Source organism: Phyllobates terribilis, unplaced genomic scaffold (genome assembly GCF_046119375.1).
Source record: "Phyllobates terribilis strain yellow unplaced genomic scaffold, ASM4611937v1 Scaffold_92__1_contigs__length_6168646, whole genome shotgun sequence".
Lineage (NCBI taxonomy): Eukaryota > Metazoa > Chordata > Amphibia > Anura > Dendrobatidae > Phyllobates > Phyllobates terribilis.
In genome coordinates this window covers 1156377-1228465 of record NW_027362852.1, presented here as the reverse complement: position 1 = coordinate 1228465, position 72089 = coordinate 1156377, and positions in this window count along the sequence as shown.

Here is a 72089-nt window from a genome sequence, read left to right as displayed (position 1 = left end):
AATGTACAGATGTGTAAGCAGACAAATGCAGAGACTTAGGCTATGTGCCCACGATGCAGAAATGCTCCGGATTTTTCCTGAGCGTTTCTGCATCTCCCTGGCAGAAAAAACGCATGCGGATTGTACATGCGGATTGTACATGCGGATTGTACATGCGGATTGTATATGCGGATTGTACACGCGGATTGTACACGCGGATTGTACACGCGGATTGTACATGCGGATTGTACATGTGGATTATGCATGCGGATTGTACATGCGGATTGTACATGCGGATTGTACATGCGGATTATACATGCGGATTGTACACGCGGATTGTACACGCGGATTGTACATGCGGATTGTACACGCGGATTATACATGCGGATTGTACATGCGGATTGTACATGCGGATTGTACATGCGGATTATACATGCGGATTGTACATGCGGATTATACATGCGGATTGTACATGCGGATTGTACATGCGGATTATACATGCGGATTGTACATGCGGATTGTACATGCGGATTGTACATGCGGATTGTACATGCGGATTGTACATGCGTTTTTCCTGCCAGGGACATGCAGAAGTGAAGCGTTCTTCACATGCATTTCCACATGCGGGTTGACAAGCGCTTTACAAGCGATTTTAGCATCACTTGGAAAGTGCTTGTCAATTTGGTCACACTATAGAAATCCATGAAAACGGCATGGATTTATATAGTGTGACCCCAACGACTGGTTAAAAATAAAAAAATCTACTGTATAATTGTCTTTTCCCATCTGTCTGTCTGTCTGTTTGTCCGTCTGTCCTGGAAATCCCGCGTCGCTCATTGGTCCGGCAGCGGCCAATCAGCGCCGCGGGATTTCTGAAAAAAGATGGCGGCCGTTAGCGGCTCATCTGCGGGACGGAGCTCAGCGGCGATGCAGCCGGGAGATGAGCGCCGCGAGGCGCTCATCTCCCGGCCGGTACCAGCAGAAGGACATCGACCGCCGGACCCATCTGCGGGACGGAGATGCAGCCGGGAGCCAAAATCGTGTAGCCAAGATCGGTGATTGGTCGCGGCCGATATTTAAATTTGGCGCCCAAATCGGTGATTGGTCGCGGGCAGCGTCCGCGACCAATCAGTACAGTAGTGTTTAACTTTTGCGGCAAGATCAGTGATTGGTCGCGGGCCAAGACCGCGACCAATCACCGATTTGTGCGGCACATTTAAATAGCGGCCGCGACCAATTGGATGTCAGCGCCGCTCCCCGGTCCTCCCTTCACCCCCTAGCCGCATGGATGTCAGCGCCGCTCCCCGATCCTCCCTTCACACCCTAGCCGCTGATGTCCCCACAGTATCTGCATGGTGTTACAAAGGTCCGGACATTTGTGTTAAAAATCGCTGATTGGTCGCCGACGCTATTTAAATGTGGCGCCAAAATCGGTTATTGGTCGCGCCCAGCGTCGGCGACCAATCAGCGATTTTTAACACAATTGTCCGGACCTTTGTAACACCATGCGGATACTGTGGGGACATCAGCGGCTAGGGTGTGAAGGGAGGACCGGGGAGCGGCGCTGACATCCAATTGGTCGCAGCCGCTATTTAAATGTGCCGCACAAATCGGTGATTGGTCGCGGTCTTGGCCCGCGACCAATCACTGATCTTGCCGCAAAAGTTAAACACTACTGTGCTGATTGGTCGCGGACGCTGCCCGCGACCAATCACCGATTTGGGCGCCAAATTTAAATATCGGCCGCGACCAATCACCGATCTTGGCTCCACATTTAAACACCGCTGTACTGATTGGTCGCGGACGCTATTTAAATGTGGCGCCAAAATCGGTGATTGGTCGCGCCAAGCGTCGGCGACCAATCAGCACAGCGGTGTTTAAATGTAGAGCCAAGATCGGTGATTGGTCGCGGCCGATATTTAAATTTGGCGCCCAAATCGGTGATTGGTCGCGGGCAGCGCCAGCGACCAATCACCGATTTTTAACACAAATGTCCGGACCTTTGTAACACCATGCGGATACTGTGGGGACATCAGCGGCTAGGGTGTCAAGGGAGGACCGGGGAGCGGCGCTGCGGGTCCGGATACTTCAGCTGCGAGCAGTCGCTCATCTCCCGGCTTCTCGCAGCGGAAGTAGCCGCACAGGCAGCGGCGCTCCCCGGTCCTCACTAATACGATTCCGCTCCCCGGTCCTCACCAATACGATTCGCTGATTGGTCTCGCTCTCCACACGCGACCAATCAGTGATCTTGGCGCTAAAGTTAAACACCGCTCTGCTGATTGGTCGCGGCCGCTGCCCGTGACCAATCACCGATTTGGGCGCCACATTTAAATAGCGGCCGCGACCAATCACCAATCTTGCCGCCACATTTAAACACTGCTGTGCTGATTGGTCGCGGACGCCAGACGCGACCAATCAGCGATTTTGGCGCCAAATTTAAACCCGCTCCGCTAGTTGGTCGCGGATGCCGGCCGCGACTAATCAGCATTACTGGCGCCAAATTTAAACACCGCTCTGCTGATTGGTCGCGGTCGCCGTCCGCGACCAATCAGCAGTATTGGCGCCAAATTTAAACCCCGCTATGCTGATTGGTCGCGGTTGCCGGCCGCGACCAATCAGCAGTATTGGCGCCAAATTTAAACACCGCTCTGCTGATTGGTCGCGGTGGCCAGCCGCGACCAATCAGCGGTTTTGGCGCCAAATTTAAACACCGCTCTGCTGATTGGTCGCGGGCGGCGATTGCGACCAATCAGCATTATTGGCGCCAAATTTAAACCCCGCTCTGCTGATTGGTCGAGACAGCCGGCCGCCACCAATCAGCAATTTTGGCGCCAAACTTAAACCCTGCTCTGCTGATTGGTCGCGGTTGCCGGCCGCGACTAATCAGTATTGTTGGCGCCAAATTGCCGGCCGCGACTAATCAGCATTATTGCCGCCAAATTTAAACACCGCTCTGCTGAATGGTCGTGGCCGTGACCAGTCACCACTATTGGCGCCAAATTTAAACACCGCTTTGCTGATTGGTCGCGACCGGCGGCTGCAACCAATCAGCATTATTGGCGCAACATTTAAACCCCGCTCTGCTGATTGGTCACGTTCGCTGGCCGCGACCAATCAGCATTATTGGCGCAAAATTTAAACCCCGCCCTGCTGATTAGTCGCGACTGCCGGCCGTGACCAATCAGCGATATAGCCGCCAAATTTCAACACCGCTTTGCTGATTGGTCGCGGTTGTTGGCCGCGACCAATCAGCGATTTTGGCGCCAAATTTAAACACCGCTCTGCTGATTGCGCCCGGTCTGCCGCATACATATTCTAGAATACCCGATGCGTTAGAATCAGGCCACCATCTATAAATCTCTACTTAACTTCCGATGGCCCCCGCAGTCTTGCTTCGCTCCGTCCTGGCTGCCGGCAGATCGCGGTACACTGAAGGACCTGCTGTCACATGACTATGACGTCAGCGCAGGTCCTTCAGTCCATCGCGAGCTGCCGGCATGGGAGGACGAGCGCAGCGGGGGCCGTCAGAAGGTAAATATAACATTTATTTTATATTTTATTCTTTTTTTTGACAGGTTCTATGGTACCCGGGTCCGGAGGAGAGTCTCCCATCCTCCACACGCGGGTACCATCCGCACATTGAACGCATGTATTCCGCATGTGCTTATCTAGTGAACCGGAATCCATTTGTTCCAATGCAAGTCAATGGCGGCGAAAAAGCAGCGCTTACGCGAAATAATTGGTAGTGCTGCGTTTTTTTCCGCAATGATAATCCGCAGTGGAAATTTCCGCAGCATGTGCACAGCACATGCGGACTATCATTGGGGAACATGGCAGACCTTCTAACATGCGTTTTTAAGCGTTTCTGCAGCATTTTTGCCATGCCGAAACGCTTAAAAAACGCATTGTGGGCACACAGCCTTAGGCCATGTGCCCACGTAGCGTTTTTGTAGCATTTTTGCGGCATTTTTACGGCCGCGAAAACGTTTGTAGAACAGTCTGCCATGCAAAGCCATGTGAATTCGGATGTGCTGTGCACATGATGCGCTAATTTGCGCGCCGAATTCGCATTACTTTGCAAAACGCAGCATGACCATTTCTACTGCGATTACGCTGAAGCTTATTCGCAATGCGTGTGGTATCTGGGAGGAAGACGAGACTACAACTCCTCTTCATCCCGGCTACCACGCGGTGAAAAAAAGAAATAAAAAAGTTAAAAGCAAACAAAACCTGTATATTCACCTCTCCGGCGGCCCCCGGTCTGCTCTCCGGTCTCCTCCGGTCTGCTGTCTGTACTGTCAGGACCTGCGGTGACGTCATTTAGTCAGGTGATGGTCGCATGACCGCTGACGTCGGCATCAGGTGATGGTCGCGTGACCATCAGCTGACTAAATGACGTCACCGCAGGTCCTGACCGTACACTGCGGGACGCTGAAGAGAGAAGACGCGGCCAGGAGCAGACCGGAGGAGACCGGAGAGCAGACCGGGGGCCGCCGGAGAGGTGAATATACCGTTGTTTTTTTTTATTTATTAACGTTTTCTTTTTTTTACTATAGATGCTGCATTTAAAGCATCTAAGTTGTTCACACATTATAGATCCATGTTGGTTGCATGGATTTATATTGTGTGATCAACTTGTCAAGCACTTTTCCAAGTGATGCTCAAAATTGCTTGGAAAAGTGCTTGAAAAAACGCATGTGAAAACGCTTCTCTCTGGCAAAAAAAACGCATGTAAATCTGCATCAAATCTGCTAGGTGTGCACACAGCCTTATAGCTGGTTTTGCTCTGAGCTGAGATGTCCAGGCTGAATAATGCTCTGGGAGCAGAACCCATCAGCAGAATCTGTCTGTTTCCTGCCTTGTAGCAGTGGATCCCGGCTATTTAGCTCACAGAGCATTGTCTACACAAGATACAATTGTATCCAATTTTCAGCTGGGAACAGGACTATGTACAAGTTTTGCAGCAACTGCATTTGTGATATTAAATGTTGATCAATCTAGATTTTCTTCAGTGTTCTTATTCATTGCAGAAAATCTTAAAAAAGCCGAGGAATGTGGGCAACATGGTGGGTCAATGATTAACGCTGTGGGGCTGGGTTCATATAATAGCAAGGACAACATCTGCAAGGAGTTTGTATGTTCTCCCCGTGTTTGTGTGGGTTTCCTCCGGGTTCTCCGGTTTCCTCCCACACTCCAAAGACATACTGATAGGGAATTCATATTGTGAGCCCCAATGGGGACAGTGATGATAATGTCTGTAAGGGTGCTACAAAATCTAACGGCGCTATATAAGGGAGTAAAATAAATATATAACTAAATAAAATGAATGTATTAAAAGGCTAAGATTGCAAAGAGCTTGTAAAAACAAGAAACTTTGCAATTTCCTTCTTATTCAAAATCTTCTCTGTTCTCAAGAAGGAAAAGATTTTTAATTCTGCAGTGTACAGCTCATTGCTATGGTTACTGACCACCTGAGAAGTGGCTGGTCTCCTTGGCAAGAAGCGCTCACTTGCAGACTGGTGGACTTCAGCGCCCCTGTGCCTGTCCCATTCTGCAGAGGCAAAGCCGCCTCTGCCCGCAGAATGCAAGAGGGCACAATTCAGACAAGCGGCTCAGCCAAGCCACCGGCCAGAACTGTAAATCTTCAGCTTCTGATGAGAGGAACACAAGACCACCCCTTTAATAAAGGAGTAGAGCAGAACTCATACAGTGATTAGTGGGGGTCTGACACCTGAAATCCCCAGACATCAGCTACTTCTGCAAGATGATGTACACAGTGTTACGAGCTGGAATAGCACAGCTCCGCACACTGTGCAATGGCTGGTTTCAGGTACTACAGCTCAGATCACAATCATTTCAATAGGAGCTGCAGTACCAAGATCGGCCACTACACAGTGTACAGCGCTGTGCTGTTTGGGCTCTCTACGCTGAGTATTTCCAGCTGCTGTCTTATTGGTGAGGGGGCCGTGTGTTGGAACCTCACTGATCTGATATTGATGACCAGGGTCGGACTGCGGTGTCTGGGGCCCACAGGGGAAATTAACTCTAGGGGCCCACCTACAGCAAGATGCAAATATCTGTTATCCGCTCTCGCTGTTATAGTGGAGCATTGACTGGCGGCTCCTGCACATCTACTGGGCGACACTCTAACTGGGATGGACATGTTTGCATTAAAGGGCTTCTTTGGTTAAAACTAGTGTTGAGCGAGTATGTTCTGTTAACCCTTTCGGCGAGTATGCTCGGGCCGAGCTCCGAGTATTTATAGCTGCTCGGTGATATGGTTGAATCGCTCCCGTGTGCATGATTTGCGACTGTTTGACGGTTTTAATACATGTGAGGAATGTGTAAGAAATAGACATTCCTCACATGTATTAACCCCTTAAGCCGCGGAGCATTTTCCGTTTTTGCATTTTCGCTTTTTGCTCCACTTGTTCCCAGAGCCATAGCGTTTTTATTTTTTAGTCAATATGGCCATGTTAGGGCTTATTTTTTGCGGGACGAGTTGTACTTTTTAACGCCATTACTAGTTTTACCATGCCGTGTACGGGAAAACGGGAAAAAAATTCCAAGCGCCGTGAAATTGCAAAAAAAGTGCAATACCACTGAGGTTTTTTTTTATTTTTTTTACCACGTTCACTGAATGCTAAAACTGACCTGCCATTATTATTCTCCATGTCATTAAGAGCTCGTAGACACCAAACATGTATAGGTTCTTTTTTATTTAAGTGATGAAAAAAAAATCCAAAGTTTGGTAAAAAAAAAAAAAAAATGGTGCCATTTTCCGAGACCCGTAGCGTCTCCATTTTTCGGGATCTGGGGCAGGGTGAGGGCTTATTTTTTGTGAACCGAGCTGAAGTTTTTATAGATGCTATTTTGGGGTAGATCCGATGTTTTGATCGTCCGTTATTGCATTTTATTGCAATTTTACGGTGACCAAAAAACGTAATTCTGGCGTTTAGAATTTTTTTCTCATTACGCCATTTACCGATCGCATTAATTCTATTTTTATATTGATAGATCAGGCGATTCTGAACGCGGCAATACCAAATATGTGTATGTGGGGTTTATTTTATGATTTTATTTTGAATGGGGCGAAAGGGGGGTGATTTAAACTTTTAAATTTTTTTATTTTTTTTCATATTTTTTAAAACTTTTTTTTTCACTTTTTGCTTGCTTCTGTACTCTACATAGGAGACTTGAAGCAGCAACTGTCCGATCACCTCTGCTACATACAGGGAACCAGCAGATCCCCTGTATGCAGCAGAAATGGTCCTGTCCTATGAGCACCGACCACTAGATGGCGCTCATAGCAATTCCACCCGCGCCTGTTGCGGGCACATGTCAGCTGTAAGAATCAGCTGACATGTGCTTGGTTCAGTGCGGGCTCAGCGCCGGAGCCCTCACTGAACCGGAGGATAACGACATGCGCGTACTAATACGTGACATGTCGTTAAGGGGTTAAAGCTGTCAAACAGTTGCAAATCATGCACACGGGAGCGATTCAACCATATCACCGAGCAGCTGTAAATACTCGGCGCTCGGCCCGAGCATACTCGGACAGAACATACTCGCTCAACACTAGCTAAAACAAGTTATCACCGATCCATGGGCTCTACAGGATAGGTGATCACTTATTGAGCATTTGTGTCCGAACATTGGAAAACGCACCTATCGGAAGAATGGGGAAGTTTTATCCCTGACAGAACACTTATCCCTATTTTAAAATGCTGCGGCAGGTGGGACGTCTGACCGCAGCTCTATTCATTCTCTTAGAGACTTGCAAAAAAGAGCAGCGCTCACAGCCACTGAGAGAATGAATGGATCAGTGGTCGCATCTCACATGCCGCTCCAGTCTAATGGGGAGAAAAGCTCCACATTCTGCCGGTGTGTACAAGCAGTCAGACCCCCACCAATCAATATTATCAATGATCCTGTGGAGAGGTGATTACTTGTTTTCACCGGAGAACCCCTGGAAGTGCATCTCTGCCGCTCTGGTCCAAGTATTTAATCGCTAAGGCCACGGCCCTACTATCAGTATTCGGTCAGTATCCAGTCAGTATTTTTTCTCAGGAGTGGGAGCCAAAACAGGTGATGAACAATCAGAGAAAAGGTATAATAGAAACAAGTCACCAATTCTGCATTTATCAACCATTCCTGGTTTCGGCAGCCACTCCTGAGAAAAATACTGACCAAATACTGATGGTGGGGCTGTGGCCTAATGGAAAAAAATCTTTTCCTAGTTAAGATCAGCGAGAACAAAATGACCGCCATACACAGCACAGTCCACTATATCAACACCAATAATACCACATACAAAAGGGACAAATATCGCCACACCTTGACTAGATCACATATTACCACTACATAGTGACTGAATAATACCACATACAAGGAACAAATATGGCCAAACTATGACCAGACCATATATTACCACCCCAAGGTGACCAAATACTACAGTACTGATCATGAATACAAAACCACAAAACTAACAACACTGTTATTACCACCAGCGACATTATGCACAGGAGCTCTGTATATAGTGTCAGTGTACAGGTAACACAGTGATCACCAGTGACATTATAGACAGGAGCTCTGTATATAGTGTATCGGTAATACAGTGATCACCAGTGACATACACAGGAGCTCTGTATATACTATATACACACGTGGTCAAAATTGTTGGTACCCCTCGTTTAATGAAAGAAAAACCCACAATGGTCACAGAAAAAACTTGAATCTGACAAAAGTAATAATAAATTAAAAATCGATGAAAATGAACAAATGAAAGACAGACATTGCTTTTCAACCCTGCTTCCACAGAATTTAAAAAAAATTAAACTCTTGAAATAGGCCTGGACAGAAATGATGGTACCCCTGAAAATAATGTGACAAAAGGGACATGTTAAATCAAGTTGTGTCCACTAATTAGCATCACAGGTGTCTACAATCTTGTAATCAGTCAGTGGGCCTGTATATAGGGCTACAGATACTCACTGTGCTGTTTGGTGACATGGTGTGTACCACACTCAACATGGACCAAAGGAAGCAAAGGAAAGAGTTGTCTCAGGAGATTAGAAAGAAAATTATAGACAAGCATGTTAAAGGTAAAGGTTATAAGACCATCTCCAAGCAGCTTGATGTTCCTGTAACTACAGTTGCACATATTATTCAGAAATTTAAGATCCATGGGACTGTAGCCAACCTCCCTGGACGTGGCCGCAGGAGGAAAATTGATAACAAATCAAAGAGACGAATAATATGAATGGTAACAAAAGAGCCCAGGAAAACTTCTAAAGAGATTAAAGGTGAACTTCAAGCTCAAGGAACATCAGTGTCAGATCGCACCATCCGTCGTTGTTTGATCTAAAGTGGACTTCATGGGAGACGACCAAGGAGTACACCATTGTTGAAAAAAAATCATAAAAAAGCCAGACTGGAATTTGCCAAACTACATGTTCACAAGTCACAAAGCTTTTAGGAGAATGCCCTATGGACAGATGAGACAAAAATGGAAGTTTTTGGCAAGGCACATCAGATCTATGTTCACAGATGGAAAAATGAAGCATATCAAGATAAGAACACTGTCCCTACTGTGAAACATGGAGGAGTCTCTTTTATGTTTTGGGGCTGGTCTGCCGCATCTGGCACAGGGTGTCTTGAATCTGTGCAGGGTACAATGAAATCTCAAGACTATCAAGGGATACTAGAGAGAAATGTGCTGCCCAGTGTCAGAAAGCGTGGTCTCAGTCGCAGGTCATGGGTCTTGCAACAGTATTATGACCCAAAACACACAGCTAAAAACACCCAACAATGGCTAAGAGGAAAACATTGGACTATTCTGAAGTGGCTTCTATGAGCCCTGACCTAAATCCTATTGAGCATCTTTGGAAAGAGCTGAAACATGCCGTCTGGAAAAGGCAACCTTCAACCATGAGACAACTGGAGCAGTTTGCTCATGAGGAGTGGCCAAAATACCTGTGGAGAGGTGCAGAAGTCTCATTGACAGTTACAGGAGTCGTTTGATTGCAGTGATTGCGTCAAAAGGTTGTTCAGCAAAATATTAAGTTAAGAAGAACCATCATTTCTGTCCAGGCCTATTTCATCAGTTTATTTTATTTTTTTTATTCTGTGGAAGCAGAAAAGCAATGTCTGACTTTCATTTGTTCATTTTCATAGATTTTTAATTTATTATTACTTTTGTCAGATTCAAGTTATTTCTGTGACCATTGTGGGTTTTTCTTTCATTAAACGAGGGGTACCAACAGTTTTGACCACGTGTGTAGTGTAAGTGTACATGTGTGTCACCCTGGCCTGGATGCCACAAGTGTAATTAAAGCTGTGTCTGAGAGCAGGGGGGAGGTTCTCTAGTCAGGGGAACATTAGCATGCAATGCCTCCTGTCTCAGGCCAGTAGGGGGAGCAGGCTGCCCCTATAAAAGCTGGTGCTGAGGTCAGGGTTAGAGAGAACCCAGATGACCTGTCTCAGGACTGAGACGTGTCTCAGCAGAGCAGGGACAGACAGTTGCACTGCACCTAAGAGGAAGTGTGGCAGGAGGAGAGCCACAAGCCAGAGACAAGAGGCGAAGAGAGCCTGTCTTGGCAGATAACAGACTTAATCTACCAGACTTTGGTGTCTGAGGCTGGAAGGATTCCACATCCCCCAGCAGAGAACCAGTCCGCAAGGGACTGTATATTCCTTGGCCTAAGAAGCCTGGAGGCTCTGCAACAACAGAAGGGACCAGTAAAGCCATACAAGGCTGGGAGCAGAAAGGAACCCACGTCGCAGGCCATACAGGCGAGAAAACACGGAAAGCTCGGAAACGTGGGCTGTTACCCTATCAGGAGGAGATAGCCAGAAGGAGCGCAGAAAGCACGGTAGGCCTACACCCTCACCCTGACCAGGGCCAATTTCCCCGTTGCTCTCAGACATCCAGGTCCCCTCCTAGCCGGGACTGTTTGTGGGTCAGTTTACCTGTTTAGTAAAGACCCTGGACTGCAACCTGTTGTCTGTGTGCTCCTTGCTCCTCCAGCACTATCAGCACTGGGACTCCCACTACCATCACTCCCAACATCCATTATACTGCCCTGGGGCCGCACTCTTCCCGTGGAGAGTCACACTACCCTAGATGCACACCTCATCAGCCCCAGCGGTCTGCATGCAGCGGCAGTTCCTAATAACCGCAATCCACGGGTGGCGTAGTCGGACATTATCAGCAGAACATAGCAGACTACCATTGGCCTGACCACCCTGAGCCACGGAACCGGGTCGCCACTACTACCCCCATCGTCTCCCTATTGCCCGGATCCGAGTGCCCCACGGCCCAGGGGGCGAGTCAGCTTTGGCGTAGTCGGCAGGATTTCGTGCCCGCAACCACCGGGTACTGCGTGCCTGAAAAAGACTTTTGTAACTTACCTGTGGCAAAGTTTCCCGCCGTCCGGAGTCGTTTCCCGCCATCCGGAGCCGATTCCCGCCATCGGACGCCATCTTGGACCTTTTCCCGCCGTCTTCTGCCGCCTTCCCACCATCCGCAGCTGCTTCCCGCCATCGGACGCCATCTTCAGGACACCGCGCGGGAAGAAGATGGGCGTGGACGTCAAAACCGCGCGAGATCCGAAGCTCCGCCCCACGCACCGACGCTGCGCAAGGTCCTGGAAGGGAGAGAGAGCGACGCTGACGTCATCAGGACGCGACGCCAGGTCCTCGTCCATAGCAGCAGCAGCGGAGCCGCGGCCTACAGAAGAGGATCGTCGGAAGGTAGGCCACGCGTAACTAGGGGGGGAGGAAGATGACGGACACAGAGGCGCCCACTACCACCAACGCAGCTGCAGCAGCGGTGATGCCCTTTTCCTTGCCCTACATCCCTGGAGCGGCCTGGCTGCCCAAATACTCAGGGGAGCCCCATGCCCTAACTGACTTCAAGGAAAGGCTATACAGTTTGTTCCACGTTTACCCCCTGACAGAGGAACAGAAGGTCAGCATATTAACAGGGCAGTTAACTGGCGCAGCCCAGCGGGAGGTAAAATCATGGCCCACTGAGGAGAAAAGGACTGTGAAGGGTATTCTGGCCCGGCTGCGGGGTACCTTTGACACACGTACTTCCGCTGAGATTAAAATGAGGTTCTATGGATGTAAGCAGCGGGCACAGGACAGCATCAGAGACTATGCCCTAAATCTGCAGGAAGCCTTGAGGGCTATTCAACAAACTGACCCTGGCAGTGTGCAGGAAACGGATAAGCTGCTAACAGAACAATTCATAGAAGGTCTGCTGTCTAGCGCCCACAGGGCCCAACTGCGCCTCATGTTCTTTCAGAACCCCGACCTGACCTTTGCCCAATTTAAGGACAGGGCCATAAGGGTGCTCCGTGAATCTGCAACCAGTAGCGCTATAAACCCCCGGCGCCCTGCTATCACTTACCACCAGGAGGCGGCGCCCTCCTCTATGGACTCCGTGGAGGCTGATGCACAGGCCCTGAACCAAGCCCCGTCGAAAGATCTGCACCACCACGTCCAGGAGCTGACCAGGAGCGTCGCGGCGTTGACCAGGACCGTCCAGGCGTTGCAAGTGGACCCGTCAAGACCCATCGAGCTGGCTTCAAGTCCGGAGAATGTCCCATGGCGTCGACAGAGGAGGATCCCGTCGTTCCGAGGGAGGCCCACAGACCGCTACGCAGAGGATGGACAGCCCATTTGCCGTCGATGCAACCAGCCCGGACACATTTCCAGGTACTGTAATTTAAACGGGTCTACCTGGGGCAGAGGGCCAACCCCCAGGCATAAGATCACCAGGCCCTTACAATTGGCGTAATAAGTACGTTGGGGCGCGCACGGTTTTACCCGTGGTGCTGGACGGTATCCCCATGAGCGCCTTGCTGGATACTGGGTCACAAGTAACCACTATCCCTTATGTACTTTTTAAGCAGTATTGGACTGATGCTGATATCACACGGTATCCAGACGGTAACTTGAGCATCATCGCCAGTAATGGCTTACCCGTGCCGCAGATGGGGTTCAAGGAGATGACCATTAAGATTGGTAAAGTTGAACTACCGGCACAGGGAGTGATTATTGTGGACATTGACCGTCATGAAAGTCACCCTAAAATAACTGTGGGTACTAACGTGATTGAAAATTGTCTTTCAGAGGTAATTGTAATCTTACAACAGGTGGCGGTGAATGCTAGTTCCAGCCAACAGAGAATCCTCAACAAGGAGATAAAGGCCCTGATGAGACGGCAGCAGGTAGAACTGTCTGGTGGTGAGATCGGTAGCGTAAGACTGAGTGACCCATTCCCCATTTCCATGCCTCCCAAAAGTGAAATGATGATCTGGTGTCGGACTGCAATCGGGTTGAGAGGTAGAGACTACCAAGACATGGTAGAACCCGTGTACTCAGACAGCAGGCCCACCATTTTGACAGCCCGGGGGGTGGTTGATGTCCGTCATGGGAGGGTGCCCGTCCGCATCCTCAACATTGGGGAGAGGGAGGTACACTTACCCAGGTACGCTACACTTGCCAAGCTGTTTGTGGTCGAACACAAAGCTATCAGGGCCGTGGAACCTTTGCCTCCATCTCCACAGGCGGAGAGTAATGGCTCCCAGAAACAAAAGGAGGACTGGTGCCAGAAACTCCACGTGGGTGCTGACTCCACTCCCCTGCACCAAAAACAAGGAGTCTACTGGGTGGTACAGGAGTACGAGAGAGTCTTTAGTAAGCACCCGCTAGACTTCGGCAGAGTAGAGGGGATAGAACACCACATCCCCACAGGGAGCCACCCACCGATAAAAGAGAGGCACAGACCTGTACCCCCTGCACATTATCAGAACGCAAGGGGCATGCTAAGAGAGATGAAAGAAGCTGGGGTTATTAGAGACAGCTGTAGCCCCTGGGCAGCCCCCTTGGTTCTGGTCAAAAAGAAAGACGGCACCATGAGAATGTGCGTCGACTATAGACAAATCAACCGTATCACTCACAAAGACGCATATCCGCTGCCTAGAATAGAGGAGTCTTTAGCCGCACTAAAATCAGCTAACTTCTTTTCTACTTTGGACCTTACTAGCGGGTACTGGCAGGTTCCTGTGGCAGAGGCTGACAAGGAGAAGACCGCCTTCACCACCCCGATGGGACTGAGCGAATTCAACTGCATGCCTTTCGGGCTCTGCAACGCACCAGGGACCTTCCAGCGGCTGATGGAATGCTGTCTAGGGCACCGAAACTTCGAGACGGTCCTCCTTTACCTGGACGACGTGATCGTCTATTCGAAGACCTACGAGGACCATCTGAAGCACCTGGCCGAGGTGTTCGAAGCCCTGGCAGGCTATGGCCTGAAGGTGAAACCATCGAAGTGTCACCTGCTGAAACCAAAGGTCCAGTACCTAGGGCACGTGGTAAGCGCGGAAGGAGTGGCCCCCGACCCTGACAAGGTCACGGCAATCAAGAGCTGGCCAAGCCCCTCGAACATCAAAGAGGTGAGACAGTTTCTCGGGTTGGTAGGCTACTACCGAAGATTCATCCCCGGGTTCACCAAGATGGCAGCTCCTATGCAGGACCTCCTGATCGGACAGTCTAAGTCCAGGAGGCAAAAGCCGCCCTTCAAGTGGGATAAACCGGAAGAGGAGTCCTTCCGCCAGCTAAAGATGGCCCTCACAGGGGATGAGATCCTGGCCTACCCTGATTATGGCCAGCCTTTCATTCTCCACACAGATGCCAGTAATGTGGGACTGGGAGCCGTATTGTCCCAAAACCAACAGGGCAGATAACAGGTGATCGCATACGCCAGCCGGAAGCTGAGGCCCACCGAAAGGAACCCGGAGAATTACAGCTCCTTCAAGCTAGAATTCTTGGCGGTGGTGTGGGCCGTGACGAAACGCTTCAAGCATTACCTGGCCTCCGCAAAGTTCACCGTGTACACGGACAACAACCCGTTGACACACCTGGACAATGCAAGACTGGGTGCCCTGGAACAGCGGTGGATGGCCCGTCTCTCCAACTATGACTTCGTGATCAAGTACCGGGCAGGCAAAACCAACGCCAACGCGGACGCCGTATCAAGGATGCCTCACTTACCTGAAGGTGACGAAGACCCAGAAGAGCTGGAGGAGGTAGAACTCCCCGCGTTTCACCGGTATGGAGCCGCTCAACACTCTCACCGCGTGAAGGAGGAGGATCTAACAACTGTGATGATGAATCCCCTACCTCACCACAGCTGGGCCGAGACCCAAGATAGTGACCCTGCAGTCCGCCTGGTGAAAGATCTGCTGACCCGGGAAGACGCCCGCTTAGATCCAGATGCCCCAGAGGAAGCCAAGCAGCTATGGAAGGAGAAGAGCAAGCTGTTCCTCTACGAAGGCAAGTTGTGCAGAAGGATTGTCAACCACCGGACGCACGAGCTGACCTGGCAAGTCGTGGTCCCAAGGAGGGATGCAGCTATGGTCCTGGGGGCTTACCATGACAGAGCGGGACACTTCGGTTGGAAGAAACTGGAGTTCCTACTAAGAGGAAGATTCTTTTGGGTCGGCATGAGAGGAGCTGTAGAAAAATGGTGCAGAGACTGTGGCCCTTGTCACCTAAGGAGGAAGGACCGTGCCAGCCAGAAGACACCCTTGAGGCCCATCGTCACCACGCAGCCTCTTGAGCTGGTAGCTCTGGACCACGTCAAATTGGCTCCCAGCCGGTCAGGATACATCTATGCCCTGACAATCGTGGACCACTATTCCCGTTTTCTAGTGGTGGTCCCGGTAAAGGACTTGACAGCCCAAACAGCGGCCAGAGCCTTCCAGCAATATTTCTGCCATCCACACGGGTATCCGGAACAGGTCCTGACAGACCAGGGTCCAGCGTTCGAGGCTGAAATCTTCCAGGAGTTCTGCAACCTCTATGGCTGTAAGAAGATTCGTACAACGCCTTACCACCCCCAAACCAACGGGATGTGTGAGAAGATGAACAATATAGTCATTGATCTCCTGAAGACGTTGCCCCTGGAGGAACGCAGCCTGTGGCCAGAAAAACTGCCGGACCTGATAGACCTATACAACAATATCCCGGTGAATGCTACAAACTGCACCCCGGCTTACCTGATGCGAGCTAGACCAGGAAAGCTGCCCGTAGACCTGGAGATGGGAGTCCTAATACCTGAGGACACCTCCCCGGATGCGGACTGGGATACGGAAAGGCAACTGCAGTACAAGAAGGTACAGGAGAGTGTGGAGAAGAGCCTGGCCCAGGTGAGAGAGAAGCAAGAAAGACTCTTCAATCAACACGCCCCTGCTAGTCCCCTAGAACCTGGTGAGCAAGTCCTAAAGCGAAAAAGAAGGCTACATAAGTTGGACGACCAGTGGGAAAGGGAACCCTACACCGTACTGCAGTCTGACCATGACAACCCAAAGGTGTGCGTAATCACCAAGGACGGAGGAGAAACCACTAGTGTCGTCTCCAGAGACCATCTCAAAAGGTGCCCTGAGCAACTCCGTAGTGCAGAAGAGGATCAGAGTGACCTTGAACCCGCAGAGGACAAAGAAGAAATGATCAGCACCGTTCTCGGAGAGTTCCCTCAGTCCTGGACTCGCATAAATGATGCCATAGTGGTACCTGTCCTGCATTTCCTGCAACCGGCACAGCAACAACCAACACCAGAGCCGGAAGGTGAAGAGGAGCAAGCAGTTCCAGAGGCAGAAGAGCCTGTACCAGCAGCCCAGGAGAGTCAACCCTCTGCTGACAGTGAGCCTGCCATGCCTGCGGTAAGCCAAAGGACCCGCAGACAGCTGCCTGCCCTACCTGTACACCCAGCTGGTAGCTGCACCCCTAACGCTAGTGGGGAAAGCCAAGTCAGTCCACCACCAGACAGTGGGCTACGTAGGTCAACCAGGAGCACAAAGGGACAGATACCCGCTCGCTGGAGAATATAGAGTGTACTAAAATTGTAAATAACCCTGTTGCCAAATGTTGAATTGTTTGCAAAGTTACATGCATGTTTGGTAATACTCTGTTTCAGTTTCTTGCAGCTACCGTAAGGACTCACAGGTTATGGACTTTTTATAACCGGGACCTTGTATGGACTTCGTTCAGAGCCTAACCCAGGAATGAACTAAGACTGTGAAGGACTTGGGGTAGGACAGACCCCCACCTGGTTAAGGCTCCCCGTTGTGCTGGTGATATGGACACCCGGTCACAGGCCACACTGTGACCTTAAGAACTCAATTTGTGCGTCGTCTGTCTATTAATGTTTTATTGATATGCATATTGTCTTTGTTTACTGTTTAGTCCCGGAGTACTAAATTTCACTAGGGGGGAATGTGTCACCCTGGCCTGGATGCCACAAGTGTAATTAAAGCTGTGTCTGAGAGCAGGGGGGAGGTTCTCTAGTCAGGGGAACATTAGCATGCAATGCCTCCTGTCTCAGGCCAGTAGGGGGAGCAGGCTGCCCCTATAAAAGCTGGTGCTGGGGGCAGGGTTAGAGAGAACCCAGATGACCTGTCTCAGGACTGAGAGGTGTCTCAGCAGAGCAGGGACAGACAGTTGCACTGCACCTAAGAGGAAGTGTGGCAGGAGGAGAGCCACAAGCCAGAGACAAGAGGCGAAGCAAGCCTGTCTTGGCAGATAACAGACTTAATCTACCAGACTTTGGTGTCTGAGGCTGGAAGGATTCCACATCCCCCAGCAGAGAACCAGTCCGCAAGGGACTGTATATTCCTTGGCCTAAGAAGCCTGGAGGCCCTGCCACAACAGAAGGGACCAGTAAAGCCATACAAGGCTGGGAGCAGAAAGGAACCCACGTCACAGGCCATACAGGCGAGAAAACACGGAAAGCTCGGAAACGTGGGCTGTTACCCTATCAGGAGGAGATAGCCAGAAGGAGTGCAGAAAGCACGGTAGGCCTACACCCTCACCCTGACCAGGGCCAATTTCCCCGTTGCTCTCAGACATCCAGGTCCCCTCCTAGCCGGGACTGTTTGTGGGTCAGTTTACCTGTTTAGTGAAGACCCTGAACTGCAACCTGTTGTCTGTGTGCTCCTTGCTCCTCCAGCACAATCAGCACTGGGACTCCCACTACCATCACTCCCAACATCCATTATACTGCCCTGGGGCCGCACTCTTCCCGTGGAGAGTCACACTACCCTAGCTGCACACCTCATCAGCCCCAGCGGTCTGCATGCAGCGACGGTTCCTAATAACCGCAATCCACGGGTGGCGTAGTCGGACATTATCAGCAGAACATAGCAGACTACCATTGGCCTGACCACCCTGAGCCACAGAACCGGGTCGCCACTACTACCCCCATCGTCTCCCTATTGCACGGATCCGAGTGCCCCACGGCCCAGGGGGCGAGTCACATGTAATACACTGACTCACCAGTGACGTCTCTAGGTGAAGTCCTTCATCTCCGCTTTTCTTCTTCATCTGGCACAGACGGCCATCACTTCTTCCAGCCAGGAATCATCTCTGCAGAAAATAACACACAGTTATCAATAACTGATCTCTTCTAGGGAATATTCCCACTCCACCCCCCGACTTCTACGCTACACCAGTTGAAGAAAAAAAGCGAGATAGTGCCGCCCTGCACAGTAACAGGAGCCCGCTTTTGTCCTATCCCATGGAAAACAATTTCCTAAAAAGTAAATTATATTACAGAAGTAATAATGTCTCTAATTGGACTCTAAAATAATAATGTTCCTCACTGGCCACCATAAACTAATAAAGTATGTTCCTCAATCTGGCACCAAACAGTAATTAAGTCCCTTGTTCAGCCTGGCACCCCCATATATCCATCCTGGCCCCCCCTTCCCTGCATATATCCATCCTGACACCCCCCATATATCCCTTCTGGCCCCCATATGTCCAGTGTGACCCCTCCATATATTTATCCTAGCCCACGTGTATCGAGCCTGCCCCCTCCCATATACCCATCCTAGTCCCCCATGTGGCCCTCCTGTTCCCCCCATATATCCATCCTGGCCTCCATGTGTCCAGCCTGCCCCCCCACATATCCATCTTGGCCTCCATGTTTCCAGCCTGCCCCCCATATATCTGTCCTGGCCTCCATGTGTCCAGCCTGCCCCCTCCCATATATCTGTCCTAAAGCCCCATGTGTCAAGCCTGCCCCCCCATATATCCATCCTGGCCTCCATGTGTCCAGCATGCCCCCCCTACATAACCATCCTGGCCTCCATGTGTCCAGCCTGCCCCCCCCAATATATCCATCCTGGCCTCCATGTTTCCAGCCTGCCCCCCATATATCCATCCTGGCCTCCATGTGTCCAGCCTGCCCCCTCATATATCCATCCTGTCCTTCCCCCTGCATATATCCATCCTGACACCCCCCCATATATCCATACTGGCCCCCATATGTCCAGCGTGGCCCCTCCATATATTTATCCTAGCCCACGTGTATCGAGCCTGCCCCCCCACATACCTATCCTAGCCCCCCATGTGTCCATCCTGCCCCGCCCCCCATATATCCGGCCCGCCATATATCCATCCCCCTCATATATCCATCCTGGCCTCCATGTGTCCAGCCTGCCCCACCATATAGCCATCCTGCCCACCCTTTCCCATGTGTCCAGCCAGGCTCCCCCTTATGTGTCCAGCCAGGCTCCCCCCCTTGTGTGTCCAGCCAGGGTTCCCCCTTGTGTGTCCAGCCAGGCTCTCACCCTTGTGTGTCCAGCCAGTGTTCCCCCTTGTGTGTCCAGCCAGGGTTCCCCCTTGTGTGTCCAGCCAGGGTTCCCTCTTGTGTGTCCAGTCAGGGCTTCCCCTTGTGTGTCCAGCCAGGGCTCCCCCTTGTGGGTCCAGCCAGGGTTCCCCCTTGTGTGTCCATCCAGCTCCCTCCTTTTGTGTCCAGCCAGGGCTCCCCCTTGTGTGTCCAGTCAGGGCTATCCCTTGTGTGTCCAGCCAGGGCTTCTCCTTGTGTGTCCAGCCAGGGCTCCCCCTTGTGTGTCCAGCCAGGGTTCCCCCTTGTGTGTCCAGCCAGGGCTCCCCCTTGTGTGTCCAGCAAGGCCCCCCTTGTGTGTCCATCCGGTCCCCCCCTTGTGTGTCCAGCCAGGGTCCCCCCTTGTGTGTCTAACCGGGCCCCCCCTTGTGTGTCCAGCCAGTGGCCCATCCCATTCTGCATCCACTCATATACACACAGACACACACACAGACACCTCTTACCTTCCTGCTCTCCCGTGCGGTGTCCTCCTTCTCCGGCGGCTGAGTTGCGCGCCTCCTTCACTGCAGGCGCATGACGATGACGTCATACGCCGGCCGGGGAAGGGAGACGCGCAGCTTCAGCTGCTTCACTGGGACGTGTGTCACGGCGGTTCAGGTAATGAACGCCGCGTGAGCGCGTCCCTGCATACACTGTGCCTGCGCTTTTAAAGGGCCCGTGCCTCTTAAAACCGCAGGTTTTTTATTTTTTCATTCTCTTCTCCCCCTCTCCTCTGCAGAAGGGTACCCCGCCAGCCCAGTCCCACCCTGTTGATGACTTATCCTAAAATCGGTCATTAATATATAAGTCCTGGACAGTCCCGTTAAGCTTGTTTTACCTAGTTATAAAAGCCCTTTAAGTCCTCATTATAAGGTAAGGTATGAATGGATCTAATTAAATTCTCCAAAGAGAACTATTTATACATTTTAGTCACTGTGAGCTTTCTACAAGATATTGCGGGCAGTATATAGCGAATATACGGACACAGAGCCATTCGCCGGCTCAGATTGCCAATAAGCACCTTGTAAATATGAGACCTTGACATCATAGGTTACTTGGCTTAATATGAAATTGTCCCTCATGTGTACCGCATTGTGGGCAGGGACTATATGTACATCACTGCAGAATATGTTGGCAATAAAAAGTCAACAGAAATGAATATCATGCAGATCCTCACCAGGACTCCAGCAGTGTCACCATCCTGCCACCATACAGCTATAGAAGGACAATAAACCTGCAGGGTTCTCCCCTCAGTTATTTTTTCCTTTAATTTTATTATCTGTTTCTTACTCACAGTGAAAGAACAGTCATCAGATATTTTATTGTTCACTTTTTATTTTACAGTCTCAGCTCTGAAGAATAGAACGTCTTATGAATAAATGACAGCTCACTTATTACAGTGGTGGCCAAAAGTATTGGCACCCCTGCAATTCTATCAGATAATACTCAGTTTCTTCCTGAAAATGATTGCAATCACAAATTCTTTGGTATTATTATCTTCATTTAATTTGCTTGCAAGGAAAAAATACAAAAGAGAATGAAGCAAAAATCAAAACCTTGATCATTTCACACAAAACTCCAAAAATGGGCCAGACAAAAGTATTGGCACCCTCAGCCTAATACTTGGTTGCACAACCTTTAGCCAAAATAACTGCGAACAACCGCTTCCGGTAACCATCAATGAGTTTCTTACAATGCTCTGCTGGAATCGTAGACCATTCTTCTTTGGCAAACTGCTCCAGGTCCCTGATATTTGAAGGGTGCCTTCTCCAAACTGCCATTTTGTGATCTCTCCACAGGTGTTCTATGGGATTCAGGTCTGGACTCATTGCTGGCCACCTTAGAAGTCTCCAGTGCTTTCTCTAAAACCATTTTATAGTGCTTTTGGAAGTGTGTTTTGGGTCATTGTCCTGCTGGAAGACCCATGACCTCTAAGGGCGACCCAGCTTTCTCACACTGGGCCCTACATTATGCTGCAAAATTTGTTGGTAGTCTTCAGACTTCATAATGCCATGCACACGGTCAAGCAGTCCAGTGCCAGAGGCAGCAAAGCAACCCCAAAACATCAGGGAACCTCCGCCATGTTTGACTGTAGGGACCATGTTCTTTTCTTTGAATGCCTCTTTTTTTTTCCTGTACACTCTATGTTAATGGTTTTTCCCAAAAAGCTCGACTTTTGTCTCATCTGACCAGAGAACATTCTTCCAAAACATAGTAACATAGTTTGTAAACATAGTTAGTAAAAGCCGAATAAAGACTTGCGTCCATCAAGTTCGACCTGTTAGTTCTGTAATTGCTAAAGTTGATCCAGAGGAGGGCAAAAACCCCAAATGATTTGGCCAATCTTCACCTGAGGAAAAATTCCCTCCTGACTCTGAAACCAGCAGTCAGAATAAATCCCTGTATCAACTTACTATTTTATTTTATTTTTAAGTATATGCTGAAATCTGCCAGGTATCTAGAAATGCATCCAGTCCCCGCTTGAACTGGTGTAGTGAATCTGACATCACCGTCTCCTCACTCAGTGAATTCCATATTCTCACTGCTCTTACCGTAAAGAACCCCTTCCTATGCTGGTGCTGAAACCTTTTCTCTTCCAGTCTTAGTGAATGCCCTCTTGTTACCGTAATATCCCTCCTTTTGAACAAATCCCTGGCAAGGTCTCTATACTGTCCCCTAACATATTTGTACACATTTATTATGTCCCCCCTCAACCTTCTCTTTTCCAGGCTGAATAGTCCTAGTTTTGCCAACCTCTCTGGGTATTGCAGTCCCTCCATTCCCTTTATTAATTTTGTTGCCCTCCTTTGTACCTTTTCAAGCTCATTTATATCCTTTCTATATATTGGGGCCCATAACTGAGCACAGTATTCCAAGTGTGGTCTGACCAGTGCTTTGTACAGTGGAAGAACAATGTTCTCATCCTTTGCAGCTATACCTCTTCTGATACATCCCATTACCCTGTTTGCCCTTACAGCAGCGGCCTGACTTTGGGCACTCCAATTTAGTTTGCCATCAATCAAGATGCCCAAGTCCTTCTCCATCTCTGAATTCCCCAATGATTTCCCATTCAGTGAGTACTGGTGACTTCCATTTTTCCTTCCCATATGTATGACCTTACATTTCTCCTCGTTAAACCTCATTTGCCATTTAATGCTCCACCTACCCAGCTTATCCAAATCCCTCTGTAGGTCTGCACTGTCCTCTTTTGTATTAATTGTTTTACATAACTTTGTGTCATCTGCAAATATTGATATTTTACTATTTATCCCGTTGACTATGTCGTTAATAAAGATATTAAATAACATTGGGCCTAGTACAGACCCCTGTGGTACCCCACTAGTGACGCTTACCCAATCTGAGTATATTCCATTTATAACCACCCTCTGCCTTCTATCCCTTAGCCAGTTAGCTACCCACTTGCAGACATTTTCCCCCAGCCCCATCATTCTCATTTTGTATACCAACCTATTATGTGGCACGCTATCGAAAGCTTTTGAGAAGTCGAGATACACGACATCCACTGGTTCCCCCTGATCTACTCGAGAGCTAACCTCCTCGTAGAAGTCAATCAGGTTTGTTTGGCAGGAGCGATTCCTCATGAATCCATGTTGGTTCGGGATTAAAAGATTATTAGCATCAAGATGCTCCATAATTGCCTCTTTAATGAAGCTTTCAAAAATTTTGCCCACAACGGACGTCAGACTCACCGGCCGATAGTTTCCGGCGTCACTTTTCGCTCCCTTTTTGAATATTGGCACTACATTCGCCTGTCGCCAATCAAGTGGCACAGACCCAGTCTCAACAGAGTCCTTAAATATAAGATATAACGGTCTGTCTATCACATTACTTAGTTCCCTTAGTACCCGTGGGTGTATGCCATCAGGTCCTGGTGATTTGTTTATTTTAATGTTACTGAGGCGTTTCTGTACCCCAGCTTGGGTTAGATTTGTCATACTTAGTGGAGGATTAAGTTTGTCACTTCTCATTTCTCCTGTTAGTTCGATTTCCTTTGTGAAAGTTGTCGAAAAAAAATTATTTAATAGATTAGCTTTATCCTCATCTTTCTCTATGATTTTGCCTTCCTCACTTTTTATCGGTCCAATATTATCCGATTTAATCCTTTGACTATTTATATACGTAAAGAACAGTTTGGGATTTGATCTACTTTCCCTAGCAATACGTCTCTCTGTTTCCTCCTTCGCTATTTTTATTTGTTTTTTGCAGGTTCTCGTTTTTTCCTTGTAACACATTAGTGCCTCCTTACTGTTTTCCTGTTTTAATCTCTTGAATGCCTCTTTTTTGCTATTTAACGCCCCTTTTACGTTCTTGTTCAACCATATTGGTTTCCTCTTATTTCTGGCCCTTTTATTCCCATACGGTATATACCTCTCGCACTGAGTATTCAGAATTCTTTTGAAGGTTTCCCATTTACTATTCGTATTCCTTTGATTAAGAACTTTGTCCCAGTCAATAAGTTGAAGGCTTTCTTTCAGCTGATCAAACTTTGCCCTCCTAAAGTTTAATGTTTTTGTTGTTCCCTTATTGATAACCCTACTGAAGGGCATTTTGAAGTCGATAATATTATGGTCGCTATTACCTAGGTGCCCCCCTATCTGTACCTCAGTTATTCTATCAGGCCTATTAGTCAATATTAAGTCTAACACGGCCTTCCCTCTCGTTGGTTCCTGCACTAGTTGGGAGAGATAATTATCCTTAATATTTTTCAAGAACCTTTTTCCTTTCTGAGATCTACAGGTTTCTGTTTCCCAGTCAATATCCGGGTAGTTGAAATCCCCCATTACAATCACTTCATTATGTTTTGCTACTTTGTCTATTTGTCCTAATAGCAGTTTCTCATTCTCCTCTGTTATATTGGGTGGCTTATAGCAGACCCCCAGTAATATTTTATTATTATTTTTAGTTCCCTCTATCTCTACCCACATGGACTCGACCCCCTCTTCTCCCTCTCCTATATCTTCCCTTAGTCTGGGTTTTAGACATGACTTTACATATAAGCAGACTCCTCCGCCTTTCCCCTGTTTCCGGTCCCTTCTAAATAAACTATAATCTAATAAATTTACCGCCCAGTCGTAGCTATCGTCTAGCCAAGTCTCTGTTATACCTACGATGTCATACCTCTCCTCCCATATAAGCGCCCGCAGCTCATCCGCCTTATTGGTCAGGCTTCTTGCGTTGGTCAGCATGCAAGATAAAACTTTGTGGTTATTTAGCATCCTATTCTTCTCTAACGATCTAACTGTACTATCCCCACCCCCCTCTCCACCCTCATTATATTCACTTCTCCCCTTCCCCCTTGCTTGCCTCACATCCCACCTATTTCCTTGGTTTCCCCCCCCCGTCTCTAGTTTAAAAACTCCTCCAACCTATTAGCCATCTTCTTCCCCAGCACCGCTGCACCCTCCCCATTGAGGTGCAGCCCGTCCCTACGGTAGAGCCTGTAGCCGACCGCGAAGTCGGCCCAGTTCTCCATGAACCCAAACCCTTCTGCCTTGCACCAACTCTTTAGCCACTTATTCACCTCCCTAACCTCCTGTTGGCGCTCCTGTGTGGCTCGCGGGATTGGTAGTATTTCTGAGAAAACTACCTTGGAGGTCCTTGTCCTAAGCTTCCTACCTAGGTCCCTGAAATAATTTTTAAGGACCCTCCATCTACCACTCACTTTGTCATTGGTGCCGATGTGGACCATGACCACTGGGTCTTCGCCAGCCCCACCCAGTAACCTGTCAACCCGATCCGCGATGTGCCGGACTCGAGCGCCAGGGAGGCAGCACACCGTTCGGCGATCCCGGTCTTTGTGACAGATTGCCCTGTCTGTCCCCCTAATAATAGAGTCACCCACTACCAGAACCTGTCTTGCCTGCCCTACACTTCCCCCCTCCCCCTCATTACTGGAGCATACACTCCCCCGGCGGTCAGAGGATCTGTCGTGCTCCAATAATGCCGGTTCTGAACCAGCCTTCCTATACTTCTTCCCTCTATCCCTCCTTACTGTTATCCAGCTCCCTGCCTGTTCAGCCTGCACTTCCCCTCTATGCTCCACCCCCAGTATTGACCCATTGAGTGTCTGCTCGGTGAGCAGCAAACTCCGTTCTATGTTGTCGATGCTCCTCAGTACCGCTATCTGAGCACTTAGATCCAGAATTTGGGCTTCCAAGTGCACGATATGCTCACATCTCTCGCAGCAGTATGGATCCTCGAGCGGGTGCTCACGGAATGCATACATTGCGCAAGATGTACACTGCACGGCTCCGTCCAACATGGACGTCATTCTAAATATGGGGATACAGTCAGTATATATATACAAGTACAAAACACAATTATTTATATATAGGTGTATGGACGGGGATCAATTAGGGATGTGCAAGTGTATCAATTAGATATCGGCGGGGGATCAGTTAAGTATGGACGGGGGATCAATTAAGTATCAAGTATGGACGGGGGAATCAGCTAAGTAGGTCAGGTGGATTAATTAAGTAAAAAGTAAAGTAAAGAAAGAATGAAATACAGTCAGCAATTCAGTCCTAAGTCCTCCCTTCCAAACTCCCTGAATCCAAAGTCACTGAAAAACAAGTCACACACTTACTTTCGTTCGCACTTACGCTCCGGACACACGCAGCTCGTTCACACTCGCAAACTAAGAGATTTAAAGTGTTTTTTTTTTTTTTTTTCCTTTTCCAGCAATGTACCCTTCACCTCAATGCACTTCCAAAGGACTTTATGCCCAACCAGCTGCCCCTTATAAACCCTTAATTATGACCCCTTCCCCTTAATTAACCCCTTGTGAGTAAATCTACACCTCAGGATTTTAGTGCAATGTAGTTAACCCTTAAATACACAGGTAGTAAACTAAGAAACTAAAACTGTAGTGAGAAAATAGATTTTAAAAAGCCCAATAAATCTAAACAGGTAGAAAAGCACTCAGCAGATCACAATGCAGCACTCACTGCAATTCACACAGGTATTTTCTGCAGGATTCCCAATACCTCTTCATGCAATTCACACAGGTATTTTCTGCAGGATTCCCAATACCTCTTCACGCAATTCACACAGGTATTTTCTGCAGGATTCCCAATACCTCTTCACCTTCACCTCAATGCACTTCCAGTTTTAGGCTTTATCAGGTAAGTTTTGGCAAACTCCAGCCTGGCTTTTTTATGTCTCGGGGTAAGAAGTGGGGTCTTCCTGGGTATCCTACCATACAGTCCCTTTTCATTCAGACGCCGACGGATAGTACGGGTTGACACTGTTGTAGCCTCGGACTGCAGGGCAGCTTGAACTTGTTTGGATGTTAGTCGAGGTTCTTTATCCACCATCCGCACAATCTTGCGTTGAAATCTCTCGTCAATTTTTCTTTTCCGTCCACATGTAGGGAGGTTAGCCACAGTGCCATGGGCTTTAAACTTCTTGATGACACTGCGCACGGAAGACACAGGAACATTCAGGTCTTTGGAGACGGACTTGTAGCCTTCAGATTGCTCATGCTTCCTCACAATTTGGTTTCACAAGTCCGCAAACAGTTCTTTGGTCTTCTTTCTTTTCTCCATGCTCAATGTGGTACACACAAGGACACAGGACAGAAGTTGAGTCAACTTTAATCCATGTTAACTGGCTGCAAGTGTGATTTAGTTATTGCCAACACCTGTTAGGTGCCACAGGTGCTCTTTCAGCTGCTCATAAAACCCGGCCCTGTAATCCGGACTCATTAAATTCCTCTCAGCACTATGTGTGCTGGAGCCTGCTTCTCCGGATCCTACATCACCGAAGCATGGCACTTCGAGGACACATACCTCCCGTCCACGATCTGTCCGGCAGCAACCTTACATACACCCCCCCTCTGTCCAAAGCCGTAGGGCTTGGCACCTTCTGTCACCATACAATAAACCCTTGACAAGGCAGCGGCATTCCCATGTTGTTTCCCAGGCCTATGCTCTACCCGGAAACTAAAATCTTGTAGAGCCAGGAACCACCTAGTCACTCTGGCATTGTTTCCCTTCTTTTCTCGCATCCACCTCAATGGGGCATGGTCTGACACTAACCTGAACCTTCTGCCTAATAGGTAATACCTCAGAGTGTTTAACGCCCACTTAATGGCCAAACATTCTTTTTCTACAATGGAGTAGTCCTTCTCACAAGCGGAGAGCTTCAGACTGAGGTATTTTACAGGGTGTTCTTCTCCGTTAATCTCCTGGGACAAGACTGCTCCCAGCCCGACATCCGATGCATCCATCTGGACCACAAACTCCTTGGAGAAGCTGGGTGCCACCAAGACTGGTTGTTTACAGAGGACCAGTTTCAATTCCTGGCAGGTCACTTCTGCTTCCGGGGACCACTTGGCCATAGCTGACTTCATCCCTTTCAGAAGATCCATCAGTGGGGCTGCTATCAGGGCAAAGTTAGGGACAAATCTTCGATAGTAGCCCACAATGCCTAGAAACGCCATGACCTGCTTCTTCGAGAGGGGCTGTGGCCAGTTCAAGATCGCCTCGACCTTATTTATTTGTGGTTTTATTTCCCCTCTACCAACCACGTACCCTAGGTACTTGGCTTCGGGTTGATAGTAAAGCCCGCCTTCCTTAGGGCATCAAGTATGGCTTGAACTTTGTCCAGATGACTTTCCCAGTCCTGGCTAAATATGACGATGGCATCTAGGTAGGCCGCTGCATACTGTTTGTGGGGTGCTAAGATCCGGTCCATGGCTCTCTGGAAGGTGGCCGGAGCTCCCTTCAACCCAAACGGCATCCTGACGTATTGGCGTCGAGAAGGCTGTCTTCTCCTTAGCCTCTTTGGACAGGGGAATTTGCCAATATCCTTTGGTGAGGTCCAGAGTGGTGATGTACCGAGCGGGTCCTAGCCTTTCGATAAGCTCATCTACCCTAGGCATTGGGTAGGCGTCGAACTTTGAGACCTCGTTCAGCTTCCTATAGTCGTTGCAAAACCGCCATTCTCCATCTGGTTTCGGCACTAAGACTATAGGACTGGACCATCCACTTTTGGACTCTTCAATGACTCCCAGGTTTAGCATCCGCCTTACTTCTTTAGAGATCACCTCTCTGCGGGCTTCGGGGATCCGGTATGGTTTTAGATTGACGCAAACATGAGGCTCTGTGAGAACCTCATGCTCTATGACCTGAGTGAGTCCTGGCAACTCCGAAAACATGTCTTTATTTCGCTGTAACAACTCTTTGCACTGTTGCTTTTGGGCATGTGACAGTGACTCTGCCACCTTGACCTCTTTCACATCGGCCTCAGCCTCAGCCATTAAACAGGGAGCTTCCGCAGGCTCTCTATCTTGCCATGGCTTAATCAAGTTAACATGGTAAATTTGGTAGGGCTTCCTCTTCCCTGGTTGGTGGATCTTAAAGTTGACTTCCCCCACTTTCTCTACCACCTCATAGGGGTCCTGCCACTTGGCCATGAACTTGTCTCCACTGTGGGACTAGCACAAGCACTCGATCTCCTGGGTTGAACGATCTCACCCTGGCCGACCTATTATACACCCTGGACTGTGCCTCTTGTGCCTTAAGGAGGTGCTCCCTCACAATGGGCATCACATGGGCAATCCTCTCTTGCATCTGGGCAACGTGCTCCACCACTCTCCTATAGGGAGTGGTCTCAGCTTCCCAGGACTCTTTCTCCACCTCCAGGAGTCCTGAGGGTGTCGTCCATAGAGTGGTTCAAACGGGGAGAAACCTGTGGAAGCTTTGGGAACTTCCCTCATGGCGAACAACATATAGTCCCAGTCTCGGCCATCCTTTTCCACTGCTTTCCTCAACATTGCTTTCAAGGTTTTGTTAAACCTCTCTACCAGTCCGTCCGTCTGGGGAGAGTACACGGAGGTTCTCAGTTGTGCAATCTGCAGTGTCTTGCACAATTCCCTCATGACCTTCGACATAAATGGAGTTCCTTGGTCTGTTAGGATCTCGTTAGGCAACCCAGTTCTTGAAAACATGTGGACTAACTCCCGGGCTATACACCTGGTGGAGGAGTTTCGTAGTGGTACGGCCTCCAGCTACCATGTAGCATAATCTAATACCACCAGGATATACTGATGCACTTGGGCGGACTTGACCAGAGGCCCCACTAGATCCATTGCTATGCGTTCGAATGGAACCTCGATGACTGGTAGTGGCACTAGGGGACTGCGGAAGTGGGCCACTGGGGAGGTTATCTGGCATGTGGGGCAGGAACGACAATAACTCTATATTTCTCTATAGCAACCTGGCCAGTAGAATCTTTGGAGGATCCGTTCTTGAATCTTGTCTGCACCCAGGTGACCACCCAACACATGAGAATGAGCCATGTCTAACACCCTGCGTCTATAGGGCCCTGGCACCAGCAACTGTTCTATTACCTCACCCCTTGGCTTGGTTATTCTGTACAGCAAATCCCCATTCACAGCAAAATGAGGGAACCGAGTGTCAGCCCCCGGTTCCTGAGGCACCCCATTTAACACAGTAACATTTTCAAAGGCCCCTTTCAGAGCTAAATCCCTGAGTTGGGCAGTTCCAAAGTTTCCCTCGGACACCTAAAGCTCAGGGATATTGGACTCAGGGGATGCTACTTCAGCCTCATTGCCCACCAGCACACACATGGGAAACTCATCTACTATGTTCTGCGGGTAAGTTTCCTTAGGGGCGATCTGGCTGTCGTCCAAGCAACCAGGTGTCCCCGCTTTCCCCCACATTTCCCAGAATAATGCAAAGTAACGTCCAATTATTATGGGATGCAATAGGTCCTTAACGACCGCCACTTCATGAGATGTGGTGCCACAGTCTGTGTTTACATCCACCTGGGCCACAGGATAGTTCTTAGCGTCCCCATTGATACACCGGACACCCACCACCTTCCCAGAAACCAGCCGATGAGGGAGTGTGGCCCTTATCAGGGTCACCAAACTTCCTGAGACCAATAGTCCAGAGACTTGTGCCCCGTTAACTGACACTGAGCATGCCTGAGGGCCCTCGCCATGTTGACGAACTGCGCTGCAGGCGGGGTAGGCAAAATAAGAGCAACGCCGGCCCATGTTACAGTCCATTGGTTCAGAGGTTATGGGACACCGGGAGGCAATATGGCCAGGGGTATGACATCTCCAACACACTATATTATGGGGTGGGACCTTGGGCAGCAACTCAGACCCCTCCTGAACTCTAGGATGCCCCCCAGGTGTGGCGCTAGCTCCCTTCTTTTGGGTGTCCGCCACCTTTTGGGAACCCCAGTATTGAGAGGCTACGACCCCTTGTTTTCCCAACGGACTCTCAACCGCCTGGTATCTTTCCACCAACCCCACCAAGTCATCAGCATTATAGGGATCTCCCTGGGCAACCCAGGATTTTACCGACTTCGGGAGAGAGTGTATAAACCTGTCTATAACGACCTCTATCTCATATCATAGGACTATCTATCATCTATCTATTATCTATATGACGCGCCCCCTGGGCCATGGGGCACCCGGGACCGGACTTCAGGGCAATGCTGGGAGTAGTTGTGGCGACCTGGTCCCGTGGCTCAGGGTGGCCAGACCAATATTGTGGCAGTCTCTGTATCAGTATAATGCAATGTCCGACTACGCCACCCGTGGATTGCGGTCAATAAGAACCGCCGCTGCTGAGCAGACCTCTGAGGCTGATGTTGTGAGGGCAGCAGAGTGTAGTATAACTCCCCACGGGAGGAGTATAGCCTCAGGCTAGTGAGTGTGGATGATAGGAGTGATGGTACACGAGCGCAGCAGGAACGACTCAGAGGCTTTGCAGTGCAGTTCAGGGTCTTTACTGATGGTGATAAGGCAGACCCTCCCGGGAGTACTGGCTAGCATAAGAGGCCTGGTCAGTCTGTGAGAAAACTGGAGTTCCCCTGGCCAGGTGGAGTTGTAGGCCTCCCCGACTATCTGCACTCTTCCTGGCTACCTTGCTGTAAGCGAGTGGAAGTAGCCCACGTCCCTGAGTGTTCCGTGTGGTGCTCACCTGTATGGCTGGTGACTTGGGGCCTTCTGATAGCCCCCGCTCCTCGATTGCAGTGCTGGTCCCTTGCTCGTGACTGAGCCTCCGGGCTTCTATGGCCAGAGGACTTGAAATCCCCTGCCGGCGGGTTTCTGCTGCTGGGTATATATAAGTCCCCGCAACCTCGGACTCCTGTGTCCGGTTCTCAGAGTCTTCAGCCAGGACGAACTCCGCTTAGCTCAAGTCCCTGGTCTTCAGCTCCTGCTCCTACAGAGCTCCTCGCTGTTACTTTCCCTGTGTCTGGAACTAACTCCAGGCTCTGACTTCACTAACCCCGCCCCAGATCCAGTTTATATAGGGCAGGTTCCTCCCCTATCTGGTCTGGGACAGGAGGTGTTGCATGTTTAAGGGCTCCGAACCAGGAAACCTCCCACTTGCTCTCAGACATAATATTTCTATTACAGTGGTAACCAGACCCCTGGGGTGCAACATATCCATCTATCTATCTATCTCATATCTATCTATCTATCAATCTCATATCTATCTATCTTCTCCACTTTTTATCTGGTCTCAGGTATGACTTTCATATTACCCACGACTGTTACTTGCCACAGGTGAGTTTTAACGAGCATCACATGCTTGAAGCAAAGTTGTTTTTCCACAATTTTGGAAAAGTGCCAACAATTTTGTCCGGCCCATTTTTGGAGTTTTGTGTGAAATTATGTCCAATTTGCCTTTTTTTCCCATTTTTTTGTGCTGTTTCAATACACACAAAGGAAATAAATATTATAACAAATGTATAACAAAACATGTGTAATTGTAATAATTTTCTGGGAGAAATACTTCACTTTCTGGAACAATCTCAAGGTTGCTAAACACTTCCGGCCATGACTGTGTGTATATATGGGCCCTCAATAAACCATCCCTCTCAACGAAAAGGCCACAGCAAGGGTCAGGACTCGGTGGCCTTCCCTCTCCGAATCTTAGGGAGAGACGGTTGTGCTTCCAGCATCCACCTAGGCTGCCACCCCAGTGGAACTAATAGCAGGGTAGCCAACTGTCCAGAAATTCTTGGACAGTCCATAAAAATAGGGCACTTTTTTCCCTGTCCGTAAAAAAAAATGTGATGCGTCCATAATCTTTCTGAAGCTGGAGAGACTTGTTCAGATGGAGGGAGATGTAGGGGCATCATATTGTGTATAGGGAGATGTAGGGGCATCATATTGTGTATAGGTATCATATTGTGTATCTGCATGTGTGGGGACATCATACGGTGTATATGGAGCTGTGAGCACATCATACTGTATTTAGGGAACAATGAGGGAATCATACTGTATACAAGGAGCTGTGGAAACATAATGCTGTGTAAAGGGTCTGTGGGGTCATCATCTAATATACAGTACAGACCAAAAGTTTGGACACACCTTCTCATTTAAAGATTTTTCTGTATTTTCATGACTATGAAAATTGTACATTCACACTGAAGGCATCAAAACTATGAATTAACACATGTGGAATTATATACTTAACAAAAAAAGTGTGAAACAACTGAAAATATGTCTTATATTCTAGGTTCTTCAAAGTAGCCACCTTTTGCTTTGATGACTGCTTTGCACACTCTTGGCATTCTCTTGATGAGCTTCAAGAGGTAGTCACCGGAAATGGTTTTCACTTCACAGGTGTGCCCTGTCAGGTTTAATAAGTGGGAGTTCTTGCCTTATAAATGGGGTTCGGATCATCAGCTGTGTTGTGCAGAAGTCTGGTGGATACACAGCTGATAGTCCTACTAAATAGACTGTTAGAATTTGTATTATGGCAAGAAAAAAGCAGCTAAGTAAAGAAAAATGAGTGGCCATCATTACTTTAAGAAATGAAGGTCAGTCAATGCAAAAAATTGGTAAAACTTTGAAAGTGTCCCCAAGTGCAGATGCAAAAACCATCAAGCGCTGCAAGAAACTGGCTCACATGAGGACTGCCCCAGGAAAGGAAGACCAAGAGTCACCTCTGCTTCTGAGGATAAGTTTATCCGAGTCACCAGCCTCAGAAATCGCAGGTTAACAGCAGCTCAGATTAGAGACCAGGTCAATGCCACACAGAGTTCTAGCAGCAGACACATCTCTTCAACAACTGTTAAGAGGAGACTTTGTGCAGCAGGCCTTCATGGTAAAATAGCTGCTAGGAAACCACTGCTAAGGACAGGCAACAAGCAGAAGAGACTTATTTGGGCTAAAGAACACAAGGAATGGACATTAGACCAGTGGAAATCTGTGCTTTGGTCTGATGAGTCTAAATTTGAGATCTTTGGTTCCAACCACCGTGTCTTTGTGCGATGCAGAAAAGGTGAACGGATGGACTCTACATGTCTGGTTCCCACCGAGAAGCATGGAGGAGGAGGTGTGATGGTGTGGGGGTGCTTTGCTGGTGACACTGTTGGGGATTTATTCAAAATTGAAGGCATACTGAACCAGCATGGCTACAACAGCATCTTGCAGCGGCATGCTATTCCATCCGGTTTGCGTTTAGTTGGACCATCATTTATTTTTCAATAGGACAATGACCCCAAACACACCTCCAGGCTGTGTAAGGGCTATTTGACCAAGAAGGAGAATGATGGGGTGCTACGCCAGATGACCTGGCCTCCACAGTCACCAGACCTGAACCCAATCGAGATGATTTGGGGTGAGCTGGACCGCAGAGTGAAGGCAAAAGGGCCAACAAGTGCTAAGCATCTCTGGGAACTCCTTCAAGATTGTTGGAAGACCATTTCCATTGACTACCTCTTGAAGCTCATCAAGAGAATGCCAAGAGTGTGCAAAGCAGTCATCAAAGCAAAAGGTGGCTACTTTGAAGAACCTAGAATATAAGACATATTTTCAGTTGTTTCACACTTTTTTGTTAAGTATATAATTCCACATGTGTTAATTCATAGTTTTGATGCCTTCAGTGTGAATGTACAATTTTCATAGTCATGAAAATACAGAAAAATCTTGAAATGAGAAGGTGTGTCCAAACTTTTGGTCTGTACTGTATATAATCGTCTTATCCCGTCTGTCTGTCTGTCCTTCTGTCCAGGAAATCCTGCGTCGCTGATTGGTCCAGCTGCGGCCAATCAGCGACGCGGGATTTCAGAAAAAGATGGCGGCCGTTAGCAGCTCATCTGCCGCACGGAGGTCAGCGGCGATGCAGCCGGGAGATGACCGGCGCTAGCCGCTCATCTCCCGGCTGCTCGCAGCAGAAGTACCGCGACCGGCGGCGCCGCTGACCTCCATGCGGCTACCGTCGGGAGATCAATGGCTAGGGCCGCTGATCTCCCGACGGCAAGTGTGAAGCGAGGACCGGGGATATAGACAGGTGTGTGCCTTTCCAAATCAAGTCCTATCAGTTTAATTAAACACAGCTGGACTCCAATGAAAGAGTAGAACCATCTCAAGGAGGATCACAAGAAATGGACAGCATGTGACTTAAATATGAGCAAAGGGTCTGAATACTTATGACCATGTGATATTTCAGTTTTCCTTTTTCAATAAATTTGCAAAAATTTCTACATTTCTGTTTTTTTTCAGTCAAGATGGGGTGCACAGTGTACTTTAATGAGAAAAAAAATGAACTTTTTAGAATTTACCAAATGGCTGCAATGAAACAAAGAGTGAAAGATGTAAAGGGGTCTGAATGCTTTCTGTACCCACTGTATATAGTACTCAATGTTCCAGGCAGTGGGAGGCATTACTGGGATCCAGAGCAGTCGCTCCAGTCACGTCCAGAGCCTAAGGTCTGGCATAGGAGCTGCCGGACACTTTGTGTGCTCTGAAGTACAAAGGAAGATGGACAGGGACCTGCATAGATGGAAGTTGAAGGCCAGTCCCGGGTGCACTGCAGAGGTGGACGAGAAATACAGGATGAGCTAGCAACAGGGCTGAAGAGGAGTTATGCTAAGAAGGAGGATAATGTGAATTGCTGTGCCTTATCCCATCTGTACCCACCTGATGAACTTGAACTGTCAAGTATATGTTTGACTGTTACAAAGAACTTCGTGTTCCCTAAATTGTGAGCGGCGGCTTCTGAGGACAGAAGCCTGAAGGCAGTGGAGGCCTGCGGCCTACAAGAGAGTGTGCTGCACCCCACACCCTAGAGCACACTGGGACTGGGACACCCATTGTCTGTAAAGTGCCAGAGCGAAATCAGACCGACGTTCAGTCACGACTACCGCTCTGTGCCACTTTACAAGATGAGTGATAAGGGAACTTCTCCATCAGAAGAGACGAGGAAATAATGGTCGCTGCCCAAACTGTGACAAGAACAGGACCACAATGCAACAAGAACTGTCTCACAATGCTCTTGGAACTTTCCCATAATGCATTGCAAATTGAAACTAGAGCAAATACATTAAATCACTAGCAGACAGTGCAGTTATCAAACAATAAAAAATAGACAGGATTCAAATGCAAGCAACATAATGTCAGAACTGATATACACATAAAGTGACTAGATTCCCTGGATAGCTAAATTCGCTGCTGAGGCAAGAACACGGGCTGCCCAGCACTATTTAAGTGCACCCCATGAAGATAGACACTCTAATTTACAAGGCCATAACATATAGGTGCATCTCACAAAATTAGAATATCATCAAAAAGTTAATTTATTTCAGTTCTTCAATGCAAAAAGTGAACCTCATATATTATATAGAGTCATTACAAACACAGTGATCTATTTCAAGTGTTTATTTCTGTTAATGTTGATGATTATGGCTTATAGCCAATGAAAACACAAAAGTCATTAACTCAGTAAATTAAAATAATTAACAAAAAACACCTGCAAAGACTTCCTAAGCATTTAAAAAGGTCCCTTAGTCTGTTTTAGTAGGCTCCACAATCATGACAATCATGATGAAGACTGCTGGCTTGACAGATGTCCAGAGTTCCAATTTTCATTTGAAATCAAGGTCCCAGAGTCTGGAAGAAGAGTGGAGAGGCCACAATCCAAGCTGCTTGAGGTCTAGTGTGAAGTTTCCACAATCAGTGATGGTTTGGGGAGCCGTGTCATCTGCTGGTGTAGGTCCACTGTGTTTTTTCAACACAAAAGTCAGCGCAGCCGTCTACCAGGAAATTTTAGAGCACTTCATGCTTCCCTCTGCCACAGTATCAAGCTACCAGGGGGGCAAAGGGGGCGGTGGCCCCGGGCCCCTCGCTCTTAGGGGGCCCATCCAGGGCTACGCCAGTGTAACTGTATCTAGCATGCCCCTGGTGCCAGCATCGGGCCCCACTGCCCGCCACCGCTGCAAGTTTACTGATGAGAGAGGGAGCGCGGATCTCTCTCCCATTAGTCCCTTCTGTGACTGACGTCTCTGACATCATCACTTGGCGCCCAGCCCGCTGTGCTGAAGATGTGTGCGTGCTGGGTGCTCTGAGCAGCGAGGGAACCAGGAGGAGAGATGAGTACTGTTTATTTATTTTTTGCCGGGTGGGGGGCGGCATTATATTACAGACTCTGCCTATGGGAAGGGGGAGGTGCATTATACTACAGACTCTGCCTATGGGGGAGCATTATCCTAAAGACTCTGCCCACAGAGAGGGGGGGCATTATACTAAAGACTCTGCCTATGGGGAGGGGGGGCATTATACTACAGCATGTCTATGGGGAGGGGGGGAGCATTATACTAAAGCCTCTGTCTATGGGGGGGCATTCTACTACAGACTCTGCCTATGGGGGGCATTATACTACAGACTCTGTTTATGAGCAGGGGAGAGCAGTAGACTACAGACTCTGCCTATGGGGGGACATTGTACTACAGACTCTGCCTATAAGAGGGGGAGCATTATACTACAGACTCTGCCTATGGGGGGTGCATTTTACTACAGACTCTGCCTATAGGTGGGGCATTATACTACAGACGCTGCCTATGAGATGGGGGGGGCATTATATCACAGACTCTGCCTATGAGGAGGGGGGGCACATTATACTACAGACTCTGCCTATGAGATGGGGGGGCATTATACTACAGATTCTGCCTATGAGGAGGGGGGGGGGATTATACTACAGACTCTGACTATGAGGAGGGGGGAGCATTATACTACAGACTCTGCCTATGGGGGGGCATTATACTGCAGACTCTGCCTATGGGGGGGCATTATACTACAGACTCTGCCTATGAGGAGGGGGGGAGCATTATACTACAGACTCTGCCTATGGGGGGGACATTGTACTACAGACTCTGCCTATAAGAGGGGGAGCATTATACTACAGACTCTGCCTATGGGGGGTGCATTTTACTACAGACTCTGCCTATAAGTGGGGCATTATACTACAGACGCTGCCTATGAGATGGGGGGGGGCATTATACCACAGACTCTGCCTATGAGGAGGGGGGGCACATTACACTACAGACTCTGCCTATGAGATGGGGGGGGGCATTATACTACAGATTCTGCCTATGAGGAGGGGGGGGCATTATACTACAGACTCTGCCTATGAGGAGGGGGGAGCATTATACTACAGACTCTGCCTATGGGGGGGGCATTATACTGCAGACTCTGCCTATGGGGGGGCATTATACCACAGACTCTGCCTATGAGGAGGGGGGGAGCATTATACTACAGACTCTGCCTATGGGGGGGAGCTTTATACTACAGACTCTGTCAATGGGGGGAGCATTTTACTACAGACTCTGCCTATAGGGGCGCATTATACTATACGAAGGACTATGGGGAGTGCATTATACTATATTGAGGACTATCTGGTGCATTATACTATATGTAGGCTATTTATACAGTGTGGGAGATAATGTGGGTTCTTTGAACAGCGTGGGGGCCATCATACAGTGTGGGAGATAATGTGGGGTCTTTGTATAGTGTGGAGGCCATCATACAGTGTTGGAGCCATCAGCTTGGGGGCTACTAAGGGGTCAGTATACTTTGTGGGGGTACTATACAGTGAGGGGGAATTATATCGTGAATAGGAGAACATCATACTGGTTAGAGCGGAGCTCTACATGGGGGGAGACTCAGGACATTATTAAATCTTAGGTGGGCACTTATTGTTATAGGGGAACTCAGGTTATCGTGACTGTCGAAGGGGCACTATTACTTTCTAGGGGGAACAATGCGGGCACTGTTTTCTAGGACACTTGCACACGGCATTACTTTATTTTAGAGGTTTGTTTTACCATCTAGAGGGCACACAGTAGGTGCAGTAATAGGGACACATTTTGCAGCAGAGGCTCAGTATTGGGGTATCAGCAGGATGAGAAGTTTGTGCAGGTTGGGGATAGATGTGGTCAGTGCCTGAAATGTAAGGAGTCAAATGTGTCTTTGTTGTGATCTCTGCATACCTGAGACTCTGAGTCCTGGCTGGAGAAGTTGTCGTGTCGGTCTGGGCCAGATGGAAAAGACGGGAAAAGTGAACAATTTAATCAGAAAGAACGTCAGCTGTAAGGTACTATATATAACTGAGCTGTGATCTCTTATATGTTCTGCAGGACTGGCATCTATCAATATATGTCACCATATGGCGGTAATATCAGTGCTGGTCTTTGTATAGAGATTATTTTTAGTAACAGCGCGGTCATCTGCTGAGGTTTTCCTACATCAACTATCTGGGTGCGCCGCTATAGTTGGAATCAGGGTTACCTGGTTAGAGGCCCACTCAGAAGTTTCGGCCCCCTGAAACAAAACCTTAGCTACGCCAAGCTTTTTGGAGATGGAAATTTCATTCTCCAGCAGGACTTGGCCCCTGTCCACACTGACAAAAGTACTAATACCTGGTTTAAAACAACAGTATCACTGTGCTTGATTGGCAGCAAACTCACCTGACCTTAACCCCATAAAGAATCTATGGGGTATTGTCAAGAGGAAAATGAGAGACACCAGACCCAACAATGCAGACGACCTGAAGGCTTCTATCAAAGCCACCTGGGCTTCCATAACCCCTCAGCAGTGCCACAGGCTGATCCCTCCATGCCATATTGCCGCATTGATGCAGTAATTGATGTAAAAGGATCCCTGACCAAGTATTGAGGGCATTTATTGAACATAGATTTCAGTAGGATAACATTTTGGATTTTGAAAACATTTTTCAAGCTGTTGTTATAAGGTATTCTAATTAATTGAAATAATGACTTTTGAGTTTTCATTGGCTGTAAGCCATAATCATCAACATTAACAGAAATAAACACGTGAAATAGATCACTCTGTGTGTAATGGCTCTATATAATATATGAGTTTCACGTTTTGTATTGAAGAACTGAAATAAATTAACTTTTATGGTGATATTCTAATTTTGTGAGATGCACCTGTAGATGGGCTTGGCTGCACCCTGAATAAAAATAGCATGTAAAAAATATATATGATATATATGAGGTATTGGTCGATATTTTGGCCAAAATATACAAGCTCGCAACCTGCTCAAGGGTCCTCATACTTACGAGTCCCTACACTAACATTAAAAGCAAAGTCACAAAAACAAGGAATTAAAGTTCCCACCAAAATTCAAGAATTAACACCGCAAATACAGCAACAATAATTACAAGGATGCAGCAAACCCATATAATGAAGAAGTCAGCAATACAGGTGCAAAATATTGATGAGACAACCACTCACAACCTACCAATTCATGGAGGGGGTGATTGCTTAGTATTAAAACTGCACACAAATAAGCCTTGTATAGGGCACTGGTCACACATAGGTAGTGCACAATGTCTGGCTTACAGCCTATTAGTGAAGCCCAAACTATTAGATTAGGCGGGCTGCCCAGCACTTTTTAAGTACACCCCATGAAGACAGACACCCTAGTTTACAAGGCCAACATTGATGGGTCTGGCTGCACCCTGAATAAAAATAACGTGCAAAAAATATATATGATATATATGAGGTATTAGTAAATATTTTGGCCAAAATACACAAGCTCGCAACCCGCGTCAAGGGTCCTCATACTTGCGAGTCCCTACACTAACATTAAAAGCAAAGACAAATTTAAATTCCCACCAAAATTCAAGAATTAACACAGGAAAAAAGGGCAACAGTGTTTACCTGCCTAGGTCTCAGTACTAATCATACCATATAATAACGATGACAGCAATACAGGTGCAAAATACTGATGCGACAACCACTCACATATTACCAATTAATGGAGGGGGGTGATTACATAGTATTAAAACTGCACACAAAATTATATGGGATTGCTACATCCTAATAGTGCATTAGTTCTGAGATCTGGGCAGGTAAATGCTATATTAATAATTGATTTTTTGGGGAAAGTTAAATTCTCTTTTGTTGGCTTTACTCTTAATCTAACTGAAATACACATAAGCTTTTTTCCTAAACATTAGGATCTGTTTAGAGCCATCAGCTCAAAAAGGCTTCCTTTGACAGACTTGGCATAAGCAGGTCAAAAGGAACCCTGATCTTTACCATTACACCCCTTTACAGGAATGGAGACTTACCACATGCTCAGGGTTGCATCTACAGAGTAGCTGCTGGCCAGAGGAGCGAGCTTGAGGCTATAACTCTAACTAAAGCTTTTTTATTACTAAATGATGGGTTCTGTCTAAGGCCATTGGCTCAAAAAGACTTCCTCGGACAGACTTGGCGCAAGCTACTCCATTCTGCAGATCCCAAGGGAACCCTGGCCTTTACCATTACACCCCTGTACAGGGATAGATACTTACCATAGGCCCAGGGTTGCATCTACAGAGTAGCTGCTGGCCGGAGGAGTGCGCTTGAGGCTTGAGTAGTTGAGTCAATCCTAACTAAAGAAAAACCTATCTAATGACACTTTCTTGTTAGGACCTGTCTGAGGCCTATGGCTCAAAAAAGCTTCTTTGGAAAAACTTGGCAAAAGCCAGTCTATCCTACAGGTTCCAAAGGAACTCTGACCTTCACTCTTACAGCCCTGTACAGTGATAAAGACTTATTACAGGGCCTTGATTGCATCTACATAGTAGATGCTGACTGGAGGGGCAAACTTAAGGTTAGAATGGTTCAGCCAACCCTAACTATTGCTACTTTCTTAAATGTTAGGATATTTCTGAGGCCGTTGGCTCAAACAGGCTTCCTTGGACAGACTTGGCGCAAAACACACCATTTCTGATGTTTCCAAATGAACCCTGGGCTTCACCCTTGAACCTCTATACAGGGACCGTTTCATAGTTTTAAGGTTGAAAGACACAAGTCCATCAAGTTCAACCTAAAAGCTAATGTGTTGATCCAGAGGAAGGCAAAAACCCCATGAGGCAGATGCTAATTGCCCCATATTAGGGGAAAAATTCCTTCCCGACTCCACATATGGCAATCAGACTAGTTCCCTGGATCAACGTCCCATAACAAAATCTAGTACGGATCACCTGCAATTTTATATTATTCAAGAAAGGCACACACATGCCCTCCTTGAATTTTTTTTTAGAAAATTAAGTATTTCAATTTCATGTGGTAGAGAGTTTCATAACCTCATTGCTCACACAATAAAAATTTGCCAACTAACTTCCTTTAGACAAAGTGAATTAGGATCTTTATGCTAGAGTAATTGAACTAACTCTAACTGAAATAGATTAATGCTTTTTTCCTAAATGTTGAAATTTGTTTAAATCCATCAGCTCAAAAAGGCTTTCTCGGACAGACTTGGCGCAAGCTACTCCATTCTGCAGATCCCAAGGGAACCCTGGCCTTTACCATTACACCCCTGTACAGGGATAGATACTTACCATAGGCCCAGGGCTGCATCTACAGAGTAGCTGCTGGCCGGAGGAGCGAGCTTGAGGCTATAGTGGTTGATTCAACTCTAACTAAAGCTTTTTTTTCCTAAATACTGGGATCTGTTTAAGGCTGTTGGCTCAAACAGACTTCCTCGGACAGACTTGGCGCAAGCTACTCCATTCTGCAGATCCCAAGGGAACCCTGGTTTTTACCATTACACACCTGTACAGGGATAGATACTTACCATAGGCCCAGGGTTGCATCTACAGAGTAGCTGCTGGCCGGAGGAGTGCGCTTGAGGCTTGAGTAGTTGAATCAATCCTAACTAAAGAAAAACCTATCTAATGACACTTTCTTGTTAGGACCTGTCTGAGGCCTATGGCTCAAAAAAGCTTCTTTGGAAAGACTTGGCAAAAGCCAGTCTATCCTACAGGTTCCAAAGGAACTCTGTCCTTCACTCTTACAGCCCTGTACAGTGATAAAGACATATTACAGGGCCTTGATTGCATCTACATAGTAGATGCTGACTGGAGGGGCAAACTTAAAGTTAGAATGGTTCAGCCAACCCTAACTATTGCTACTTTCTTAAATGTTAGGATATTTCTGAGGCCATTAGCTCAAACAGGCTTCCTTGGACAGACTTGGCGCAAAACACACCATTTCTGATGTTTCCAAATGAACCCTGGGCTTCACCCTTGAACCTCTATACAGGGACCGTTTCATAGTTTTAAGGTTGAAAGACACAAGTCTGTCAAGTTCAACCTAAAAGCTAATGTGTTGATCAAGAGGAAGGCAAAAACCCCATGAGGCAGATGCTAATTGCCCCATATTAGGGGAAAAATTCCTTCCCGACTCCACATATGGCAATCAGACTAGTTCCCTGGATCAACGTCCCATAACAAAATCTAGTACGGATAACCTGCAATTTTATATTATTTAAGAAAGGCACACACATGCCCTCCTTGAATTTTTTTTAGAAAATTAAGTATTTCAATTTCATGTGGTAGAGAGTTTCATAACCTCATTGCTCACACAATAAAAATTTGCCAACTAACTTCCTTTAGACAAAGTGAATTAGGATCTTTATGCTAGAGTAATTGAATTAACTCTAACTGAAATAGATTAATGCTTTTTTCCTAAATGTTGAAATTTGTTTAAATCCATCAGCTCAAAAAGGCTTTCTCGGACAGACTTGGCGCAAGCTACTCCATTCTGCAGATCCCAAGGGAACCCTGGCCTTTACCATTACACCCCTGTACAGGGATAGATACTTACCATAGGCCCAGGGCTGCATCTACAGAGTAGCTGCTGGCCGGAGGAGCGAGCTTGAGGCTATAGTGGTTGATTCAACTCTAACTAAAGCTTTTTTTTCCTAAATACTGGGATCTGTTTAAGGCTGTTGGCTCAAACAGACTTCCTCGGACAGACTTGGCGCAAGCTACTCCATTCTGCAGATCCCAAGGGAACCCTGGTTTTTACCATTACACACCTGTACAGGGATAGATACTTACCATAGGCCCAGGGTTGCATCTACAGAGTAGCTGCTGGCCGGAGGAGTGCGCTTGAGGCTTGAGTAGTTGAATCAATCCTAACTAAAGAAAAACCTATCTAATGCCACTTTCTTGTTAGGACCTGTCTGAGGCCTATGGCTCAAAAAAGCTTCTTTGGAAAGACTTGGCAAAAGCCAGTCTATCCTACAGGTTCCAAAGGAACTCTGGCCTTCACTCTTACAGCCCTGTACAGCGATAAAGACTTATTACAGGGCCTTGATTGCATCTACATAGTAGATGCTGACTGGAGGGGCAAACTTAAGGCTAGAATGGTTCAGCCAACCCTAACTATTGCTACTTTCTTAAATGTTAAGATATTTCTGAGGCCGTTGGCTGAAACAGGCTTCCTTGGACAGACTGGGCGCAAAACACACCATTTCTGATGTTTCCAAATGAACCCTGGGCTTCACCCTTGAACCTCTATACAGGGACCGTTTCATAGTTTTAAGGTTGAAAGACACAAGTCCATCAAGTTCAACCTAAAAGCTAATGTGTTGATCCAGAGGAAGGCAAAAACCCCATGAGGCAGATGCTAATTGCCCCATATTAGGGGAAAAATTCCTTCCCGACTCCACATATGGCAATCAGACTAGTTCCCTGGATCAACGTTCCATAACAAAATCTAGTACGGATAACCTGCAATTTTAGATTATTCAAGAAAGGCACACACATGCCCTCCTTGAATTTTTTTTAGAAAATTAAGTATTTCAATTTCATGTGGTAGAGAGTTTCATAACCTCATTGCTCACACAATAAAAATTTGCCAACTAACTTCCTTTAGACAAAGTGAATTAGGATCTTTATGCTAGAGTAACTGAATTAACTCTAACTGAAATAGATTAATGCTTTTTTCCTAAATGTTGAAATTTGTTTAAATCCATCAGCTCAAAAAGGCTTTCTCGGACAGACTTGGCGCAAGCTACTCCATTCTGCAGATCCCAAGGGAACCCTGGCCTTTACCATTACACCCCTGTACAGGGATAGATACTTACCATAGGCCCAGGGCTGCATCTACAGAGTAGCTGCTGGCCGGAGGAGCGAGCTTGAGGCTATAGTGGTTGATTCAACTCTAACTAAAGCTTTTTTTTCCTAAATACTGGGATCTGTTTAAGGCTGTTGGCTCAAACAGACTTCCTCGGACAGACTTGGCGCAAGTTACTCCATTCTGCAGATCCCAAGGGAACCCTGGTTTTTACCATTACACACCTGTACAGGGATAGATACTTACCATAGGCCCAGGGTTGCATCTACAGAGTAGCTGCTGGCCGGAGGAGTGCGCTTGAGGCTTGAGTAGTTGAATCAATCCTAACTAAAGAAAAACCTATCTAATGACACTTTCTTGTTAGGACCTGTCTGAGGCCTATGGCTCAAAAAAGCTTCTTTGGAAAGACTTGGCAAAAGCCAGTCTATCCTACAGGTTCCAAAGGAACTCTGGCCTTCACTCTTAAAGCCCTGTACAGTGATAAAGACTTATTACAGGGCCTTGATTGCATCTGACGCGCCCCTGGGCCTGTGTCGCGCTGCGTTGCGCACGCGGGAGCTTACCCGGAGCCGGATCTGTTTAGGGTTGTAGTCTCGTGGCGGTGACCCGGTCCGTGCCCAGGGAGTCAAACTGGACGGCAGTCTGTTAGCGGTAGAAAATGGTTGATGACTACGCCACCCGTTGAATGCAGCCAGGGGGCTGCTGCTGCAGGGCAGACCGCTGAGGCCGGTGGAAGGATGGTGCAGCGTGATAGTATAACCCCCAACGGGAGGGGTATGGCCTCAGGGCAGCCGACGTGGATGATGGGGGTAGCAGGAACCACTCAGAGACGGTATGGTAGCGTTCAGGGTCTTTACTGGTAACAACGATAGACCCTCCCGGAGTACTTGCTAGCGAACGGGGCCTGGTCAGTCCTTGAGCAGATGGGATCTCCCCTGGCCAGGCGTAGTTGTAGGCCTCCCAAGCTGACTGTACTCTTCTGGCTACCTTGCTAGAAGCTGATGTAAGTAGCCCACGTCCCTGAGTGTACCGTGTGGTGCTCACCCGTATGGCCGGTGACTCGGGGCCTTCTAATGGCTTCCGCTCCACGATGGCGGTGCTGGTCCCACGCGTGTGACCGGGCCTTCGGGCTTCTGGGCCAGGGGACCTGAAATCCCCTGCCTGACGGATTCTGCTGCTGGGTAGAAGTTAGTCCCCACAGCCTCGGACTCCGGGTCCGGTAAAGAATCTTCTTAGTCAGGGCGAGCTCTTTAGCTGCCAGCCCCTGACTCCTTGTGACTCTGCTGCTTCCTATGCTGCTCTTGTCTCTACTCTTCCTGGACTCCAGGCTCAGGCCCCAGGACAGGGCCTGCCTGTGGAGCAGAGCCCATAGAGCAGCTCTGCTCCCTGTCTTCTCCTCTCAGAACTCTCTACTCTGCCTCAGCCCCAGGTTTATATAGGGGAAGTCCTTCCCCTCCCAAGACTGGGCAGGAGGTGTGGCATGCACAGGATCCCTGACCAAAGGACCTCCCACCTGCTCTCAGACGTAATATTACATTACTGTGGAAAACCAGACCCCTGGGGTGCCACATTCCCCCCTAGTGAAATTTAGTACTCCGGGACTAAACACATTTTTGTAACATAACAAAGTATAAACAATAACATTACAATAAGGAAACGCATAAAGCTGGTCACGGCGTGTCCGTAACCGGGTGCAGTCTTTGAAGAAAGCAAGGTGTCCATTTCACCAAAACAGGGAGACGTAACCAGGTAGGGGTCTGTCCTACCCCGAGTCCTTAACAGTCTTTTAGTCCATCCTGGGTTACGCTCCAACTATGTACAAGGATTCCCGGTAAATCCACCAAGGACTCCTATAAATAACTGGAAACACATAATATTTACAAGATATGGCCGCTCTCAGTCCTCGGCCAGTGGGGATAAGGATTGGCTGCTCACAGTCCTCAGCCTGGTTAAGGATAGGGGACACACGGGAACAGTTCACACTTGTCCCAACGGGGACCATATTTTAATTAGCAACACAAGTACCCCTATGGGTAACTATGTACAGTTCCACTTTACCGTACTTCAGTAACGGCATCCTCCTGCTCCTTCTTGTGTGTAGGCTTCAGACCCGTCCGGGTCCTCTTGGCTTTCCTCGTATTGGTAGTACTGCAGCTCCTCCTTGGTTAACGTGGAGGGCGTACAGTCCTTTTGCACCTGGGGAGTTCAGGCCTTGCGACCAGGCGTGGAGAGGGTCGCCGTTGATGACGCCCGGGGTCAGAGGGTGCAACTTTGGGCCTGGGCGCGGGCTGGTGGTGGTAGTGCCCAGGGCTGGAGGGCTTGGCCGCAGGGCTTGTTGCGGGGGCTGGAGCAGGTCGGTGTCTGCAGCGCCCGGAATCGGCGGCTCCACCAGGGGGCCCGGGAGCAGGCTGACGCTGGCAGCGTCCGGGACAGGGAGACTCCTCTTACCTGCTCCCGCGACCGCTCCTGCGTCACGCGTCTTCTCCCGGCGCTGGTCGGGGCCGGCGACGACTGGGGCACTGCCGATGCTGGGCAGCTTAGTCTGCTGCCGGTCCGCCATCTTGCTGTCCGTTCCTGGTGTCCTCCTCCCCCCTAGTGGACCGTGGCCTACCTTCCGGAGATCCTCTTCCGTAGGCCGCGGCTCCGCAGTCAATCGTCGGGGTAGAGGACCTGGCGTCGCGCTCCTGTGACGTCGGCGTCTGCTGGGCTCCTTCCAGGACCTTACGCAACGTCCGGACGTGAGGCGGGGCTTCAGTTCTCGCGCGCTTTCGGAGTCCACGCCCCTCTTCTTCCCGCGCGGCGTCCTCAAGATGGCGTCCAATGGCGGGAAAACTCCACGGATGGCGGGAAGAAGGCTGAAGATGGCGCCAGATGGCGGGAAACTTCACCGATGGCGGGAAGAAGGCTGAAGATGGCGCCGGATGGCGGGAATCTTCACCGATGGCGGGAATCTTCACCACTGGTAAGTTTGAACAGTCTTTGCTTTTCAGGCACGCAGTACCCGGTGGTTGCGGGCACGTGATCCTGCCGACTACGCCAAAGTTGACGCGCCCCTGGGCCTGTGTCGCGCTGCGTTGCGCACGCGGGAGCTTACCCGGAGCCGGATCTGTTTAGGGTTGTAGTCTCGTGGCGGTGACCCGGTCCGTGCCCAGGGAGTCAAACTGGACGGCAGTCTGTTAGCGGTAGAAAATGGTTGATGACTACGCCACCCGTTGAATGCAGCCAGGGGGCTGCTGCTGCAGGGCAGACCGCTGAGGCCGGTGGAAGGATGGTGCAGCGTGATAGTATAACCCCCAACGGGAGGGGTATGGCCTCAGGGCAGCCGACGTGGATGATGGGGGTAGCAGGAACCACTCAGAGACGGTATGGTAGCGTTCAGGGTCTTTACTGGTAACAACGATAGACCCTCCCGGAGTACTTGCTAGCGAACGGGGCCTGGTCAGTCCTTGAGCAGATGGGATCTCCCCTGGCCAGGCGTAGTTGTAGGCCTCCCAAGCTGACTGTACTCTTCTGGCTACCTTGCTAGAAGCTGATGTAAGTAGCCCACGTCCCTGAGTGTACCGTGTGGTGCTCACCCGTATGGCCGGTGACTCAGGGCCTTCTAATGGCTTCCGCTCCACGATGGCGGTGCTGGTCCCACGCGTGTGACCGGGCCTTCGGGCTTCTGGGCCAGGGGACCTGAAATCCCCTGCCTGACGGATTCTGCTGCTGGGTAGAAGTTAGTCCCCACAGCCTCGGACTCCGGGTCCGGTAAAGAATCTTCTTAGTCAGGGCGAGCTCTTTAGCTGCCAGCCCCTGACTCCTTGTGACTCTGCTGCTTCCTATGCTGCTCTTGTCTCTACTCTTCCTGGACTCCAGGCTCAGGCCCCAGGACAGGGCCTGCCTGTGGAGCAGAGCCCATAGAGCAGCTCTGCTCCCTGTCTTCTCCTCTCAGAACTCTCTACTCTGCCTCAGCCCCAGGTTTATATAGGGGAAGTCCTTCCCCTCCCAAGACTGGGCAGGAGGTGTGGCATGCACAGGATCCCTGACCAAAGGACCTCCCACCTGCTCTCAGACGTAATATTACATTACTGTGGAAAACCAGACCCCTGGGGTGCCACACATCTACATAGTAGATGCTGACTGGAGGGGCAAACTTAAAGTTAGAATGATTCAGCCAACCCTAACTATTGCTACTTTCTTAAATGTTAGGATATTTCTGAGGCCATTGGCTCAAACAGGCTTCCTTGGACAGACTTGGCGCAAAACACACCATTTCTGATGTTTCCAAATGAACCCTGGGCTTCACCCTTGAACCTCTATACAGGGACCGTTTCATAGTTTTAAGGTTGAAAGACACAAGTCTGTCAAGTTCAACCTAAAAGCTAATGTGTTGATCCAGAGGAAGGCAAAAACCCCATGAGGCAGATGCTAATTGCCCCATATTAGGGGAAAAATTCCTTCCCGACTCCACATATGGCAATCAGACTAGTTCCCTGGATCAACGTCCCATAACAAAATCTAGTACGGATAACCTGCAATTTTATATTATTTAAGAAAGGCACACACATGCCCTCCTTGAATTTTTTTTAGAAAATTAAGTATTTCAATTTCATGTGGTAGAGAGTTTCATAACCTCATTGCTCACACAATAAAAATTTGCCAACTAACTTCCTTTAGACAAAGTGAATTAGGATCTTTATGCTAGAGTAATTGAATTAACTCTAACTGAAATAGATTAATGCTTTTTTCCTAAATGTTGAAATTTGTTTAAATCCATCAGCTCAAAAAGGCTTTCTCGGACAGACTTGGCGCAAGCTACTCCATTCTGCAGATCCCAAGGGAACCCTGGCCTTTACCATTACACCCCTGTACAGGGATAGATACTTACCATAGGCCCAGGGCTGCATCTACAGAGTAGCTGCTGGCCGGAGGAGCGAGCTTGAGGCTATAGTGGTTGATTCAACTCTAACTAAAGCTTTTTTTTTCTAAATACTGGGATCTGTTTAAGGCTGTTGGCTCAAACAGACTTCCTCGGACAGACTTGGCGCAAGCTACTCCATTCTGCAGATCCCAAGGGAACCCTGTTTTTTACCATTACACCCCTGTACAGGGATAGATACTTACCATAGGCCCAGGGTTGCATCTACAGAGTAGCTGCTGGCCGGAGGAGTGCGCTTGAGGCTTGAGTAGTTGAATCAATCCTAACTAAAGAAAAACCTATCTAATGCCACTTTCTTGTTAGGACCTGTCTGAGGCCTATGGCTCAAAAAAGCTTCTTTGGAAAGACTTGACAAAAGCCAGTCTATCCTACAGGTTCCAAAGGAACTCTGGCCTTCACTCTTTCAGCTCTGTACAGCGATAAAGACTTATTGCAGGGCCTTGATTGCATCTACATAGTAGATACTGACTGGAGGGGCAAACTTAAGGCTAGAATGGTTCAGCCAACCCTAACTATTGCTACTTTCTTAAATGTTAGGATATTTCTGAGGCCGTTGGCTCAAACAGGCTTCCTTGGACAGACTGGGCGCAAAACACACCATTTCTGATGTTTCCAAATGAACCCTGGGCTTCACCCTTGAACCTCAATACATGGACAGTTTCATAGTTTTAAGGTTGAAAGACACAAGTCCATCAAGTTCAACCTAAAAGCTAATGTGTTGATCCAGAGGAAGGCAAAAACCCCATGAGGCAGATGCTAATTGCCCCATATTAGAGGAAAAATTCCTTCCCGACTCCACATATGGCAATCAGACTAGTTCCCTGGATCAACGTCCCATAACAAAATCTAGTACGGATAACCTGCAATTTTATATTATTCAAGAAAGGCACACATATGCCCTCCTTGAATTTTTTTTAGAAAATTAAGTATTTCAAGTTAATGTGGTAGAGAGTTCCATAACCTCATTGCTCACACAATAAAAATTTGCCAACTAACTTCCTTTAGACAAAGTGAATTAGGATCTTTATGCTAGAGTAATTGAATTAACTCTAACTGAAATAGATTAATGCTTTTTTCCTAAATGTTGAAATTTGTTTAAATCCATCAGCTCAAAAAGGCTTTCTCGGACAGACTTGGCGCAAGCTACTCCATTCTGCAGATCCCAAGGGAACCCTGGCCTTTACCATTACACGCCTGTACATGGATAGATACTTACTATAGGCCCAGGGCTGCATCTACAGAGTAGCTGCTGGCCGGAGGAGCGAGCTTGAGGCTATAGTGGTTGATTCAACTCTAACTGAAGCTTTTTTTTTCCCTAAATACTGGGATCTGTTTAAGGCTGTTGGCTCAAACAGACTTCCTCGGACAGACTTGGCGCAAGCTACTCCATTCTGCAGATCCCAAGGGAACCCAGGTTTTTACTATTACACCCCTGTACAGGGATAGATACTTACCATAGGCCCAGGGTTGCATCTACAGAGTAGCTGCTGGCCGGAGGAGTGCGCTTGAGGCTTGAGTAGTTGAATCAATCCTAACTAAAGAAATACCTATCTAATGCCACTTTCTTGTTAGGACCTGTCTGAGGCCTATGGCTCAAAAAAGCTTCTTTGGAAAGACTTGGCAAAAGCCAGTCTATCCTACAGGTTCCAAAGGAACTCTGGCCTTCACTCTTACAGCCCTGTACAGCGATAAAGACTTATTACATGGCCTTGATTGCATCTACATAGTAGATGCTGACTGGAGGGGCAAACTTAAGGCTAGAATGGTTCAGCCACCCTAACTATTGCTACTTTCTGAAATGTTAGGATATTTCTGAGGCCGTTGGCTCAAACAGGCTTCCTTGGACAGACTGGGCGCAAAACACACCATTTCTGATGGTTCCAAATGAACCCTGGGCTTCACCCTTGAACCTCAATACAGGGACAGTTTCATAGTTTTAAGGTTGAAAGACACAAGTCCATCAAGTTCAACCTAAAAGCTAATGTGTTGATCCAGAGGAAGGCAAAAACCCCATGAGGCAGATGCTAATTGCCCCATTTTAGGGGAAAAATTCCTTCCCGACTCCACATATGGCAATCAGACTAGTTCCCTGGATCAACGTCCCATAATAAAATCTATTACCACTAACCTGAAATGTTATATTATTCAAGGAACATTTTTCATCAAGCAGTTTTCACCGGAAATCTGTTGCACAACTGTTTGAATCTCAGTAAATTCCTGCGCAACTTACATTTAAATACTCTGACCTTTTTACACCCACTCTTTTAACTTCTTAAATAGTGAACAGAGCTTATCTGGACCGCTTGTGGCTTAGCTTTACCTGAAAACTTATTACAAATTAGGCTGGAAAAGTGGTGTAAATTAGGACTGAAATTGACTCCATCTTTTGACTGGAGTACATTTCTTGAGGTGTAGTACGTCAGCTTTAAGGGGATATTTCAATAAATGAATGACCCTGGCTGCAGGTATAAAGAATCAAACTGTGCTGTCCTGACCCATTCCTGGGATTGTGTATGGCACTGCCATCACCTCAATACTGCCGCAGCCAACAAATGTAATCAGACGGACTGCCCAGCTGAGCGCACTGAGCTGCTGCAGCTCTGAGATGGTGGAACCTCTTTTTTTTAATTAAATGACCTGCAGCTAGGGACATTCATTTATTGAAAGGGAACAACCCCTTTAAGGATGAGTCAAGTTCATTAAGAGGTTTAGTCTTTTTAATGAATTTGGTGCACGTTCCTCCAATAGGCGCTTCATGAATGCTGGTATAGAAATCCACCAGCCTTGATGAATCGGCCACCATAGGTTTACATGGCATGAGCATATACAGAACAGTTGTGTAGTATACGTTACCAGGCCCTCATGATGCTCTTGGTCCTGGATGGCCTTCCACAGTCTGCTTTCTTGCTTCATCATCTTGAAGGGCTCCACTTTCTTTTCTTCTGGCTGGCATGGTGCGGCTCTATCATCCTGCTCCTTTAACACGAAGGGACGAATGACTGTAAAGCTGCCAGGAGCGTTTTTTTATCCCCTTAGATCATTGTGACACCACAAAGTGATGACATAGACAAGTGGGTGAGGCGCCTTTATTCAGTCATCGGGTGTGGTCAGAAGAAATTAGCATATTCCGTGATGTTACAACAATGAGAACAGACATGAACATTCTATTCGGAACCCGACCACCATTATCAGCGGAACCTTCACTGCTGTCAGATTGGCACTAAAAACAAAAAGAGACAGCGGTGAACCTGGACAGTAACAATCTACAGGGACAGTGACTGCTAAGCGGACTTCATGTCAGATGTTATGCAGTTTTGTCAGAAAAAAAACCAATAAAATATATAAAAGACAGGCTCCAATAAACCTTAAACACTGGGCTGTAGTCACAGATTCTCCTTCCACCTGCAGCACATTGCTCCCCTGCCTAACCCTCCCCGTCCTGCAGCATGTTTCTCACCGCTTAATTCTCCCACTCCTGCAGCACATCACTTCCCTGTCTAAACCTCCCCCTCTTGCGGCACATTGCTCCCGTCTAATCCTCCCCTCCTTGCAGCACATTGTGCCCTTTCTAAATCTCCCCCTTCCTGCACCACATCACCCACTGCCAAATCCCCTCTTGCACCACATCGCCCACTGCCAAATCCTGCACTTCCTGCAGCACATCGCTCCCTGACTAATCCTCTCCTATTGCATTACATCACTCCCCTGCATAAGCCACCTCTTCCTGCAGCACATCGCTTCCCTGCCTAAGCCTCCCCCTCCTGCATTACATCACTCCCCTGCCTAATCCTCCTCTTCCTGCAGCACAGCGCTCCCTGCCTAATCCTCCTCTTCCTGCAGCACATCGCTTCCCTGCCTAAGCCTCCCCCTCCTGCCTTACATCACTCCCCTGCCTAATCCTCCTCTTCCTGCAGCACAGCGCTCCCTGCCTAATCCTCCTCTTCCTGCAGCACATCGCTCCCCTGATCCCCTCTTACGTGACATCTTTTCTATCAGTTACATTTGTGAAGTAACTGCTGTCTCCTGTGAGCAGTGGAGAGCGAAGCTGAGAGCCAGGAGGCTCTGCCCCTCTGCCCCTTCTTGCCACATCATCATCCATCTACATCAGGGCTGTCAAACTCAAATATATAGAGGGCCAAAAGGAAGAGTTTAACTCAGAAAAATAAGTCAACACTTTATCAGATGTTTCTGTGAAAACTTGAGTACAACAAATAAGATTTTGTTATTTTCCCTCAGTTATAAAAAAAATAGTTATGAGAAAAGTGTGACAAAAAGGAGTAATAAAATGTACCAAAATGAAATATCACAATTTATGGCTCAAATTGAGGTGAAGCAAGGAAGAGGTTGAGCTTAGCTAATGAGATGCATCAAACATACAGGTGCTTCTCACAAAATTAGAATATCATCAAAAAGTTTATTTATTTCAGTTCTTCAATCCAAAAAGTGAAACTCATATATTATACAGAGTCATTACAGAGTGATCTATTTCAAGTGTTTATTTCTGTTAATGTTGATAATGATGGCTTACAGCCAATGAAAACACAAAGTCATTATCTCAGTAAATTAGAATAATTAACAAAAAACACCTGCAAAGGCTTCTTACACATTTAAAAAGGTCCCTTTGTCTGTTTCAGTAGGCTCCACAATCATGGGGAAGACCGATGACTTGACAGATGTCCAGAAGGCAGTCATTGACACACTCCACAAGGAGTGTAAACCACAAAAGGTCATTGCTAAAGAAGCTGGCTGTTAACAGAGTGCTGTATCCAAGCATATTTATGGAAAGTTGAGTGGAAAGAAAAAGTGTGGTAGGAAGAGGTGCACAAGCAACCGGGATAACCGCAGCCTTGAAAAGATTGTTAAGGAAAGGCCATTCAAACATTTGGGGAAGATTCACAAGGAGTGGACTGCTGCTGGAGTCATTGCTTCAAGAGCCACCACACACAGACGTATCCAGGACATGGGCTACAAGTGTCACATTCCTTGTGTCGAGCCACTCATCACCAATAGACAACGCCAGAAGCATCTTACCTGGGCCAAGGAGAAAAACACCTGGACTGTTGCTCAGTGGTCCAAGGTGTTGTTTTCCGATGAAAGTAAATTTTGCATTTAATTTGGAAATCAAGGTCCCAGAGTCTGGAGGAAGAGTGGAGAGGCCACAATCCAAGCTGCTTGAGGTCTCGTGTGAAGTTTCCACAATCGGTGATGGTTTGGGGAGCCATGTCATCTGCTGGTGTAGGTCCACTGTGTTTTATCAAGACCAAAGTCAGCACACCCGTCTACCAGGACATTGTAGAGCCCTTCATGCTTCCCTCTGCCCACAAGCTTTTTGGAGATGGAAATGTCATTTTCCAGCAGGACTTGGCCCCTGTCCACACGGCCAAAAGTACCAATACCTGGTTTACACAACAGTATCACTGTGCTTGATTGGCAGCAAACTCGCCTGACCTTAACCCCATAGAGAATCTATTATAGAGAATCTATGGGGTATTGTCAAGAGAAAGATGAGAGACACCAGACCCAACAATGCAGACGAGCTGAAGGCTTCTATCAAAGCCACCTGGGCTTCCATAACCCCTCAGCAGTGTCACAGGCTGATCGCCTCCATGCCACATTGCCGCATTGATGCAGTAATTGATGCAAAAGGAGCCCCGACCAAGTATTGAGGGCATTTACTGAACATACATTTCAGTAGGACAATATTTCAGATTTTAAAAACATTTTTCAAGCTGGTGTTATAAAGTATTCTAATTTACTGAGATAATAACATTAACAGAAATAAACACTTGAAATAGATCACTCTGTCTGTAATGACTCTATATAATATGAGTTTTACTATTTGTATTGAAGAACTGAAATAAATTAACTTTTTGATGATATTCTAATTTTATGAGAAGCACCTATAGTATGCTATATGCCCAATTTTAACAAATGTACTGCAATTTTTGCTGAATGTGTTCAGAAATGTACTGATGTGTAAGCAGACAAATGCAGAGACTTAGGCTATGTGCCCACGATGCAGAAATGCTCCGGATTTTTCCTGAGCGTTTCTGCATCTCGCTGGCAGAAAAAACGCATGCGGATTGTACATGCGGATTGTACATGCGGATTGTACACGCGGATTGTACACGCGGAATGTACACGCGGATTGTACATGCGGATTGTATATGCGGATTGTACACGCGGATTGTACATGCGGATTGTATATGCGGATTGTACACGCGGATTGTACATGCGGATTGTATATGCGGATTGTACACGCGGATTGTACACGCGGATTGTACATGCGGATTGTACATGCGGATTGTATATGCGGATTGTACACGCGGATTGTACATGCGGATTGTATATGCGGATTGTACATGCGTTTTTCCTGCCAGGGACATGCAGAAGTGGAGCGTTCTTCACATGCATTTCCGCATGCGGGTTGACAAGCGCTTTACAAGCGATTTTAGCATCATTTGGAAAGTGCTTGTCAACTTGGTCACACTATAGAAATCCATGAAAACGGCATGGATTTATATAGTGTGACCCCAACGACTGGTTAAAAATAAAAAAATAAATCTATACTTACCTTCCGATGGCCCCCGCAGTCTCGCTTCGCTCCGTCCTGGCTGCCGGCAGATCGCGGTACACTGAAGGACCTGCCGTCACATGACTATGACGTCAGCGCTGGTCCTTCAGTCCATCACGAGCTGCCGACATGGGAGGACGAGCGCAGCGGGGGCCGTCAGAAGGTAAATATAACATTTATTTTTTATTTTATTCTTTATTTTGACAGGTTCTATGGTACCCGGGTCCGGAGGAGAGTCTCCCATCCTCCACACGCGGGTACCATCCGCACATTGAACGCATGTATTCCGCATGTGCTTATCTAGTGAAGCGGAATCCATGCGTTCCAATGCAAGTCAATGGCCAGGAAAACGCTGCGCTTCCGCAAAATAATTGGTAGTGCTGCGTTTTTTTCCGCAATGATAATCCGCAGCGGAAATTTCCGCAGCATGTGCACAGCACATGCGGACTATCATTGGGGAACATGGCAGACCTTCTAACATGCGTCTTTAAGCGTTTCTGCAGCGTTTTTGCCATGCGGAAACGCTTAAAATACGCGTCGTGGGCACACAGCCTTAGGCCATGTGCCCACGTAGCGTTTTTGTAGCGTTTTTGCGGCGTTTTTACGGCCGCGAAAACGCTTGTAAAACAGTCTGCCATGCAAAGCCATGTGAATTCGGATGTGCTGTGCACATGATGCGCTAATTTGCGCGCCGAATTCGCATTACTTTGCAAAACGCAGCATGACCATTTCTACTGCGATTACGCTGAAGCTTATTCGCGATGCGTGTGGTATCTGGGAGGAAGACGAGACTACAACTCCTCTTCATCCCGGCTACCACGCGGTGAAAAAAAGAAATAAAAAAGTTAAAAACAAACAAAACCTGTATATTCACCTCTCCGGCGGCCCCCGGTCTGCTCTCCGGTCTCCTCCGGTCTGCTGTCTGTACTGTCAGGACCTGCGGTGACGTCATTTAGTCAGGTGATGGTCGCATGACCGCTGACGTCGGCATCAGGTGATGGTCGCGTGGCCATCAGCTGACTAAATGACGTCACCGCAGGTCCTGACCGTACACTGCGGGACGCTGAAGAGAGAAGACGCGGCCGGGAGCAGACCGGAGGAGACCGGAGAGCAGACCGGGGGCCGCCGGAGAGGTGAATATACAGTTGTTTTTTTTTATTTATTAACGTTTTGATTCTTTTTTTTACTATAGATGCTGCATTTAAAGCATCTAAGTTGTTCACACATTATAGATCCATTTCGGTTGCATGGATTTATATTGTGTGATCAACTTATCAAGCACTTTTCCAAGTGATGCTCAAAATCGCTTGGAAAATTGCTTGAAAAAATGCATGTGAAAACGCTTCTCTCTAGCAGAAAAAACGCATGTAAATCTGCATCAAATCTGCTAGGTGTGCACACAGCCTTATAGCTGGTTTTGCTCTGAGCTGAGATGTCCAGGCTGAATAATGCTCTGGGAGCAGAACCCATCAGCAGAATCTGTCTGTTTCCTGCCTTGTAGCAGTGGATCCCGGCTATTTAGCTCACAGAGCATTGTCTACACAAGATACAATTGTATCCAATTTTCAGCTGGGAACAGGACTATGGACAAGTTTTGCAGCAACTGCATTTGTGATATTAAATGTTGATCAATCTAGATTTTCTTCAGTGTTCTTATTCATTGCAGAAAATCTTAAAAAAGCCGAGGAATGTGGGCAACATGGTGGGTCAATGATTAACGCTGTGGGGCTGGGTTCATATAATAGCAAGGACAACATCTGCAAGGAGTTTGTATGTTCTCCCCGTGTTTGTGTGGGTTTCCTCCGGGTTCTCCGGTTTCCTCCCACACTCCAAAGACATACTGATAGGGAATTCATATTGTGAGCCCCAATGGGGACAGTGATGATAATGTCTGTAAGGTGCTACAAAATCTAACGGCGCTATATAAGAGAGTAAAATAAATATATAACTAAATAAAATGAATGTATTAAAAGGCTAAGATTGCAAAGAGCTTGTAAAAACAAGAAACTTTGCAATTTCCTTCTTATTCAAAATCTTCTCTGTTCTCAAGAAGGAAAAGATTTTTAATTCTGCAGTGTACAGCTCATTGCTATGGTTACTGACCACCTGAGAAGTGGCTGGTCTCCTTGGCAAGAAGCGCTCACTTGCAGACTGGTGGACTTCAGCGCCCCTGTGCCTGTCCCATTCTGCAGAGGCAAAGCCGCCTCTGCCCGCAGAATGCAAGAGGGCACAATTCAGACAAGCGGCTCAGCCAAGCCACCGGCCAGAACTGTAAATCTTCAGCTTCTGATGAGAGGAACACAAGACCACCCCTTTAATAAAGGAGTAGAGCAGAACTCATACAGTGATTAGTGGGGGTCTGACACCTGAAATCCCCAGACATCAGCTACTTCTGCAAGATGATGTACACAGTGTTAAGAGCTGGAATAGCACAGCTCCGCACACTGTGCAATGGCTGGTTTCGGGTACTACAGCTCAGATCACAATCATTTCAATAGGAGCTGCAGTACCAAGATCGGCCACTACACAGTGTACAGCGCTGTGCTGTTTGGGCTCTCTACGCTGAGTATTTCCAGCTGCTGTCTTATTGGTGAGGGGGCCGTGTGTTGGAACCTCACTGATCTGATATTGATGACCAGGGTCGGACTGCGGTGTCTGGGGCCCACAGGGGAAATTAACTCTAGGGGCCCACCTACAGCAAGATGCAAATATCTGTTATCCGCTCTCCCTGTTATAGTGGAGCATTGACTGGCGGCTCCTGCACATCTACTGGGCGACACTCTAACTGGGATGGACATGTTTGCATTAAAGGGCTTCTTTGGTTAAAACTAGTGTTGAGCGAGTATGTTCTGTTAACCCTTTCGGCGAGTATGCTCGGGCCGAGCTCCGAGTATTTATAGCTCCTCGGTGATATGGTTGAATCGCTCCCGTGTGCATGATTTGCGACTGTTTGACGGTTTTAATACATGTGAGCAGGGTCGGTCTGGGCTGGCGGGATACCGGGAAATTTCCCGGTGGGCCCCGCCCCCTGCTGCAGAGTAGAGGGGGGAGAAGAGAACAAAAAAAAATCCTGCGGTTTTAAGGGGCACGGGCCCTTTAAAAGCGCAGGCATAGTGTATGCAGGGACGCGCGCACGCAGCGTTCATTACCTGAACCACCGCGGCGCACGTCCCTGTGAAGCAGCTGAAGCTGCGTGTCTCCCTTCGCCGGCCGGCGTATGACGTCATCGTCATGCGCCTGCTGTGAAGGAGGCGCGCAACTCAGGAGAAGGAGGACACCGCACGGGATCGCAGGAAGGTAAGAGGTGTGTGTGTGTGTGTGTGTGTGTGTGTGTGTGTGTGTAATGGTCTGGACACACAAGGCGGGGGCCAGCAGGACACACAAGGGGGGTCCAGCTGGACAGACCCACAAGGGGGGGGGCCCAGCTGGACAGACACACAAGGGGGGGCCCAGCTGGACAGACACACAAGGGGGGACCAAGTTGGACAGACACACAAGGGGGGGGCCCAGCTGGACAGACACACAAGGGGGGGCCCAGCTGGACAGACACACAAGGGGGGGGCCAAGTTGGACAGACACACAAGGGGGGGGCCAAGTTGGACAGACACACAAGGGGGGGGGGGGCAGCTGGACAGACACACAAGGGGGTGCCAAGTTGGACAGACACACAAGGGGGGGCCCAGCTGGACAGACACACAAGGGGGGGGCCCAGCTGGACAGACACACAAGGGGGGGCCAAGTTGGACAGACACACAAGGGGGGGCCCAGCTGGACAGACACACAAGGGGGGGGCCCAGCTGGACAGACACACAAGGGGGGGCCCAGCTGGACAGACACACAAGGGGGGGCCAAGCTGGACAGACACACAAGGGGTGGGCCAGCTGGACAGACACACAAGGGGGGGCCCAGCTGGACAGACACACAAGGGGGGGCCCAGCTGGACAGACACACAAGGGGGGGCCCAGCTGGACAGACACACAAGGGGGGGCCCAGCTGGACAGACACACAAGGGGGGGCCAAGCTGGACAGACACACAAGGGGTGGGCCAGCTGGACAGACACACAAGGGGGGGCCCAGCTGGACAGACACACAAGGGGGGGCCCAGCTGGACAGACACACAAGGGGGGGCCCAGCTGGACAGACACACAAGGGGGGGCCCAGCTGGACAGACACACAAGGGGGGGCCCAGCTGGACAGACACACAAGGGGGGGCCCAGCTGGACAGACACACAAGGGGGGGCCCAGCTGGACAGACACACAAGGGGGGGCCCAGCTGGACAGACACACAAGGGGGGGCCCAGCTGGACAGACACACAAGGGGGGGCCCAGCTGGACAGACACACAAGGGGGGGCCCAGCTGGACAGACACACAAGGGGGGCCCAGCTGGACAGACACACAAGGGGGGGCCAAGCTGGACAGACACACAAGGGGGGGCCAAGTTGGACAGACACACAAGGGGGGGCCCAGCTGGACAGACACACGAGGGGGGACCCAGCTGGACAGACACACGAGGGGGGGCCCAGCTGGACAGACACACGAGGGGGGGCCCAGCTGGACAGACACACGAGGGGGGGCCCAGCTGGACGGACACACGAGGGGGGGCCCAGCTGGACGGACACACGAGGGGGGGCCCAGCTGGACGGACACACGAGGGGGGGCCCAGCTGGACGGACACACGAGGGGGGGCCCAGCTGGACACACGAGGGGGGAACCCTGGCTGGACACGCAAGGGGGGGGCCCTGGCTGGACACGCAAGGGGGGGAGCCTTGGCTGGACACACAAGGGGGGAGCCCTGGCTGGACACGCAAGGGAGGGGAGCCCTGGCTGGACACACAAGGGGGAGCCCTGGCAGGACACAGAAGGGGGAACCAAGGTGGACCCAGGCAAAGGGGGGTGGGCAGGATGGGTATATGGGGGGCAGGCTGGACACATGGAGGCCAGGATGGATATATGGGGGGCAGGATAGATATATGGGGGGGCAAGATGGATATATGGAGGCCAGGATGGATATATGGGGGGGGGCAAGCTGGACTTATGGAGGCCAGGATGGATATATGGGGGAGGGGGGGCAGGCTGAACACATGGAGGCCAGGATGGATATATGGGGGGGGACAGGCTGGACACATGGGGAGCTAGGATGAATATGTGGGGGGGGCGGGCTCGATACACATGGGCTAGCATAAATATATGGAGGGGCACGCTGGATATATGGGGGGTGTCAGGATGGATATATGCAGGGGGTAAGGGCAGTATGGATATATGAGGGGAGAGGCTGGACACATGGAGGCCAGGATGAATATGTAGAGGGCAGGCTGGACACATGGAGGATATATGGGGGGGACATATGGGGGCGCAGGCTGGAAACATGGAAGCAAGGATGGATATGTGGGGGGGCAGACTGGCACATGGGGGGGCTAGGATGGGTATATGGGAGGGGGCAGGCTCGATACACATGTGCTAGGATAAATATATGGAGGGGTCACACTAGACAAATGGTGGCCAGAAGGGACATATGGGGGTGCCTGGCTAGACAAGGGACTTAATTACTGTTTGGGAGCCAGATTGAGGAACATACTTTATTAGTTTATGGTGACCAGTGGGGAACATTATTACTTTAGATTCCAATTATTATTACATTATTACTTCTGTAATATAATTTACTTTTTAGGAAATTGTTTTCCATGGGATGGGACAAAAGAGGAGTCCTGTTACTGTGCAGGACGGCACTATGTTGCTTTTTTTCTTCAACTGGTGTAGTGTAGAGGTCGGGGGGGGAAAGTGGGAATATTCTCTAGAAGAGATCAGTTATTAATAACTGTGTGTTATTTTCTGCAGAGATGATTCCTGGTTGGAAGAAGTGATGGCCGTCTGTGCCAGATGAAGAAGAAAAGCGAAGATGAAGGACTTCACCTAGAGACATCACTGGTGAGTCAGTGTATTACATGTACACTTACACTACACACGTGGTCAAAATTGTTGGTACCCCTCGTTTAATGAAAGAAAAACCCACAATGGTCACAGAAATAACTTCAATCTGATAAATTACAAATTTTTGAAAATGAAGAGATGAAGGTCAGACATTGATTTTCTGCTTCCACAGAATTTAAAAAAAAATTAACCTCATGAAATCGGCCTGGACAGAAATGATGGTTCTTCTTCTTAACTTAATATTTTGTTGAACCTTTTGAGGCAATCACTGCAATCAAACGATTCCTGTAACTGTCAATGAGACTTCTGCGCCTCTCGACAGGTATTTTGGCCGACTCCTCATGAGCAAACTGCTCCAGTTGTCTCGTGTTTGAAGGTTGCCTTTTCCAGAATATTTCAGCTCTTTCCAAAGATGCTCAATAGGATTTAGGTCAGGGCTCATAGAAGCCACTTCAGAATAGTCCAATGTTTTCCTCTTAGCCATTCTTGGGTGTTTTTAGCTGTGTGTGTTTTGGGTCATTATCCTGTTGCTAGACCTGCGACTGAGACCAAGCTTTCTGACACTGGGCAGCACATTTCTCTCTAGAATCCCTTGATAGTCTTGAGATTTCATTGTACCCTGCACAGATTCAAGACACCCTGTGCCAGGTGCAGCAAAGCAGCCCCAGAACATAACAGAGCCTCCACCATGTTTCACAGTAGGGACAGTGTTCTTTTCTTGATATTTTTCCATCTGTGAACATAGAGCTGATGTGCCTTGCCAAAAACTTCAATTTTTGTCTCATCTGTCCATAGTACATTCTCCCAGAAGCTTTGTGGCTTGTCAACATGTAGTTTGGCAAATTCCAGTCTGGCTTTTTTACTATTTTTTTTTTCAACAATGGTGTTCTCCTTGGTCGTCTTACATGAAGTTCACTTTGGATCAAACAACGGTGGATAGTACGATCTGACACTGATGTTCCTTGAGCTTGAAGTTCACCTTTAATCTCTTTAGAAGTTATTCTGGGCTCTTTTGTTACCATTCATATTATCCGTCTCTTTGATTTGTCATCAATTTTCCTCCTGCAGCCACGTCCAGGGAGGTTGGCTACAGTCCCATGGATCTTAAATTTCTGAATAATATGTGCACCTGTAGTCACAGAAACATCAAGCTGCTTGGAGATGGTCTTATAACCTTTACCTTTTAACATGCTTTTCTATAATTTTCTTTCTAATCTCCTGAGACAGCTCTTTCCTTTGCTTCTTCTGGTCCATGTTGAGTGTGGTACACACCATGTCACCAAACAACACAGTGAGTATCTGTAGCCCTATATACAAGCACAGTGAGTATCTGTAGCCCTATATACAAGCACAGTGAGCATCTGTAACCCTATATACAGGCACAGTGAATATCTGTAACCCTATATACAGGCACAGTGAGTATCTGTAACCCTATATACAAGCACAGTGAGTATCTGTAACCCTATATACAGGCACAGTGAATATCTGTAACCCTATATACAGGCACAGTGAGTATCTGTAACCCTATATACAGGCACAGTGAGTATCTGTAACCCTATATACAGGCACAGTGAGTATCTGTAACCCTATATACAGGCACAGTGAGTATCTGTAGCCCTATATACAGGCACAGTGAGTATCTGCAGCCCTATATATAGCACAGTGAGTATCTGTAGCCCTATATACAGGCCCACTGACTGATTACAAGATTGTAGACACCTGTGATGCTAATTAGTGGACACAACTTTATTTAACATGTCCCTTTTGTCACATTATTTTCAGGGGTACCATCATTTCTGTCCAGGCCGATTTCATGAGTTTAATTTTTTTTTTTAATTCAGTGGAAGCAGAAAAGCAATGTCTGACTTTCATTTGTTCATTTTCATAGATTTTTAATTTATTATTACTTTTGTCAGATTCAAGTTATTTCTGTGACCATTGTGGGTTTTTCTTTCATTAAACGAGGGGTACCAACAATTCTGACCACGTGTGTGTATATAGTATATACAGAACTCCTGTGTATGTCTCTGGTGATCACTATATTATGTATACACTATATACAGAGCTTCTGTGTATAATGTCACTTGTGACCACTGTATTACCTGTGCAATATATACAGAGCTCCTGTGTATAATGTCACTGGTGACCACTGTATTACCTGTACACTATATACAGAGCTCCTGTGTATAATGTCACTGGTGACCACTGTAATACCTGTACACTAAATACAGAGCTCCAGTGTATAATGTCACTGGTGATCACTGTATTACCTGTACACTGACACTCTATACAGAGCTCCTGTGTATAATGTCACTGGTGAACCCTGTATTACCTGTACACTGACACTATATACTGAGCTCCAGTGTATAATGTCACTGGTGGTCACTGTATTGCCTGTACACTGTACACTATATACAGAGCTCCTGTGTATAATGTCACTGGTGATCCCTGTATTACCTGTACACTGACACTATATACAGAGCTCCTGTGTATAATGTCACTGGTGATCCCTGTATTACCTGTACACTGACACTATATACAGAGCTCCTGTGTATAATGTCACTGGTGGTAATAACAGTGTTGTTAGTATTGTGGTTTGTATTCATGATCAGTATTGTAGTATTTGGTCACTTTGGGGTGGTAATATGTGGTCTGGTCATGGTGTGGCCGTATTTGTTCCTTGTATGTAGCATTATTCGGTCACTATGTGGTGGTAATATGTGATCTAGTCATGGTGTGGCGATATTTGTCTCTTTTGTATGTGGTATTATTGGTGTTGATATAGTGGACTGTGTTGTGTATGGCAGTCATTTTGTTCTTGCTGATATTAACTAGGAAAAGATTTTTTTCCATTAGGCCACAGCCCCACCATCAGTATTCGGTCAGTATTTTTTCTCAGGAGTAGCTGCCAAAACCAGGAGTGGGTGATAAATACAGAATTGGTGACTTGTTTCTATTATACCTTTTCTCTGATTGTTCCTCACCTGGTTTTGGCTCCCACTCCTGAGAAAAAATACTGACTGAATACTGACCAAATACTGATAGTAGGGCCGCAGCCTTAGAGATTAAAACTTGGACCAGAGCGGCAGAGATGCACTTACAGGGGTTCTCTGGTGAAAACAAGTAATCACCTCTCCACAGGATCAGTGATGATATTGATTGGTGGGGGTCTGACTGCTGGGACACAATCGGCAGAATGTGGAGCTTTTCTCCCCATTAGACTGGAGCGGCATGTGAGATGCGACCACTCATCCAGTCATTCCCTCAGTGACTGTGAGCGCTGCTCTTTTTTGGAAGCTGCATTTTAAAATGGGGATAAGTGTCCTGTCAGGGATGAAACTTCCCCATTCTTCTGATAGGCGCCTTTTCCAATGTTCGGACCCAAACGATCAATAAGTGATCACCGATCCTGTGGATCCCATGGATCGGTGATAACTTGTTTTAACCAAAGAAGCCCTTTAATGCAAACTACCGTAATTGCACATCCCAGTTATAGTGGTGCACAGTAGATGTGCAGGAGCCGCCAGTCAATGCTCCACTATAACAGGGATAGCGGAAAACAGATATTTGCATATGGCTGTAGGTGGGCCCCTAGAGTCAGTTCTCCCTGTGGGCCCCAGACACCCCAGTCCGACCCTGCATGTGAGGAATGTGTAAGAAATAGACATTCCTCACATGTATTAACCCCTTAAGCCGCGGAGCATTTTCCGTTTTTGCATTTTCGCTTTTTGCTCCACTTGTTCCCAGAGCCATAGCGTTTTTATTTTTTAGTCAATATGGCCATGTTAGGGCTTATTTTTTGCGGGACGAGTTGTACTTTTTAACGCCATTACTAGTTTTACCATGCCGTGTACGGGAAAACGGGAAAAAAATTCCAAGCGCCGTGAAATTGCAAAAAAAGTGCAATACCACTGAGGTTTTTTTTTATTTTTTTTACCACGTTCACTGAATGCTAAAACTGACCTGCCATTATTATTCTCCAGGTCATTACGAGTTCGTAGACACCAAACATGTATAGGTTCTTTTTTATTTAAGTGATGAAAAAAAATTCCAAAGTTTGGTAAAAAAAAAAAAAATGGTGCCATTTTCCGAGACCCGTAGCGTCTCCATTTTTCGGGATCTGGGGCAGGGTGAGGGCTTATTTTTTGTGAACCGAGCTGAAGTTTTTATAGATGCTATTTTGGGGTAGATCCGATGTTTTGATCGCCCGTTATTGCATTTTATTGCAATTTTACGGTGACCAAAAAACGTAATTCTGGCGTTTAGAATTTTTTGCTCATTACGCCATTTACCGATCGCATTAATTCTATTTTTATATTGATAGATCAGGCGATTCTGAACGCGGCAATGCCAAATATGTGTATGTGGGGTTTATTTTATGATTTTAGGGGGTGATTTAAACTTTTACATTTTTTTATTTTTTTTCATATTTTTTAAAACTTTTTTTTTTCACTTTTTGCTTGCTTCTGTAGTCTCCATAGGAGACTTGAAGCAGCAACTGTCCGATCGCCTCTGCTACATACAGGGGACCAGCAGTTCCCCTGTATGCAGCAGAAATGGTCCTGTCCTATGAGCGCCGACCACTAGATGGCGCTCATAGCGACAGGATCATTACAACCACTGGTGTCTGCTGCAGACCCAGGGTTGTCATGACCACACATCGCCGACCCGCGATCATGTGACGGGGTCGCCGATGGGCGGGGTAAGTGACGCGCTTCCAGGAAGCGCGCATTAAATGCCGCTGTCGGAGATTGACAGCGGCATTTAATATGTTAACAGCCGCTGGTGGATCGCGATTCCACCCGCGCCTGTTGCGGGCACATGTCAGCTGTAATAATCAGCTGACATGTGCTTGGTTCAGTGCGGGCTCAGCGCCGGAGCCCTCACTGAACCGGAGGATAACGACATGCGCGTACTAATACGTGACATGTCGTTAAGGGGTTAAAGCTGTCAAACAGTTGCAAATCATGCACACGGGAGCGATTCAACCATATCACCGAGCAGCTGTAAATACTCGGCGCTCGGCCCGAGCATACTCGGACAGAACATACTCGCTCAACACTAGTTAAAACAAGTTATCAATAGTGTTGAGCATTCCGATACTGAAATATCGGGTATCGGCCGATATTCGCGGTATCGGAATTCCGATACTTAATTCCGATACTATTGCAATATCGTATACCGGAATCGGAAGTTCCCATAATGCAATGAGACATTTTCATTTTATTCAGCCAATGAGGATCCTAAGAAGTGTGGGCACATCCTGTTAGGCATGTAGGCATCTTAACTAATGGCATGGCTGTGATTGGCTGCTGAAATGATGTCATGATGCACTATAAAAGCCACCGCCGCCATTTTGAGCTCACTCTGCTGTGAATTCAGTTAGGGATAGGACGCTGTTGTTCTGAGGGACAGTTTTAGCTACCTATTTGGTCTATTCTGCTTTACCCAAGCTATTTTATAAATCGCTGTGCCTTGCAGCGCTAGTGCACAGTTCCCTGTGCTGTTCACCGCTATCTGCAAGGTCTGGTGTGTGAGTGCAGCTCACCCTGTAGTGTGTGCTTCAACCCCGTCTGGTTGTAGTGCACTCAGTGTGTGTCACTGCCTCATACATTGTCCTTTTTTGCCAATTCATAATTTTTCCTGATATCTCCTATTAGTGTGGTGGTTCCATCTGTATTCAGCTAAATTGGTTCCAAACACACTATATAGGAGTAGATAGAGAAATTTTTTTCCGTCTTGCAGCACTAGTGCACAGTGCTCTGCATCTGTACTGTTCACCGCTGTCTGCAAGGTCTGGTGTGTGAGTGCAGCTCACCCTGTAGTGTGTGCTTCAACCCCGTCTGGTTGTAGTGCACTCAGTGTGTGTCACTGCCTCATACATTGTCCTTTATTGCCAATTCATAATTTTTCCTGATATCTCCTATTAGTGTGGTGGTTCCATCTGTATTCAGCTAAATTGGTTCCAAACACACTATATAGGAGTAGATAGAGAAATTTTTTTCCGTCTTGCAGCACTAGTGCACAGTGCTCTGCATCTGTACTGTTCACCGCTGTCTGCAAGGTCTGGTGTGTGAGTGCAGCTCACCCTGTAGTGTGTGCTTCAACCCCGTCTGGTTGTAGTGCACTCAGTGTGTGTCACTGCCTCATACATTGTCCTTTATTGCCAATTCATAATTTTTCCTGATATCTCCTATTAGTGTGGTGGTTCCATCTGTATTCAGCTAAATTGGTTCCAAACACACTATATAGGAGTAGATAGAGAATTTTTTTTCCGTCTTGCAGCACTAGTGCACAGTGCTCTGCATCTGTACTGTTCACCGCTGTCTGCAAGGTCTGGTGTGTGAGTGCAGCTCACCCTGTAGTGTGTGCTTCAACCCCGTCTGGTTGTAGTGCACTCAGTGTGTGTCACTGCCTCATACATTGTCCTTTATTGCCAATTCATAATTTTTCCTGATATCTCCTATTAGTGTGGTGGTTCCATCCATATTCAGCTAAATTGATTCCAAACACACTATATAGGAGTAGATAGAGGAGCCTTTCTGCAGCATTGGGCCCTGCAGCCCCAGCCAGATTAGTATTAGCCTATTTTTTGCAGCCTCATCTATTGCATTGTAGGTTACCTTCCTACATTGTAATAGCTACAAAAAGTTTGTGATACTATCGTTATTACATCTTTAGGCACATCCAGTGTCTTTTTGTGACAAAAAAAACCTAAATAAAGTTCACCAAACACTCCACTTTACAGTTGTGTAGGCCACATTAGCTCATATTAAAGTCTAGTCCACACTTTATAAAATTAGTGTTTCTTATACCTGTTAGCAGCTGTTCAGGAATAAGCACACTAAGCCCTTAGTACTTTTCTGCCTATCTTTATCAGTCTACCAAGATGAAGAAGGCAGGGAGTAAGGCATGTGGTCGTGGTCGTGGGCGTGGAGTTTCTGCAGGGAGAGGACGTGAGGATTCTGTGCCTGCAGGGAGAGGACGTGGGGATTCTGTGCCTGCTGCGGGCACCAGTGACTCAGCATCCCCCAGTTTTACCAGGGAACAGTCCTTTATGCGCAGCTTTGTAGGAGCTAGCCGTACCCCACTGCTGCGCGAGGACCAAATTGAAGCCGTTGTCGGATGGATGCCAGCTAACGCATCGACTTCAATTAGTTCCAGATCCTCTCAGGTCCTGAGCACTGAAGAGCACCCATCTGTCTCTTCACCACCTGCCAAATTGCCCAGGCAGTCAGAGAGCCCTGGACAGGAGCCATCTCTACTTCTGTTCTCTGAATCTCTTGGCTTGGAAAGAGGGGGCCAGCCAAGCAGAATTCGAGAATTTGAAGAAGAGGTAGTATGCAGTGATGCGCAACCGTTTTGTCTCTCTGAATCTGAAGAGGCGGGTGGGCCAGTGCCTATGGTCAGCAGCACACCTCAGTACGCATCTGATGATGAGACTCAGGTGCCACTTTCTGGTGCGTACTGTGCTGTCGAGACTACCCAGGAGAAGCAGTTGTTTGAAGAGGGTGGTGTAGATGATGAGGTCCTTGACCCATCATGGCGTGAGGGACAGGAAGGTGGTGGGAGCAGCTCTGAGGAAGAGATTCCCCGAACGGCCCAAAAAGGAGGGAGAGGGAGGGGGCAGACTTGGTTGCCCGTAGCCTCCACTTCGGCACCCATTAGGAGCATGGCTCTTCCAAAATCCAAAGCGGGCGCTCCCAAGACTTGCAGTGCCTGGTCCTTTTTTGACACAGTTGCAGATGACATTTGCTTTGTCAAATGCAAGCTGTGTAATCAGAAGGTGAAAAGAGGGAAAAGTGTCAGCAACCTCAATACCACAAATATGTGGAAACATGTGCGGACCAAGCACGTGGTGGAGTTACACAAACACACTGAAGACCTAGGCCAACCTACAGCGCCACCTACCACCTCTTCAGCTCGTGTTGTAGCCTCTTCCTCCAGCTCACACACAGCTGGTTCGGCTTCCTCACAGGATCGCCATGGAAGAATCTCTGGCACTGTTGTACAGAGACACAGTGTAATTCCACCCACAGCACCACTTTCCCAGTCATCCTCACACTCCCAGGCCAGTCTACAGCCATCGTTAGCACAGGCATGGGAGAAAAGGCGCCCATACTCGGCAAACCACCCCCGAGCACAGGCTCTGAATGCTGGCATTGCTAAACTACTGGCCCTTGAAATGCTATCATTCAGGCTGGTGGAGACTGACACATTCCGTAACTTTATGGCATTGGCAGTCCCACAATACAACGTGCCCAGCCGCTTTTATTTCAGCAGGCAAGCCGTCCCTGCCCTGCAACATCATGTGGAGGGAAAAATTAAACATGCGCTACAAAACGCCGTCAGTAGCAAGGTCCACCTGACCACTGATGCGTGGACCAGTAAGCATGGACAGGGACGATACCTTTCCCTCACTGCCCATTGGGTAAATGTTGTGGAGCCGGGTACAGATCTTGAGAGTGGCGCTGTACGTGTTCTGCCAACTCCAAGGATTGCAGGAATCCAGTCTGTACACATTGACTCCTCCTCATACTCCAGTTCCTCTGAATCAGCGCTGCAGGAGCCGTCACGGTCTACCTCCACATCGACCCGTGAACGGTTACCTGTTATGATGACCGATATGAGCACAGCCGTGGCCAAACGTCAACAGGCCGTATTAAAATTAATTTCTTTGGGGAATCGAAGCCACACAGCGCAGGAGCTCTGGAATGCCATCAAGCAGCAGAGTGACGTGTGGTTTGTGCCAGCGAATCTCCAGCCAGGCATGGTAGTGTGTGACAATGGCCGAAATCTGGTGGCAGCTCTGGGCCTAGGCAACCTCACTCACATCCCATGTCTGGCACATGTGCTCAACTTGGTCGTGCAGAGTTTTTTGAGGGACTATCCGGATCTTGATGCACTGCTTCACAAGGTCCGCATAGAGTGCGCTCACTTGCGGCGTTCCAGCAATGCAAGATCACGCATTGCAGCTCTGCAGCGCCGATTATGTCTTCCGGAACATCGCATCATATGTGACCTACCCACCAGGTGGAATTCAACGTTACATATGTTGGAGAGGTTGTGTGAGCAGCAGGCAGCAGTAATGGAGTACCAGCTGCAGCAGGCGCAAACAAGTCGCAGTGCGCGCCGTTCACACTTCACCACCACTGAGTGGGCCTCTATGAAGGACATTTGCCACGTTTTGCGTGCCTTCGATTATTCCACGCGGATGGCGAGTGCAGATGATGCACTAGTCAGCATGACTATCCCCCTTATCTGCCTGCTTGAAAAAACACTGCAAGCACTAAGGGACGAGGTTTTGGAAGAGGTGGAGGATGAGGAGTCACAAATGCCATCTGCTTCTCTACAGTCTGCGCAACGTGGTTCCTCACAAAGGCCTAGGCAGGGGACACTTTGTGAGGAGGATGAGGAGGAGTCAATGGATGAGGAAGACATCTGTCCAGAGGAGGGAGGTACACAATGCTCTAGTAGTCAGTATCTAGAGCGAGGGTGGGGTGATGCAGAGCAGGCAGAGATCACGCCTCAAGCAGGGGACAGCGTTTCTTGGCCAGTTGGCAGTCTGCAGCACATGGTTGATTTCATGCTGCAGTGCCTCAGAAACGACCGCCGCATCGCCCACATTCTCAACACGGCTGATTATTGGGTGTCCACCCTCCTAGATCCTCGCTACCGGGACAACTTACAAAGCCTCATAACACCATTGAACCGGGAGCGTAAAATGCGGGAGTACCAAGACGCACTGGTGCATTCCATCATGTTCTCCATTCCAACCGAGAGCAGTGCTGCTAGTGCTTTACAAAGCAGCTCAGTGCGTCGAGGCAGTGGAGG